Below are 72,089 nucleotides of genomic sequence, written 5' to 3' on the forward strand. Positions count from 1 at the left end.
TTGATTTTGAAGTAGCTTTATTTACTGTAAAAGTTAAGTATAGCCTTAGGAGTCAATAAGGAAGAAAAAGAGATGCACTCATTTCTTTGGATAGGATTGCCTTTCACTCTTTCACTGAGAAACCAACGATCTGTGAGTGTTGGTATATTTTGATTTTTGTTGTTTTTTTTTCCTAAAGATTTTATTTAATTATTTGACAGACAGAGATCACAAGTAGGCAGAGAGGCAGGCAGAGAGAGAGAGGGGGAAGAAGGCTCCCCGCCAAGCAGAGAGTCTGATGCGGGACTCGATCCAAGGACTTTGAGATCATGGCCTGAGCCGAAGGCAGAGGCTTCAACCCACTGATCCACCCAGGTGCCCCATTGGTGTTATTTTTTTTTTTAAATCATTAGGTTCTGGGTAGACAAAAGTACGGATCAATTAAATTAACAACCAGTAAGTAGATTTACAAGGAAAGTCCACGAGCCACAATAAATTCTATTTCCAATGGGCCCCTAAAATTATTCCTCTGCAGATTATCAATGTTACATCAACTGGTTCAATCTTCATTTCCCCTCAGCTCAAAACTTCAATGCTAGTTGCTTTTTCCATGTCCCTTTTCAGGTACTGTCTAATTTAACTATCAGGGAAAGACCAGTAGACAAAGTAAGGGTTTGGAGTGAGCCAGACTCTTATCTGTGAATGGACCATGTGGTTGATGAATATAAGAAACCCTCTTTCCTATTTGGGGGAATAGCATCAGAACTTGGGAACTCTGTGTATGTGCTGCCAGGAACTCAGAGACATACCTCCCAGCCTGAGCAAAGCTAAACACATCTGTACCAGGGAACACAGCCCACATGCTGCTCCCCAGCCTGCCAAGGGTATTCGTGGCCTCCATCCACTCTGGCATGGATGGCTCCAGACAAGAGTAAACATGTTAAGAATGAAAGAACTGCATGCTGGTATATGGTACTTCAAGTGCCTTTGAGGAAGGAAGGAAGACTGGAGAAAAAGAAACATTACATATTATTATTTCAGTTTGGTTTGTCTTTGGGTCCTAAATTAGTCTAATTCTCTATCCCTCTCTCTCTCTCTCTCTCTCTCTCTCTTTTTATCTTCTAGAGAGAGGGGTATGGATCGGGGTAGAGGGAAAGAGAGTATCCCAAGTAGGCTCCACACTCAGCATGGAGCCTGACACAGGGCTCAATTTCTTGATCCTGAGATCATGACCTAAGCTGAAATCAAGAGTCAGAGGCTTAACAGAAGGAGCCACACAGGCACCCCAAATTTGTCTAATTCTTTTTTTTTTTTAAGATTTTATTTGACAGAGAGATCACAAGTAGGCAGAGAGGCAGGGAGAGAGAGAGAGAGAGAGAGAGAGAAGCAGGCTCCCTGCTGAGCAGAGAGCCTGATGCAGGGCTCGATCCCAAGACCCTGAGATCATGACCTAGGCCAAAGGCCGAGGCTTAACTCACTGAGCCACCAGCGGCCGTCAAATTCATCTAATTCTTAACCATATTTTATTTACTACATCAGCTCTGTTGTCTGATTTTCCCTTCAGGATCCTGTATGGTCCAGAAAGTGACTCAAGTCCAGCCAGCCCCATCCATGTGAGGGGGCAGCCATCCAGTACCCTGAAGTGTCTGTGTGAAACAAAACAGAGCACATACTGTACTTTTGGGGACACGCATTTCCCTGTGGAGAGATCACTTTCCTTGTTCATCAGAAGAATTCTTTTGACCAGAACGCAGAGAATGGTTGCTATTCTATAAACTTCCGGACAGCAGCTAAATCCATCAGCTTCACCATTTCAACCTTACAGCTGGAAGGCTCAGCAAAGCATTTCTGTGCTCTCCAGGAACAGAGTGTTTGAAGTGATAACAAAGCTGAACAAAAACCCCAGAGCTCAATGAGAGAGAGACCCCCTGCTACAGGAGCCAAGCCGAAATGCATACCTGAAGATCCCAGAAAAGAAATGTTAGTGAGTGTGGTAGCTTAGTCTGTGGTCTGAATCAGATTTAGTTCTAAGTTAAACCTTTTTCTATCTAATTTAGAAGCTCGTGTCCAGAGTAACTTTCTTCTAATACATTCTCAGTCTTGAATTTTTGACTTAAAGTCAATCATACAAAAAATGTGCAAAGTTGTCTGAAGTTCAATAAATTTGCCCCATAATGATTTAAAGTGGCAGTATCACTTAAAGATGTTTACATCACAAATTTGGGTCCACTTATCTGGAATCATCATGAAAACCATCTCCTTAGACTTTTCCTTTTAGGCTTTATGTCAGTTAGGGTATAATCAGAGATGCAGAACCACCAATCACAATGAGTAGTGTAGAATCAGAGATCAGTTATAAGGAGGTGACCTCATGCAATTGTGATAGCTGGTGGGGAAGTCTATGCCGAAATGCATATGCAAAGCTGTTGTCTATGCACCTAATAATTGAGCCTGAATTTACTGGATGTCAGTTAGAGTAACATTTGTGAAGGAAATGTGGATGTAAGCAAAGTCATGGACAAACTAAGACTTGTAAGAACATACTAGAACTTGTGAAGACAACTGTAACCCACAAAGACAAACTAAAACTTGCCTATCTCCTACCTCCTTCAATGGTGGTGGCTGACCTTCAGGACGGGTGGGTATGCTACCTGCATAATTGGCCCAAGACAAAGAGAAGCTGAACTTGGAGCTGTGGTGGGAAGTGAAGGAGGTAAGAGCCAACAGTAAGACGAGCCAGTGAATTGGCAGCAGCATGTGGGAGTTGCCACAGTGCCTGGAGCCCTACAGCAACCTGCAGAATGTGAAAAATATGGCTGCTGCGTCACAGCTACCTTCTGATCTTGCACAAATGTCTTTTGTGGCTAACCCAGAACAGTACAAGGAAGCAAACTCTGGGAGACATACCTCCCGCTTGTTAAGATGAGACAGTACAAAGCTACCACAGTACCCTTCTTGTGGACTTGGCATCCATATGTACCTCTTCTAACAACGCTTAACTTACAGTGAAGACAATAGCAACATCACGCCTTCTGCTATTATAATGCAACTATTCTTCACCCAACCAAAACCAAGATAGCCTTCTCCCACACTGAAGATACAAAGTTTATTTATTGATTTTTGGGCGGTGTTCTTTTCCTCTTCCATTTGAGTCACACTCTGCTAGTCATATCCTGTAGCTTAACTACTGAGATAAAATGAGATATAAGATTAATTTATGTTACCATATCTTACGCTACTATGTATAGGCAAATGGGAAAAAGAGGAGTAAAAAAGGTTAATATATAAATATATGCATATAAAAGGGAAAAAATAAATTCTCATAGGTGCTGCTGTTTGTTTCTGTAAATGGTCATTTGATCGTAGTTGGTATTCATGACCACCTTTTCCATCACCCGTTCCATAACCTTTTTGTGTATAGCAAGCACTTCCACTCACTGTTATACTTAGCTTTCTATAAAACAAGTTCCTTATTCAGCAGCAACGTTATATAGAATTCCACAAAGTTGCATAAAAAATTTTGTAAGTAGGAGTGCCTTGGTGACTCAGTCAGTTAAGCATTTGACTCTTGATCTCAGGGTTATGAATTCAAGCCCTGCATTGGGCTCCATGCTGGGCATGGAGCTTACTTTAAAAAAAAAAAAAATCCGCAAGTCTACCACTGTGGCTTTGGCAGAAGCATTGCAGTCACTGAAGGCAAATCCATATTCAGAGTATCTATTAAGTGGGGGGAAAAAATCTTGTGATACTCTGAGAAACTTGATACATTGTGTTCTAGAAAACATCCTTAAGAATGATACCTGACTTATCATCAGAACCAATAGAAGATATCAAGATATCAAGATATCATTTTTAAAGTCCTTAAAGAAAACAAAACTTTTAAACTGGCTTCCTATGAATATGAAAGTATATTTTGATGTTTCTTTACTTTTAAATTGAAGTATAGTTGTCATATAATATTATATTAATTTCAGGTGTACAACATGGTAATTTGACAATTACATACATTATTAAACCCGATGATGAATGTAGTCACCATCTTTCATCATATGAAGTTATTATAATATTATTGACTACATTCCCTATGCTGTACTTTCTATCTCTATGACCTGTTTATTTTATAATTGGAAGTTTGTACCTCTTAATCCTCTTTGCTTAGATTGTCTTTGTTAAAAATCACTTCTAAGAAGGTGAAAAGTCAATGCACACTGGTAAATTATATTTGCAATGTATATTTCTGGAAAAGAATTAAAATGCAGAATGTATAAAAATCTCATATGATTCAATAAGAATACACAACCAATAAAAATGACAAAAACATGAAAAGTCACTTCAGAAATATGATATCCAATAGCTAACAAACCTACAAAAAAAACCCTCTTAATAGTATTACTTGCTAGGAAAAAAAAAAAAAAAAAAAACAAACCACTTGAGTATTTCATTTGCCCTGAGTATATGAATGTAGCTAGGTGGAAATAACCCGAATAGAATAGCAGGGAAAAAATGACTACCTCTCAGGAAACAGGCAAGTGAGTGAATTTCCTAGAAGCATCTGTCACTGAACCCATGTAAAAAGAAAAAGCAGTAACAGGTCACAGACCTGGACATTGAATTAAAGGCAGGCTTTACTAGGAAAAAAGAAAATTGGTATTTATTAAACTTTTTATATGTTAGGCACTGCAGTATGCATTTTAAAAAAGATTTTATGTATTTACTTATTTATTTACTTAAGAGAGAGAGCACAAGCAGGGGAGGGAGGCAGAGAGAGAGAAGAAGAAGCAGACTCTCTGCTAAGCAGGGAGCCCAGATGAAGAGCTCCATCCCAGAAGGCCAGGATCATGACCCGACCTAAAGGCAGACTCTAAACTGACTGGGCTACCCAGGCATCCCTGCAGTATGCATTTAGATTCACTATCTAATTTTCACATTACAAACCCTTTGAGATAGGTTATATTGTTCCCAGTTTTTAATTTTTGTTTTAAAAAAATTTTAAGGATAGTAGACATACGTGTTCCCATTTTTTATATTTAGGAAATAGACATAGCTTTCCTAACTTTAAGAGCTTCTCTAACTTTTATTGTCAGCCAGGGTGTAGCATCTTACAGGGCTCCTACAGAGTAAAGTTGGGAATATGGAGAAGAAACTGGCCCCAGAAAAGGGTAGCTGCGTTTCCCAGCAATGGTGACATTACTGGTTTCAACTGGAACTCAAAAGGAGCTGGAAAAGAAGATAACGAAACCAGCTACAAATTGCCCTATGATCAATAGCTGAAATCATCCACTAACCAGTTAACAGCGCTGAACGCTGTAGCAAATCTCTCATACAACAGTGTTCTGGGGATAATACAGGGCTACAGGAAAAGAAGAGATATTGTTCCTTAAACACTCAAAACATGTTTCCATATAAAGTTATGCGCTGCTTGCCTTTGCCCTCTCTGCCTGTAATACTCTCCCCTCCAGATATCTGCATGGAGTATCTCTGAACTTCCTTGACATCCTTATTCAGATGTCACCACTTTGTGAATCTTTTATCTCTCCATTTTTCTACCGGGAGAACCAGGTTCTAGTATACCTCCAGTAGCAAGAACAAAAGCAGGTCTTTGCTGAAACTCTGCCACCTGGTGTTTGCTAAAATACTCTGTGACACTGACCAGCTCTGCCCTCCAGGGATGACAGACAAGTTAAATTGTGGTGAAGACTAGTCCCACTGTGAGCCACAATGGCTGAATCAAAGTCAGTAAACTTCCCATTGCAGTAATCATGCAAGAGAAGAAGAGGAGGGCTGGCTGATTTTTAATCTTTTGCCTCGCCAGTTGTAAAAGTGATTGACTTTAAATGATAAATACAATATGTGGGATGATTTGGGATGGAGAGTAATCGGCTATCATGGAAATAAAGCTTGGCATTGTTGCAGAGGTTGGGAGGTTTTTATTTGTTAAGTGAAATTGTGTTTACTGCTCTGTCCTTTATTGTAGTATGGAAATATCCTGAGAAGCAGGAGCAAGAGTCAGTGATGGAAAAAAATAATAATTGCATTGTAGGGAATCATGCTTGATTTACTCTGTTCATGTTATAACATGCCACCCAAACTCCCAATACGACATCATAATGCCCTGACATCCCATTAACGTTAAGAAACATGATGGACCAGGGATACTTACAGTAATACCTGAAATAGGCTATGGAAATTACAAAACACATCTCAGAAAATACTGAGCTTTATCTTGTCAATAAACTCCACTGCAATTTTAGATTGTGTTCTCCCAACTCTTCAATATTTTATACATTACATGCATCTGGTTGAGTGCCTAAGGTAGGGAGGTTATTATACTAGGTGATTTGCATGTGTGTTCTCATGTAATTCTTATTGGAAGAGGTCAAGGTTGGCTGCATCATCCTTTCAGGAGGCAGTGTAGCTATGTGCTTGAGACCGTAAACCTGGGTTGGATTTCTAAATCTTCCATTCGTTAGTTAAGATCTTGGGCAAATTACTTAATAATTTTTATGCTTTAGTTTCCTCATCCCTACAGCATGGGTACTGGTGGGAAGTAAATGAGATGATGCATGCTAAACCTCAGCCCAGTGCCCAATAGAAAGACACTAGCTACTTACAGAAAAGAAACTTGAATATAAGAGAAGTTAAATACCTTGCCATGTAAGTGACAGAGTGGAGGCTTCCCTCCATATCCTATGTAGAGCAGATAACTTTTCCTCACCCCAAAAGTAATTTTCTATTTCAGTATAGTATTATATATTCTTTACAGTGCTCATCACTATTTAAAATTACATTATTTTTAAACCTGTTTAATTTTTTTTCTTTTCCCACTGTACCTTGGGCCTTTTCTGTCCTCTTCACCACCGCTTCTTCCCTGCCTGAATGATGTCTAGCCCAGAGGAGATACAATCAATATATATTTGTTGAATGATTATGCAAAACATGAAATTACAGATGACCCTTGAACAAGTTGAACACTGGGGACACAGAGCCCCGCACTATTGAAAATCCGTGCTTTTAAATTTTGACTCACCAAAAAACTGCTGAGAGCCTGCTGTTGACCAGAAGCCTTACTGATAACAGTCAATTAACATATATTTTGCTTGCTATATACATTATATAATGTATTATTACAAAACTAAGCTAGACAAAAGAAAATGCTATCAAGAAAATCATAAGGATGAAAAAATACATTTACTGTATTTATTGACACTGTAAGTTTACATTGTCCATTTACAAGATAAGTTGTCTATCGGTATCTACATCGATATTGTCTTATAGGATACAAAACACCATAGATGCGATACATATTACTGACATTAGACGTCAAAAGTGAAATGATAATGTGAAAAAGAAATTCATATTTATTTACCGGTATAACAGCTCATGCATTGATAATGAAGAAGCAGCAATATGATTGCATTATGGAAATCTAGTGTAATTGATATGACTGTTTCCCAATCATAGTGTGTAGCCTTTGCGTATAGCCAGAGTGTGATGATTATGACTCATCATCACTAGGGTATAGCCTCGCCTCTACACTGATGAACGAATCATTATAAAATTTTTATGGCATACGGGACCACAGTCATATTTATAATATGGTATTGGAAACATGGTTACATTTTTTAAAAACCATTTACCTAATCCACAGTTTTTCCAATAAAGAGAGAGAGAGGACTACTTTACAGTAATGCAATTCTTTGAAAGCAAAGTGATAAAACGGTAAGAAAACTAGTGATTTACTAATTTTATATGAACTCTCACTTACCTATGCCTCTATAAGGATACGCTGTGAATGGTTCCATGTACAGTAAGTATTTGGGTGTGAAAGTTTTGATCAGTTTTGACTTTTATAATACATTGGTGTGTATTTTATAGTAGTAAATGGTAAAATAGACTCGTATCTTCATATATTTTGTACATTGACATATCTAACTTTTTCTTAATTTTTCCCATATTTCTAGTCTATCCAGTTCATCTGCAAGTTTTCCAAATTATTGTAAATCCCCCACAATTTTCTAATATATTTATTGAAGATAAACCTCTATGTGGTCCTGCACAGTTCGAAGCTGTGTTGTTCAAGGGTCCACTTCATGTCTAGAGTCCTTGTGATTCCAGTACTAATGTAAAGGATCAAACTGGACTAATTCTCCGTGTTTTTTATCTAGAATTGTCAAGATTTCTACCCTGCAAGTCGTTTAAGACACGATTTAATCTATGCAAGGTATCTAGTGGTCAGTTGGCGTGGCTTCTACTTCAGGCAAAATAGGCAGTGATAGCTTGCAGATTTGGCCTTACTGGGTATGGGAATACTCCTCCTCTTCCAGGTATCCCTTTCTTGTTAAGGATGTTGTCCCTCCAACGTGTGAGTGAACTTAGCAGTGGACCAGTATTTTCATCAGATACAAACTTCACAGCAAGTTGTCTTTCTGAGTAGTGAAGCCAGGTGCTCCCTCTCACTGAGGCATCTGAATGCCAGGATCCAAAGAAAAAAGGAGCTTGACTTGGAATGGCCTTTGTTTATCGCACAGCCCACCCCTAGCTCTAGCCCTTACACTTCTGAATCAGGAGACATTTCCAGGATTCTCTTTTCTTAGAGAGGAAAACTCTAAGTTAACCATCGAGATGCCTTTCCAGCCTATTCCATTTTTCAGAATACGGTTTGAGTATGTGGAAGGCACTCTCTTCTAGTATTAGCCACTAATAAAATACTGTTTCCTTTGCTTATTTTAGTTGTTCATAGAAAAGGTTTGAAGTCAACTTACAGCACTAATTTCCCAGAGGTAGGTGTATATTCTGAATAATCTTAATTAATGCTATCTTACACTATTAAATTTTTCCTGGACATATCTTGTTTCTCCAACACATTTTCACAGACAGCAGAGAATGTTGCTTTTGTAATTTTCAGAGCTTGGAGGGAAATTCTAGACACGAAAATCACTGTTTAGGCAAATATGTGTCTGTTAAATCAAACTAAAATTATACCTGGACTATGACACAGGCAAGACAGACCATAATTACTATTTACTTTTTAAAACAGCTTTATTGAAGAACAGCTTATGTTTCATAAAACATCCATTTTGAATTTATAGTTCAATGGCTTTTAGTAAACTAACTGACTTATAAAACCGTTACAATCGTCCCTTTTTAAACATTTTATCACCCTCAAAAGATCCTTCATTCCAATTACATTAAATCCTTGTTTCCATTCCTAGTCAACCACTGAATCTACTTTATCTCTCTCTAGGTTCCTCTTCTGAATAGTTAATATAAATGGAAGGATTGACTAGGTTCACTCTTGTATCTGGCTTCTTTCCCTTAACATATTTTTTAGATTCATCTATGTTGAAGCATATAGTAGTATTCAACTCCTTTTTATTGTTGAATAGTATTCTGTTGATGAATATGCCACATTTCATTTATCCATTTTCCAGCTGATGGATATTGGGGTTTTCCCTCATTTTTGGCTACAAGGAAAAATAATTGCAATATAGATGCCCGTTATTCTTAGAACATATATTCTCTAACATTTAAAACATTTATAGGGCATCAAAAATGTAGGTGGCACGACAGATTCCAAAATTAGACTCCAGAGAGAGATAGATTTATGTTCTCATTCTTATTATGCCACTTACCAGATGTTTGACCTTGAGTTAATTAGTTAAATTCTTTGAACTTTAGTTTCCTTGTTTGTACACTGGGAATAATAATACTCTTGTGTGACTTTTGTATTAGTTTAGCACCTAGTATGGATAAACATTCACAATTTGGGGTGATTTGCAAGTTCTAATTTTTTTTTTAATTCATAGAAAGATTTCTAACCAAAATGCTTCTCCTAACCCCTAGATTGCTATGCACCTGCCACTCTCTCTGCAGCTGAGTAATGGCAGTCTGTGATGAAACAGATGAAACGCCGACTTCTGAAGGGCTGTCAACTCTCTTTTTGTTACGAACCCATGGGTATTTCTTCAACACTTTTAAAGCTAGCTGGACTCAAGACAACAGTTTGAACCCCAGGAAACTGAATCTAGGGCAGAGTTGGTTGGTGTGTTTCCAAGACATTTATATGAACTTGTCTCTGATTGGCTGGGCAACCAGATGCAGAATTCTGTTTTCTGAAGCAGAATATTCCACAGACCTGGGCTGCAGGCCGTTTCCTCTGCTGAGATCCTTGCGCAGGAGAAATGGAGAAGAGTCCTTTGGCAGCCTCGCTGCTAATCCTGTGGCTTCACAGTGGCGGTAAGTCCTTGGAATTTGGAAGACCTTTTGAACGTGGATGATGACAGAGAAGGGGGTGGGGAGATGCAGTCAGGCACCCCTAGGTTTTACTTGGGAAAGTGTGAAGAAAATGGAAACTGTAGAGAGACCAATTTCTATGCCTGACTCTGTCTTTCTCAACAGGAGTGGGCAGCGTATCGAACGTGGAGCAGAATCCTCCATGGCTTCATGTTCAGGAAGGAGAGAACACCAATTTCACCTGCCGTTTTCCTTCCAGCAATTTCTACTCTTTACACTGGTACAGATGGGAACCTGCAAAACCCCCCATGTTCCTAATTTCAGTTACTTTAAATGGGGATGAAAAGAGGACAGGACGAGTAAGAACCACTCTTAATACACAGGAGGGTTATAGTTCCTTTTACATCAGAGGATGCCAGCCTGAAGATGCAGCCACGTACTTCTGTGCCATGACACAGTGCTTTTCAAACAGCTGCAGCCCATACCAAAACCTGCAGCTGATGCTGCTCTGGCACCAGCATGTGTGGGGCACCGGAGTGGTACAGCTGGTGAAGCTTTGACTCTTGGTTTCAGCTCAGGTCCTGATCTCATGGTTATGAGATCCAGCCCCAGGTCCCTGGTGCTCAGAGAGGTGTCTGCTCGAGATTTTCTCTCCCTCTCCCTCTTATTCTCCCACTCATGCTCTTCCTCTCTCTTAAAAAATAAGTCTTAAAAAGAAGAGCCATGTGTGGGTAGAAAAGGCAAATTCATTGAATTATAGTGTTTTCAATAATAGGGGAGAGTGAAGACATAGATAAACAAGTCTTCTAGTCATTGTAGCTCCCTCAACTAACTGGACTGTTACTGAGCACAACGAACCTCAACACCCAGCAATATATCAGCCACATCACTGAGTTAGATCCCTTGCCTCCTCTTGGCACAACCAATTCCAAATGAACTAGATGGTTACTCCGCCCTATCTAAAATAATCTGGTTAAACTAGGGTAATATTTACTCCTCATTGTTGCTCCTCATTCTGTCATATCTCTTCACATGTGTGAATGGAGCATGTAATATGCACTCTTCTCACTGCTGGCATGGAGATCTGAATGTTTCATACCAGAACAGGCAATACTGTCTCTGTTAACTCACTGAGGGTTTCAGTTTTGGTTCAGTTCAAACTTTCCCCTACATGATGTTCCCCTACATGAATATCTGGATTTCATTCCTTCTTATATGTGGCCATTTGCATTTATTTATTTATTTATTTATTTATTTATTTATTTATCGTAGCCTCCATGGTCCATGTGTAGCCCAACATGGGGGCTTGAACTCAGGACCCTGAGATCAAGACCTGAGCTGAGATCAAGAGTTGGCCAACTGAGCCACCCAGTCATCCCTGGCCATTTGTATTTTTTTTTAAATCACTTGTGAAATCTGAAAGGAGAACTGACAAGGGACGTTTACTAGGACACTTGGTCTGTCCTCCAGCTTATACTGTGATTGTGGTAAGTACCTGAATGCTGTGATGATCTAAGTTTCTTCATTTGTAATTTCCAGGCATAGGAGGTGAATGGAGTATCTGGAGACATACATATGGAAAGATTGTTTTTTCAAAAATCATTCACAGAGTAGTAATAAATTTATTTGACCATATGACTAGGAATGGTTGAATCTGTTATGTCATTGGCATGTGTGTAGAATAGGAAATGTGCAATACAACACTGAGTGAGGAGAACCTACAGTCCACTGCACACTAGTGTTGGTGGAATAAAACAACACAGAAGGAGACCAGTCGCTGTTCCGCTGTGGGTCAGCTTCCCAAACAAGATCTCCATCATTATTGGCATAAAGATCAATGGTAGGGATTTAGAATATTTTTAGTAATGATCCTGTGGCTTTAGCTAACTGAATTGGTAGAAACAAAAGACAAAGGAAGACGTCAAGGACAGAGTTTGGTTCATTTGTGCATTGTTGCAATACAAGACTTCACAGGCTTTTCTATGTAATAGGCCATAGAGAAGTAGATTATGTTTACACAGTGCTTCCAAAAAGAATGCCACTTGGAACTGGTCCATGACTCCAACTTACCTGGGCCCCTTGCTTATCTTTGGATGTGAGGCAAGAAAGCTCTCTACACACATGTGATCAATTCCTGGATACAGTGGCACATAATTTGGAAAATCTACTGTTAAAAGTATGAGGGGAAATGTAAAATCTGGAATGCAGAGTCCTTACAAAAAAAATCCATGTCTTTACAAAAGTCGTGTGTAACCAAGGAAATATGAATAAAAATTCTCAGTCTCTGTTCTAAAGTTGATCTGAAATTGAAAATAAATCTGTTAAACTTTGATTATTCACAGAAATACAGGCATGTTCTTGTAAATAGTCCCCACAGTTTTGGGGTTTTTTTTTTTGTTTGTTTTTTAGAGTTTAGTAAATGGAATGAGAAGAACAAGTGAAGTATAAAAATGACATTGAACAAGAAAACCTTCCATCTCCCTGTTTTTTTAGGGCCCCAACTTGAACAATTTGCCACCTGTTCCTGGGGCTGTGGAGATCCAGAGCTCACATTATACCCGAACATTGTCACCATGTCTTCTATGCCAGAGCAGGAGCCCAAGGACTATATTCGAAAAGAAGTTTGGTGAAATAGGCAGCTGTTCCACGTTGAGCTATTAGAGACCATCAAGAATCAGATAGTGGAAAAACATTTTAATTCTTGCCAATTTCCCCCAAGTCCTCAACAAGAATCTGCAAAGGACTTCAGTGCCACCCGTAGTTTGCGGCATAACAAACCGCCCCAAAAACTCAATGGTTTTAAACAGCTACCATATTACTATCTCATAATACTTCTGCTCCATGTGACATCTGAGGATTGACTGGACTGAAACACCCCCAAATTGCTCAGTGACATATCTGGAGCCTTAGAGAATGTCCGGAAGGCCGGGCTCAGCTGTGACTCAATTAAAATGAATCACAAAGCTTGCCCAGATTCACTGTGGAGGGGGGACATGGAATTCAGGAAGCACGGACATTGGGGGCATCTTGCCAAAAAGCTAAAGGAATAAACACATTCCTTATGACAGATAGGTACCAGAGTGCTAATGAAGCACAACACATATCCAATAATTTTCAAGGTCATGTCAGTTTGATCTCTCAAGCAGCACTCATAGCCATTTCCTTATCTTTATGCTCCTGCTACTGTCCTAATTCAGGCATTCAGCATCTCTCACTTGGATGATTGCTATGGCCTCTTAATCATGTGCTGCCTCTAGTCTCAACTCTTTGAATCTCACCACACAGCCTCTAGAATTATTAAAAAAATATATATTTGATCAGATCACTTCTTGTTAATCTTTGGGTAATGAAGAACTATTCAATCTTATATTAAAATATATGAAGCCATTTATCGTTTTCCCGTTATCTTCCTTTTTTTAACTTATTAAAAAAAATTTTTTTTACTTATTTGGGAGAGTGAGAAAGGGAAAGAGTGATAAAGGGAGAGAGTGAGAGAGAGCACAAACAGAGGGGAGGAAGATTTGCTCAATCCCAGGACTCTGGGATCATGACCTTAGCCGAAAGCAGTCACTTCACTGACTGAGCCACCCAGAGATTCCCTCTAGTTCTTTTCTAATTTCACATTCCATGCTCTCTCACTATGTACTCCGGATGCATATTAACTATTTAAAAAGTCTAACCATTTACGCACACACTGAACTCTTTCTTAAATCTGTGTCTTTGCATTTGCTGCCCCTTTTGCCCAGATTATACCTTCCCTATTGTCAAATGCACACAAATCTATGCGTCCAATGTGTCCCAGTTCAGACAGCATTCTTGATTTCTTTCTTTTATTTTTTTACTTTTTAAAAAAGATTTTATTTATTTATTTGACAGAAAGACAGTGAGAGAGGGAACACAAGCAGGGGAGGTGAAAGAGGGAGAGCAGGCTTCCCACCGAGCATGGAGAATGAGGTGGGATTAGATCCCAGGACCTTGACCTAAACCCAAAGGCAGACCCTTAAAGACTGAGCCACCAATGCATCCCTGGCATCATTGATTTCTTATCTGAAGGATATCCTTTCATAAGATAACGCATAACATTTTAGTAAAAATAAATATTCTTGAATCTATCCTCCCTTCTGATAGCTTTAACAAGAATATTTGTTACTTTGAGCTATCTTATATTTATATTCAGTGCAAGCATTTCCTACCAGGAGTGTAGAGATTCCTTCTACTCCTTCTGCCAATGCACTTAGCAAATTTCTACTTCAGGCTGATGAACCCAGAGAGAGGTTACACCAGAGACTACAGTTTGTGTTAGGGAAGAACGCCAGAATTCCCTGTGCCAGGTTACACTTCTGTAACATTCTGTGACAGAACGATGAATACACTTGCAGGTACCCCTTCCCCACTTTCTGCTCTTGGGGGCGGAAAGGAGTCTACCATCACAGCACTGATAGCTTTGTCTTCATTTTGGGACCCATGTCCAACACTCCTGTTGGGAAGAAAAAGTATTCCATAGCGTGCATGTCCAAAGGTTTATCTTAATCCATAGGATTTTCATTTTCTGGCACATCCAGAGACTGCCTCTTGTTCTGTTTCTGTATTACGCGTCGATTCAAATTCAGATCCACCTTTGATTCTAAATGAAGTGTTGAGATTTCTACTATTAAATCATTTACATGGCAATACTTCAAAGACATGAAAACTCCTATAGTGGGCTAACCGCTGGGCCCCCAAAAGATAAGCCCACATCTTAATCCATGGACACTGTGAATATAACCTGATCTGACAAAGAGCCTTGCAAATGTAATTAGGTTAAGAATAGCAATATAAGATCATCCTGGATTATCCCTGTGGTCATAAATCATAAATGGCAAGTGTCCTTTTAAGAGACACACAGATGAGAAGGCCTTGTGACGCATTCTTGCTGGAGGTAAGAGTTTGAGTGATGCAGCCCCAAGCCAAGGAGTGCCGGGGACACCAGAAGCCGGAGGAGGCAGGGAAGGATTCTCCCCTAATGCATTCAGAGGGAGTACTGCCCTGCTGACGTCTTGATTTCATGCTTCTGGCATCCATCACTGCTAGTAAATAAGATTTTGTTCTTTTGAGCCACCACATTTGTGGTAGTTTGTTATGGTAGACATAGGAAAAGAATAGTTTCTCCCCCAAAGTAACATTTCTTAGAACATGAGGAAGTGGGGTGCAGAGGAAAAAACAGACTCCCCACTGAGCAGGAAGCCCTACCTGGGCCTCTGTCCCAGGACCCCAGGATCACAACCTGAGCTGAATCCAGATGCTTAACTGACTGAGCCAATCAGGCACTCCTCCAAACTAACATTTCTAAATAGCTACAACCAACCCTTGATTGTTTACCTTCATAGAAGGATACTTTAGATTGGTCTTTGGAAAATTTTGAGTTCAAACTTTCACATATTGTATATGAAAGCAACACATTAATTTATCATTTAACAAATATTTCAGTATCTACTCTTTGCCAGGTGTTAGAATAGTTTCTGCGAACATTGAGATGAATAAAGACAAATATTGACTGAGTGACTATCACATGTCAGGACTTTACTCGTGACTCATCAGTGAACCAAACAGACAAAATTCCTTGTATTCATAGACCCCACGTTCTGGAGTAGCATGGTCCAACAGAACTTCCCGACATGGTGGAAACGTTCTATACCTGTGCTACTATACCCACTAGCCACTAGCCCTATGTGACCACCGAGCATTTGAAATGTGGCTCATACAGCTGAGAAACTATATTTTAAATTTTATTTAATTTTAGTTACTCTAAGTAGTCTCGTGTGGCTAGTAGCTACCACATAGGACAGCACAGTTGTTGAGGATGATACAGTACATACCCTCAAGATATACGAGGCAGCTCAGATAATGAACAGATCATTATAAAACAGGACAGTTAAGTGTTATGGTAAGTGAGGGTGAAAATCTATGGAAACATATGGAGTTATTCTACCCAAGTGTTATGTTTTATGGAAGCCTTCATAGAGAAATTCATGTCTGCTATTTCAGACATTTTTTTTCCAAATTATATTTATTTGTTTTAAAATCCCTAATATGTGGGAAAGTAACATAGTGGGGCAGTAGAGATGACCTCTAAATTGGGTAATTAACAACCAGGGTAATCTGTATGACGACAGAGAATTCGGTACTTTTTATCTTCTCCTTAGAGATCATGAGTGACCTAACAAAAAAAAGTGAGTCTTTTCCCCATTTATTAAAATATTTGTGGTCTCGTATGTTCCGTTAACACACGCATAGACCCATGCTACATAATTCTGGATGAAACTGGAAATGACAAATGGAATTTTTTTTTCCTTTTCACACCCCAGTTGTAAATCACAGAATCCATTTTTAAAAGACAAAGTATTCCTCCCTAAACAATATTAATATCATTAAACTCTTGTTTCCCCAAGTCTTGACAAATATATACACCATTGAAATTAGAAACTGTGTAAGAAATCAGCTATAAAATCAGCAATTCTCGAGTCCGGCCACAGGGAGGCAGCATCTGTAAGCATAGACCCTCCCCCAACAGTGGCTGAGGAAAACGGTCCGATTGGCTGTCTTAAAATTACAGTCACTTCTTTCCCCTACCCTCCAAAAGGTAGCGGTAGACTACGTTTCTTTGGGTCTGGAAGACGCTTGTGCAGGGGAAACATATTTAGGGGCACCCAGATTAGTTCACTCTTTCTGAAGAGGGAGGAGAGAGATGTTACTTACAGTACCAGTGCTGATCTTATGGATGCGAATATCACGTGAGTTTGAGATTTCCCTCATTGTTTCCCGAGAATCCAATACAGTGGATTATTATCAGCAGGCACCTGCAGGAATGAGGTTTTCTGATTGAGAGCAAAACAAAGGAAGGGGGAAACTAAAAAAAAAAGAGAGGGACTTGGGGAGGGAGACTTGGAAAGGAGAATATTAGGCAAGAGTGAGAGGCCATTGTAGCTCAGAGAACGGGGATCCAATGCGATTTTCTCTGATGTCTCCCCCCCCCCACCTTTTTAAAACAGAAATAAATGGACAAGAGATAAAGCAAAATCCTCAATTTTTGCTTCTACAAGAAGGAAAGGACTTCACCATTTCCTGCAATGCCTCAAGCATTTTAACCAGCTTCCAGTGGTACAAACAGAGGCCTGGGGGTGGTCCTGTTCTCCTGATCTCGTTACTTAAGGGCGGAGAAGTAAAGCAGAAAAGACTGACAGCTCGGTTTGGAGAGTCTAGAAAGGACAGTTTTCTGCACATGGAGGCCTCCCAGACTGCAGATGCAGGAACCTATTTCTGCGCAGGGACACAGTGCTCTCAGAGCACCTGCAACTGGTCCCCAAACCTTGATGTAGAGATCCAGGAACAACCCTTCTTATCTGTCCTTAGGAAGAAGTCATAGAAAGCTGAAGTCATGGGGTGTCTGGTGGCTCAGTCAGTTACGTGTCTGCCTTCAACTCAGGTCATGATCCCAGGGTCCTGGAATGGAGTCCCACATCTGGCTCCCTGTTTCATGGGGATCCTGCTTCTCTCTCTGCCCTCCCTCCTGTTCTGCTCTCGTTTGTTGTCTCTCCCTCTTAAATGAATAACTAAAATCTTTTTTAAAACGCTGAAGTCAAAATGTGAAAAACTAAATGTTAAATAATAATAATAATAAATCTCTAGACTCAAATAGCTTAATTGGAGAATTCTATTAAAAATTTGAAGAGTTAGCATAAATTTTACAGTTTCTTCCAGAAAATAGAAAGAAAGTAATTCCTAACTCGTTTTAAGAAGCTGGTATTTCCCCGATACCAAAATCAGGCAAAGACCATACAGAAAAGAAAACTGCAGAGAAATTTCCCTTGTGAATATAGGCACAAAATTTCTTCACAAAATATTAGCAAGTAGAATTCATCAATTTATGAAAATAATAATACCAAATGCAAATGGATTTTTTTTTTCCAGAGACTCAAGTCTGCTTCAGTGCTTGGAAATTAATTGATGGAATCCACCACATTAACAGACTAAAAAAGAAAAATCATGTTAATCTATGCAGAATTTTTTTTTGGCCATAATTCAATGCTCATTCATGGTAAAAACTTTGAGTAACATAAGAGTAGTGGGGGACTTCCTCAATAGCTAATGGTATGCTCACCAGTAAAATACTATACACTTTTGCACTAAGATCAGGAAAAAGATAAGGTTATTCACACTTGTCAGTTTAATTCAACATAATGCTAGATGCTCGAGCCAGTGCAGTAAAGTAGGTACAAGTAAAGACAATCATATAGATCAGAAAAGAAGTAAAACTTCCACTCCTTGTAGATAACATTATTGTCTAATGTAGAAAATTCTGATGTATATACAAAAAATATCCTAAAACTATTCAGTGGGTTCAACAAGGTTATGGGATACAAGATAAACATACAAAAGTCAAATGCATTTCTATATGTTAGCAGTGAACATGTAAACACATAAATTAAAAATATAATGCAATTTACAATGCTTCAAAAGGATCCCAAACTCGTAGGTGTAAATCTAATAAAACATTTATCAAAATTTTGTGCTGTAAACTCCAAAATGTTGATGAAGGAAATCAAAGAAGACAAATGAAGACACCTCCTGTGTTAGTAAATTAAAAGGCTCAAAATGATAGATATGTCAATTCTCCTCAAAATGATAAATACATTTTACATAGTTCCTGTTGAAATTCATACAGGGTTTTTTATACATATATGCAAGATTATTCTAAAATTTATATGAAAAGGCAGAATACTAGAATACCTGGAAGAATCTTGAGAAAAGAAGAATAAAGTGGGAGCAATCAGTCTATGTGGCTTCAAACCACAGCTACAGTAATCAAAATGATGTGTTAATGGTGCAGAGATAGAGATATAGATCAATGTAAAAACTAGAGAACCCATAAATAGATCCACACAAATATACAAGACTGATTTTTTTTTTTCTTTTACAAAAGTGCCAAAGAAACTAAATGGAGGAAAGATCATCTTTTCCATCTATGGTTTTGGAGCAAGTGGACCTCCGTCGGCAAGAAAAATGAAACTTGATTTAAGCTTCACACTTCATAAAAACTAAGTTAATAAAATCAACCTAAAGTGTATCACAGACAAATGTAAAATGTTAAATTGTAAAACTCTTAGAAAAAGCATAAGACAAAAAATTTTTTATTGTGTTATGTTAGGCACTGTAAAATACATCATTAGTTTTTGATGCAGTGTTGCAAGATTCATTGCTTATGTATAATACTCAGTAAAGGTCTGACAAAAGTATGTGTTTTTATCTAGGAATATTGATAACTAAAAGAACATCCAGATTTTGTTTAGAAGGATCAAGAAGTAAATTCACTATTTGTAGGGGACAAGCAAAACCATCCATAACCTGAAAAGACTCTCATGGCATCATGGTAAATTATGTGGTCAATGCGATTTGTTAGCCAACACCTTTCCCAAATTAACAGTACCCTAGAATCTAGTGTGTGGTTCCAGTTTGTTATGATGGTGTATGAGGGAGTTCAGCCAGTCTTTGTATTTGGCAGGATGTTGAAATGGAAGAGAGAGGAATGTGTTGCTCGATGGCGTCTATAAAAGAGCTTTGGAATTGTTGCCTTTGGGCTTCATGTTAAATAGGAAGCAAAAGAATATAAGAGAGGAATGATGTTCAGAAACAAAGTAGGAGAGTCAGGTCCTTAACACCAACAGAAATAGATGGGAAAGAAAGAAGATTCACAGTCATCCAGAATAGACATCCCAGACTCTCCTTGCACATTACAGCTTCTGTTGCTGAGATCCAGGCAATTATGTACAAGCAATGAGGGCAGCGATAGTGGGACTTCAGGGACTATGCTCCAGGTGTGTCCTCTGCCACATGCGTTTTGAATGGGAGGTAGACATGCTTTCCTCTAAGGCTTCTATCTATAATTAGAAGCAGATGCAGATTTTGGAGTGGGATGCAATGCAGTGTGTGAGAGCTGATTCAGCTAGATAGCCAAATTTTGCTGATTCTTGACACCTGCTGAGAGACTTGAGCACCAGCTAATCTTACTGTGGCTGTGATTCTCTGTACTAAGACCCCTTGCAAGCACATCCAATCCTTCCTGTGATCGACTCTTTCCAGAGAGGAATGAGGCCCCAGGGGATCTTATTTTTTTAAGCTGACATAACTGTCTCTTACCCTCCAATGAAAAGTTTCTGCTGTGTCCTCTAAATTCCCAATCTGTTGCAAACAGACATCCAGTAGCCCCTGTGGAACGTGCTTCCACGCTTTAACCAAGCGTGACTCTTTCTCTTGTGGTTGTTCCTTATTCTCCCTCACCTAAAACACCTCAGATTTAGAGAGAGCAGCATTCTCTTCACCACCACCCACAAAACCCAGACCATCGACCATCGTCTCTATACCTCTCACCCCTACTTTCCCCACTTCTTTTTGCATCTTTATAAACACCAGATACTTTTCCTTATATATTGAAGGTTATAACACAGTTAGGAGCCCAGTGTAATCTAAAATACCACATGACTTAAGTGTCCACAAGGGCCATTCAGAGAAAGCCTGAATTAATCAATTGTAAAGACTGTTAATTAGAATCCCCTTTAGCCATTAATTCCTGTACCCACACTCTAGAAATATCCCATGATAATTCTCTGGTTAGATATTGTTCCACCAATGAAATCTTACATCAGGTCTAAAACCTCACATGCTTACTTTCAGCCATATCCACTGGCTTATTCTTTGGCTATATATGACCATTTGGTTCCTGGATCTCTTTAATGTCCTGTTATTTCTCAGAAGCATTTTTTTTTTTTTAATTCAGAGAAAGAGCAAGAGGGGTGAGTGCGGGTGGGAGGGGAAAGGGAGAGACTGAATCCCAAGCAGGCTCCACACACAGAGCAGAGCCCCACAGAGGGCACAATTTCATGACCCTGAGATCATGACCTGAGCAGAAATCAAGCATCAGGCACTTAACTGACTGAGCCACCCAGAAGCCCCCTATTTTTCATTTGCTTATCTACACCATCTGAATTCCATGGCCTTACTTCAATCAACTTTTAGTCATTACCCAATGTTTTCTCTCCCCAGTTCTGTGTCCTATCAGTGGCTTTATTAATTCCTAATTATGGATCAGTATCTGCTTTCTCCTAATGTATGCTTTATCTGATAAGCAGAGTTCAAAATAATCACACAAGTGTGCAGACTGGTGCCATTAAGACATGCTGTCATCTTTGACACTAACCAGGCCCCCAGTGTTGCCTCAGAAGTATTCTCTGTAATCATCTCCCGCTGTCATTTCCTATAACTATTTCAAAAATTCTCACACTCCCCAGACTTTTTAATCCAGAACTTCCTCCATTTGTTTTCTTGGGAGACACTTAATTTCTGTTTATAAGAACAAATAAGATTCCATTAGAAATTAATAAACATTTCAACTTTCTGCCGTCACACTTTAAAAACTTGTTACAATCTAAACAGATCCTGTCCTCCTTCTTTTCAATAAAACTGGAAATAACTATTTCCCCTCTTATCAAAACTTGATCCTTCTACCTTTGGTACATATTCCAATGTTTTCTGTCTCATCAGAAGTTTGATCCATTGCCTTGAGGACATGTAAATAGATCCTAATCTTTAAAATCTTTAAAGACCCAACTACCACTTTAACAGCTTCCTCTGGTTAACATCATATTAGGGGGTGGGTTTCAATAAATGAATTAGGGTGGGGGGACATATTAGTCCATAACAAGCAGCCAATGTGATTCTTTAAAACTTAGGTTTAAAACATCCTTAGGAAGCCACTAAAAATACAAAACTACAAAAAGAAAAAGTCGAATAGCAAAGAGATAACAGGATGCCAAGGAACAAAAATAGAGGACGCAAACAGAAAGTGAACAATGAAATAATAGATCTAAATCTAACCACATCAATAATTACATTAAACACAAATAGTCTAAATACACAAACTTAAAGAAGTTTAAAGACAAAGATTGCCAGTATGAGTTTTTTTAACCCACTTCAGTTCTATTTCCATGAAGCCCATGTTAAATATAATGACATAGAAAGCTTAAAAATAGAGTATGGAAGAGGACATCCAAGCAAATACTAATTTGAGAAGACTATTAATGTCAGACAAATTGGACTTCAAAAAAAGAAATATTTCAGAAATGAAGAGGGATATTACATACTTAAGAAGACATAACAACGCTTTGGTGAGTGCTGTGAAGTGTGTAAACCTGGTGATTCACAGACCTGTACCCCTGGGGATAAAAATATATGTTTATAAAAAATAAAAAATTTTAAAAAAAAGGAAGAAGACATAACAATGTTAATGTGTATGCTCCTAACAATAGCGCTTCAGAACACTGGAAGCCAAAACTATTAGAACTGAAAGGAAAAATAGACAAATCCATAATTACACTTGCAGACCTTCACCCTTTGTGCTCAATACATAGTCAGAAATCAGAAGGAATATAGTAGACTTGCACAATACTATCTACAGATTTGATCTTACTGATACCTATTTATAGAACACGCTGCTAAACAACAACAGAAAACAAGTAAAGCATTGCTTAGAAGAAACAACTTTATTCTTTTATCTCTTAAAAAATTACCAGTTACAAGGGCACCTGGGTGGTTCAGTCGGTTAACTGTCCGCCTTTGGCTCAGGTCATGGTCCCAGGGTCCTGGGACAGAGTCTGGCTCCCTGCTTAGCGGGGATCCTGCTTCTCCCTCTGCCTTTCTCCCTACTCATGCTCTCTCTCAACTAAAATAAAAACAAAATCGTTTTTAAAAAATTACCAGTTATGATGATCTGCCACAAAATGAACGCTGTATACACATGTTGAACTGCACTAGGATATTCTGAGGTAACTGGTAAACACGTAACATGTTTTCACACAAGGTGGAACACTAATTATTAAGGGAACTGTGCCACTGTGCTTTCCCTTAGCCTCTGAAGATCAAACACAAGAATTTTCAAGTCACGTAGAAGGTCAAGCCTAGGAACAAATGATAAGGCTGAACAGTAAACCATGACTCAGAGCAGCCATGGATTAGCAGAACCAGCATACCAGGAGCACATACATTCAGAATGGAGTGGATGGGAGAGTATATGACCCTTTTCTATAGTAACATATCCACTTTCCCTTTACTTTTCATAGACTGCATCCCAATATAACAATAGAACAACATGCTCACATCTCATTTAACTGTCAGAAGGCCCAGAAAACATAACTAACTTTTTCTATAATCACACATCTAGTACATTATGAAGAGTAAGTTATAACTATTCCTGGTTGTAAATTTAAGCCAAATAATTTAAATTTATGGTATTATGGGAATATTCTCCTGTATACCCATGTCAAGGACGGGCAGGGTGGAGGAAGGGCAGGGGGAAATAGAGAAAACTGGGAGAAATACTTTGAAACAACTCAGCACATATGACTGTTCAGCTGTCCAATCACCAGATAGATATACTCTGATGCCTGTTGAACATTGGGGAGTTAATAAGCATAAATACCTTGATATGATGGGAAAGTATATACACACACACCTATGTGGATGGGGTTTTGTGTATATATATTTATTTGTACACATAAATATAGTTTGCCATTATTTTGCTGTGTTTGTTTATATTTTATTTCTCCTTGTGCCTTTCTCCTTCCCTCTCACTTGTGTTTGAGGAAGTGGTGTGTCTCTGCCTCAACATGTAAATGATGATGTCTAGCAAGAAAGCTGTATTTCTTCTGGCTTGTTTTGAAAAACGTAAATTTATTCAGGAATGTATACAGTTTATGGAAGCGGTAGAGGTTGAACAGAGGGTTTGTGGTAGGAAATAGGAAAAAGAAAGTGGTCAGGAGAGGAGAGCGGGGTCTCCAGGTCCCAGAGCAGGGGAGAGTGGGGAGGGGTGAGGGGGAATGGGAGGGGCAGATCATTGTTTCTGGACAATTCTTTTAGATTTAGTAAGACCCAGAGAGAGAAGGTTATTTGGTGACTTTAGGAAGAATTCTCAGCCTTGCAAGAGATTCTTGGGTCTCCATAAGCCTGAAGGCAGAAGTCTTCTACTTGGAATACCCCACTTAAAAGAAACAATTTACTGCATATTGGATAATATTTTTAATATTTATGAATCATCTCCAAGAGGGTCATGTTTGTGCTTCCACTCATAGATCCAAGTGACACCATTTACAGTTTGTGTGAATGATGATTGGCAAAGAGTGGAGCTTATCTCTGATTATGTTCATAACAACACACATCATTCTATTTCTTGAAGTTTAAGATCTTGAACTTAAAGCATCTTAGGTTTGGTTACTCAGCCAGAACCAATGGAAAAGACCCTGGCGTCTGCAGCTTGGATCTTGAGGCTTCGCCTTGGATGTGGGCACCGAAGCTGTCAAAGACTTTCCCAACAGGCTAAGGGAAGTAACATAGTCATGCTCATTTGGGATCATTCAGGGTTTCCTGCAAGAAGGGTACAAAAATGGTCTAAATTCTATAGTAAGATTAAACTTAGATGTCTTATGCTGCCTTGCCAATCAACAGGGAACTGGGTTCTTGAACTCTGCATGTCAAAGCAGGAGAGAGGTTGAAGGTGCTATTCCTGTTTCTTTGTATATTTCCCAGGTATAAGCAGAATCCCAGGAAGGATGGCCAATATCCTATTTGTAATAAATTTAATTTGGGTTAGAAAAGAAGGGAGAAACTAAGAGCTACCCTTGCTAAGAAGGAAACTCAGAGCTCCCCGCACACTTCTGCCTCCCAGGCTCTGTGTTCTGTGTCCTTTGGAAACCTGCAGTCTGTTTCCCATCCTGCTGCTGGGGTTGTGATCCGGTGTTGAGGCAGCAAACTTGTCTTCAACAGGTGTTTTGAAAAATCTCACAAAACAAACTGAGGGTTGCTGGGGGGAGGGGGTTTGGGGAGAAGGGGGGTGGGATTATGGACATTGGGGAGGGTATGTCCTTTGGTGAGTGCTGTGAAGTGTGTAAACCTGGTGATTCACAGACCTGTACCCCTGGGGATAAAAATATATGTTTATAAAAAATAAAAAATTTAAAAAAAAAAGCAACCCCAGTGAGTCAAATATTTTTGAGTCTGAAAAAAATATCTCAGAATGTAAATATATATATTTGATAATGTAGCTACCTCTGCCTTAATTTGTCAACTTCTCTTCCTCTGCATCAGCCATGTCAGTAACTCAGTTTATCCTCTCATTTTTTGACATTACATAATGTGATGCTTTAGATCAATCAGACCTACACACTGAGTTATAGCAATGGTTTTTCATAATTTCCCATCTCCTAAATGTTGATTATATCAACTTATTTCCCACCCTTGCATGAATGGGACTTGCAATGTGAATATTTTACTTTTTTTTTAAGATGTATTTATTTATCTTAGAGAGAGAGAGAACATGAGCAGGAGGGGCTGAGGGAGGGAGCATCTGAAGGAGACTCTGCTGAGTCCAACACAGGGCTATATCTCACATCCTTGAGATCATGACCTGAGCAGAAACAAGAGTCAGCCACTTAACTGTGTGTACCACCCGAGGTGCCACGTGAGCATTTTACTTTTGCTCTGGTTTCTTCCATACCTACATGGACATTTCTTTCTCTGTCCCATCTCACCATTCCCTTTTTCTGCTTTTCTGTGGTACCTAAAATGAAGACGCAAGAGGAAACTGACTTTGGACTCTTGTCTATTCATCCCTAATCTGCAATCATAGACAGGTTTCCTCCTCTACTCTGAAAGGTCTAAAATGTATTCTAAAATTAAGATGTCTTTGGGGAGGGTATGTGCTATGGTGAGTGCTGTGCAATGTGTAAACCTGGCGATTCACAGATCTGTACCCCTGGGGATAAAAATACATTATATGTTTATAAAAAATAAAAAAATTAATAAAATTAAGATGTCCCTTGATCAACTAATAAGAAACTCATAAAGAATTATAAAAATAATGGGATGAGTTTCATTGTGTGGGTAGTGTAAAATGTACACTATTTCTGAAATGGATTGGATAAAAAATTGCAATCTGGTCAATGTACAGTTATTCATATAAAACAGAGTTAGAGACAGTGGTGTTGATGAGTCAGCTAGAAACACAGGCCAGTTAATTAATTAATAGCACCTGTGAACACCCAAAGGCACTAAATCCTAGACCCCAAAATGAAGCTCTAGCTCTGCACAGAAAGCACCTTCAGAACTGTGTAAAGCTACAAGTTGACTTGAATAAATTGAGCAAGATATGAGATGTTTTTCTTGGAAAGAAAAGATGTAATCTCAGCCTTGGATAGAAAAGATTTCCTAGGCCGAGATTTAGGAGATAAAAACACAAGATATCTCCAGCATCCACATTACAGACTTAAGTTAAGGGAATAAAAATATCTCAGTGGTTGAGTTGTGAAAGCAAGTCAAGGAGATGAATATCTACAGCTGCTTCAAGAGGAAATATATATTAGAATATTCATAAATTCAAGGTAGTTTTAATAGCTAAGTGTATATTATTTTTCTTGAATCCACCATGATCCTTGGATGCATATTTATTTTCTACAAAGAACACAATGATCTGGAGTGGTCACTCTACCACTTCCTTATCAGAGTTCTTCAAACTTTGATCATGTGGGGATCTTATTAAACTACAGACTATGATTTAGTAGGCCCTGTAGATCTGCATTTCTAACAAGTTCCCAGGTGATGCTCTTGGTCTGCTGACCCCCTCGTGGCCAAGTTTACACAACCTGAGAGACAGTAATCTAAGATGGTCAAGTTTATGCAATTTTTAGCATAGATTCAAATCTGCCTAGATTTGAAGCCTGACTGCTTTATGATCTTGGGGAGCAGCTTATCCTCTCTCTACCTTAATTTGCTCCTCAGTAAAAATGAGATTAATATTAGCTACCTCCTAGTGTTGTCAGTGGGATTAAAGGAGTTGATTTATATAAAGTTTTTAGAGGGGTTGATAGCACTGCTAGTTGTATGCATAGTTTATTAAGTTTACCAAATCAAAAATACATCTTTTGATCTACCTGGATATTTTGTATACCAACTGATTAAAAAGGGAAAGGTGACTAATTGGATCTTGTGTGCTTATCCTACCTCTTCACATGACCCTTGTCAGAGGGCAGGATGCTCACACAGTCTGGGTGTTTTCAGTTAGGATGATTGTGACATGCTCTTGGATTTTTCTGAATAAGGACCCAGCTGGACCTTTTGCTAAGACCTATTGCAGAGGAATATGAGGAGTAGAGATGTGCTACAGGGAATCCTCTAAATAGGTTGATTGAAACACAGTCTGATTTATGTACATAATCCCAGTGTATCCTCAATACATACACATGGAATAAGTAATGTAAACCCCATTCTACTGCATAGGAAGCTATTAGATGAGTGGGTGAAGTAAACCGATGTCACCTTACTGGTAATTGGCAGTGGTGCAGTATCAATCTAAATATGTCTGATTCCGACATCAAACATTTAGTCAGAATATATTCCTCTACCACCAAAAGATTTTGTATAATTTGTTTTTAATATTCAACATGCTATTTGTTTTAATGAGTTCTACGCTCCCTTGAGAAACTTTGTGGCACTGAAAAGAATACAAAACTGTCACCATGAACTTTGTTTCCTTCTACCACACTTCTTCTGCAGGGCGGATCCAGGAGAGAACCATCCATAATATGGGCCAAAAGGCTGTCATGGCTACATGCCTTTGAGGGACTCAGTGGTTCTTTTTAAGTTCTGAGAAATGGGGGGAACGCCCCAGGGTCAACAGTTGACCTCAGCCCTTTCCTCTCTAGCTTCAGAGCACTATTCTAGTTCTCATGCTTCTCACTTAACTCTTCGTGTGTAAAGACAAGTGGGCAAGCTACCCCCAAACAAATTTTTGTTGGGCTACCTCTTTAGACCTTTAATAAAATCTCTTCAAGAAAAGTCTGCCTTCTCCCCAGGTGGCTAGCCTCCTGAATAAAGTTCATATTTCTTTTCAGTCAAAACTCATCTCTTGAGTACTGGACTTTTGTGAAATGGGCAGCTGAACTTGAAGATCAGTAACAATTATACGTGAGACAGATCATTGTGCTGTTTGTGCATGACTAGTTTTAATTTTCATTTTTATGTATGATTACAAACAGATCCATTTATAATGGGCACCAAAAGAAACATTTCTTTGACGACTGACTGAGGTTGATAGTGATTCTATTTTACTTCAGAATATGAGTAGTTACGCAAGCTGATTCCCTCTCCAGGGGGCCTGCTCATGTCCCTCTTCAGGAAAGTTACAACCTGGAAGAAAATCTGGCATGTTTGCGGTTGCTGGTGGAGAGAGCATTTCTGTTTCCCTTGTTTTCCTTTGGCTGTGTACACTCACTCCAGTCCCTTCCGGCTCAATTGGGTCCCCTCCTCAAGCTCATGCTGATGTGTCCTCTCTCCTGACGTAGACCAGAGGCATTGGCGTGCAGCAGATTTCTTTAGTCATCAACTATGACCTTCCCACCAACAGGGAAAACTATAACCACAGAATAGGTCCTGGTGGATGATTTGGCCCTAAGGATGTGGCTATTAACATGGTGACAGAAGAAGACAAGAGGACTCTTCAAGACATCGAGGCCTTCTACAACACCTCCATTGAGGAGATGCCCCTCAGTGTTGCTGACCTCATTAGAGGGGCTGTCCTGCTACTTAGCCCCACCCAGTCTGGGGGGCTGAAGAGGAGCAGGAGGGGGGAGGGAAGGGATCCAAGGGAGGGACATCTTGTCATTTTTTTCCTTTTTTTTTTCTTTGAATAAATGTCACTTTTTGAGGCAAAAAAAAAAAAGAACATGAGTAGTTAAATAGTGTGGCTTAATATCTTAAGTCAGATATTATGACTACTATAACTCATAACAAAACGATGATGTAGTACTTAAAACTCAGTAGTACCAGATGGAACATAAGATGGCAGAGAAGGAAGAAAAACATTCACCTGGACACCCTTCATACCAAACAAAATCTCATTATACTTGGATACAACTAGTCACATGGCCAACACCAGTGATCTTTACCAATGGGTGTGAGCAGTAGCTAAAACAACCATGATGCCATTTACCCAAGATTTATGAGATCTGAATACAAACTACATTCACATCACAATATATACATACTTGAATCACTAGATTAATGTACACACACTCTCTCACGCATTCATTCAATAGTTTGTTAACTATGTATCGACATTTTTCTGCCTAGCAATTGCTAAGGCCACAAAAGTAAAAATGGTACGATCTTTTTGTCGAGGAACTTGTAGGGGAATCCAACAAATACAATCACAATACTATGTGTTGAAGACTTTGCTGATCATAAGTCAGGGACCTAATGGAAGAGTAATGCAATAGGATATCAGAAAAGTATTCTTAATTAAATAATATACAACAAGGTTGGGGCACCTGGGTGGCTCAGTCGGTTAAGTGTCTGCCTTCGGCTCAGGTTGTGATCTCAGTGTCCTGGGATCAAGTTCCCCAAAAGGCTCCTTGCTCAGTAGGGAGTCTCCTTCTTCCTCTCCTCCCTGTTACTGACCTCTCTCTCTCTCTATCTCTGTCTTTTTCTCTCTAGTAAATAAGTAAAATCTTAAAAAAAAAAAGTAATATACAACAGGGTTATTCATCTTTAATTTGGCAAAAATGGGTTTATGACCGGGTGCTTACCTATGCCATATTGACCTAAAAAATATACTGTAGTTTCAAGCACAATACAACACACACACACATCTAGAAATACAGTTTGCGGACACAGTACTGCTCACATGCTTGTTAAGGATACCAGAAATGGTAAGATGATATTTCCTTTATCGCTGTTATTCTGTCTGAAAATGATTTTTTGAAGAATGTGTTTTCCGTTTCTGAAAAAGGTCATTAGACTCGACTTAAATCTTGATTTTTGTGCATACCCAGTGAAATTGGGAGAAAGAGAAACATTATTGAAAGTAAATCACTTTCCCATCTCTCCACAGGAGGGTACTATTTCAAAAGGCAAAATCCTTCCCAGAGTCAAAGCAGAGTGTGAAGGTGGAGGAAGGGGAGGCTGGGGGGGAGTGATTCGATTGGCTGCCACACAGAGACCTCTGCCTTTTTATCCAAAGCAACGTGGGTGGCAAGAGTTAACCCAGCTCAAAAAAGCCTCCTTTAGGAGGGGATCTTTTATGGGCAGCTAAAGTCAGTGACCAAGGCCATCCTGTGACAGAAAGAAGAGATGCTCCTGAAATGCTCAGTGTTGGTCCTTTGGATTCAATTGGCATGTGAGTTTGACAAGTTCCCGGTTATATTAACTGAAAATCCAAGGGAAAATTAAAGGAAGAAAGGGAGAGAGTGGGGGAAGGAGAAGGGGGATCGGAGCAAGGAAAAATCTTATCAGGCTGAGAAAGAGGCCCCAGGGCCCTTCCCCAGCGCCCACTGCTTTGGTTTTAAACAGGGGAGAGCACCCAGCAACTGGAACAGAGTCCTCGCTTTCTAAGCATCCAGGAGGGAGAAAATTTCACTGCCTACTGCAACTCCACGAGCACTTTCCCCAGCTTTCAGTGGTACAGACAGAGGCTTGGGGAAGGTCCAGTCCACTTGATGACATTATCTAAGGGAGGAGAAATGAAGAAGCACAAGAGACTAACAGCTTGGTTTGGTGAGATGAGAAAAGACAGCTCCCTGCTCATCACTGCAGCTCAGCCTGTGGATGCCGCCATCTACATCTGTGCAGGCGCACAGTGCTCTCAGGGCACCTGCCACCTGCTCCTGAACCCTGCTGCAGGCTCTGTCACACCGTGTTCCCTGGTTCCTCCTCCCACATCTCTTGACATGAACAGTGGTAACAATCTCAGCCCCTTGTGGAATCATCTCCGCTTTCTTTCCAGGTATTTCCCACATACACTGGAGAAGACGATTCCTCTGTTATAAGATGAACTTCTAGAAATGCAGCTCACTAATTGTACCAGTAAAAATATGGGTCTACAGCTCCCTGGGAGGGCAGTGAAGGAGGAAGGAAAGGAGTTGGTACAGAGGGACAAATGGGAGATCTCAGCCACAGCGCATCCTAATTCCAAGGAGGCGTTTCATCTTCCTAAAGACCAAGGCAGGGATGGTTTGTAACAAGGAGACAGAAGTGAATGATTCTGCAGCTTTATTCTAGTAGAGCTGATAAAATTGCTACCTCCCAGTCTATTAAACTAAAATAAAAGGATAGTAAAAAGTAAGTAGAAGAAAGTTGGTACTTTTTCGGGCAGGAAAAATGTCCAACATATACTCCAGTAACATCTAACTGTGATTTCAAAGTAATATCCCCATTTGGTGGCTCTGAACTGTTTCAACATTAAGTACAATTGCCTGTATTTACACAGGATTTGCTTGGCGATTATTAGACTTTGAAAGGCAGATATCAATAACTTCCACTTCTCAAGGCTGAAGAAGATAGGATATTTTGGGTTTTTAAAAAAATCCTCTATTTGAGTGTAGCTGACACACAACGTCACATTACTTTCAGGTGTAGAACATGGTGGTTCTACAAGTTTATACATCTTGCTATGATCACCATAAAGATAACTACCATCTGTCACCATACAATGCTATTAAAATATCATTGGCCACATTCTCTGTTATGTCTTTTATTCTGGTGCTGTGCCTGTGCCTCTCACTCCCCTTCCCCCTTGTTGTTCACCCCTTATCCCCAGTTTGTTCTTAAGAAGTTGGAAGCTGATGGTTCCCTCCACCTGGCAAGCCTCCCACTGGCCCAGAACTCCTATTTGTCTCTAAAGCAAGATGATATAATGCAAAACACATGGGTTTTAGAGTTATCAAAGCCAGGTTCAATTCCCACGTGCAATTTTCTAGCTCTGTCTCCTTAGGCAAGTATTCATCTTCATCCAAGCTTCCTATTAATACATGAACTACCCATCTTGTTGAACTTCTGTGACTTAAATGAGATAAAATGTGTAAAATTATATGAAGACCCAGGTACAACATATATACTCAACAAATGACCTATAAATACGATGATCACTGCCTCTAAGGAAATGTGATCACTACTGTGAAATTTTTACTGACTTCTCAAGGAGGAAACACTTCATCTCTGCCCAATATTCTGAACCCCCACCTTAGTGGTCAAGAAGGCAGACACTGCAAGTTGCCAACCTAATCACCATTGTCTTCTGCCTCCTTATTAACAAACCATCAGTGTCGATTTGGACTATCTCCCAACTATCTCCCAACTATCTCCTCCCCACACTTTCGTGCTTTCTGTCTCTGTCTCTTTGTCTCTGTCTCTCTCTATCTCAAATAAACATATAAATCTTTAAAAACAAATAAACAAACCTGCACTATGTCTCACATCCTTTCTTACAACTAAGGGTTGCACATAACACAGTTCTGACCAATGAGATATAATCAGAAACCTGCTAGGAGTTTCCTGTAATGGTTTTGCTGTCCTGGTACAGAACTACATTTTCCTGACCCCATCCCAACTATTTTCTTCCTGCAACACAGAAGTGATAACTTTATCAAAAAAGCATCTGTCTCCTCCCCAATCCCACATGTGTCCTTTACATGTCAAGTCAAATACCTCCCCCATATTTATTTGTGTATGAAAATTGAAAATGTTTAATAAACCATTATTTGGTTGAATTTTCTGTTACTCACAGCTAAACTGTAGCAGGATTGACAAAAAATGAGTTTGTGATTTTCGGGGTTCATGTGTAAATGCAGAAAAAAGATGTGAACAAAGTGCTGTGTTTACACAAAGGAGGAACCTGCATTTATATTGATTATATGTACTTCTTGAAGTATTAATGTTCTTATAATTTTTTTATTAAGAAAAAAACCTTCATCTTCCACAGTAAGTGGCCTCACTTAAAAATTTCCATCAATTTCCTACACTCATGGGAGACTATGAAATTCAGTTTCTCATCTGGTCTTTTAACCATAGATGATATCAGCTTCCATGTAAATAATTAATAACTGTAGTCTTATATTTTTGCCCCTTTTAGATTCCAAAGGTTCTTTTTTGTTGTTGTTTTAAATTCTGTATTACTCCAGGAACCTATTCTAAAGAACTCCCTGAAAGTTTTATCATATGGAACTCCTTCATCTTGAAGATTGTAAGGGCAATTATAAATTAAAGCTACAAATATAAGTTCTAATTCTCCCAGTATAAAAAGGGAAAGCACTCTCCCTCTCCTTTTTCTTAAAGTATTTACTTTAGAAAACTTGTAGTTATAAATTTCTCTGTCCCTTTGAGATGTATAAATCTTTTAAAAAGCTGAATAGATCTCTTGCCAGTTTTATAATCCAAGAATATTTTTCTCAAGCACCTGGAAGCCATCTCTTTGAAATGGAATCATCAAGAATGACGGCACTCCTCTCTCTCTCAGTTTCTGTGGGAGGATAAGAGACTGAGCTCCACAGACACCTAGCTCTAAGTTGCAAACTTGCCTTCTGTCATAAGAGACATATGAGAAATTCTTCTTTCAGATAAAGGCAATTAGCCAACACAGGTGCTATCCCAATTACCAGGTAAATTAAGGAGGAACTGTGACAAATGGCCCTGTCAAGTCCTTTTACCTGAGGACCAGTTATTGTTTATTTTGAGAAAATGCTTATAATGGGTTGTTTCTGTGGGGCGATATAAAGGGGTAAAATTTCTTGCTGTTTGTTCGCAATCTCTTTAATGGATTGCCCATGGTGCCTGTCACCTCTGGCTTAATGATTCTTCAATAATAAATCTGTTTTCTTCTCTCTCTTCCTTTGGGGAGAGGTGTTTTGGACTAGCAGGAGATTTTGTTTTTATTGTCCCAGAAGATGGCTCCCGTGCCTTTCCATCATCACTGTTCTTCACTGGCTGTCTCCCTGAAAAGTGACCAAACACTGGGAAAAGTACAAAGCTTCTCATGGCTCTTCCGCTTAGTGGCTGTGTAACTTTGGGCATTTTAGAGAGGAATGATTTTCTCCCAAGTACCTTGGAAGTAAGCACAGTACCTACAGTGTCATCATGAGGATTAACAGTGTTTTGTGACTTGCCTAGCACAATGGATTAAAAATGAAAAAACTGGGGTGTAGGAACCACAGCTTGGAACTTCACTGTGTCCTGAGATATGTTCTGTGTATATCAGGGAATAAAGAAAGGGCTGTTCCTGTCTTGGGACAGAGGAACCCCCTGTCTTGGGGACAGAGGGGCGTTGGCCACAGCCATCATGTTTGCGAGACCTAGAAGCTGAAGAATCCTCTGCCCTACCACCGCCATTCAGAGCAATTATTTCGAAGAGCACCTGGGCCACTCATCATGCTCCGGGAGCATTCTGAAACATGCTGTTTTGTTTTGTTTTTTAGAATTGAAAAGGACTTTGTTCATTTTTTTAAACTACATAAATTGTATTTATTTTTTATTTTTTATTAACATATAATGTATTATGTGCCTCAGGGGTACAGGTCTGTGAATCATTAGTCTTACACAGATCACAGCACTCACCATAGTACATACCCTCCCCAGTGTCCCTCACCCAGCCGCCCCATCCCTCCAACCTCCTCCCCCTCCAACAAACCTCAGTTTGTTTCCTGAGATTAAGAGTCTCTTAGGGTTTGTCTCCCTCCCGATCCCATCTTGTTTCATTTTTCCCTCCCATCCCCCCCACAGACCCCAGCCCTGACTCTCAAATTCCTTATATCAGAGAGATCATAAGAAAATTGTCTTTCTCTGATTGACTTATGAAACAAGCTGTTGATGCCAAAGGCCACACTCAGAAATCCTGGGTCAGGACTGCATTGCTCCTGGTACATGGTGTCAGCACGAGGTTAGTCCACAAGGGAACACTTGACCCTGAGAAAAGTACATTTCAGCTTTCAGGATCCATTGCTGAATGAAGAATGCAAATCCCTCAAACAGAAAGACAGCTACTAATTTAAGCCAGGGCAGCGGAGGAGGAGAAAGAAATAGGTGGGCCAGGGAACTGTTAAAAACATACATGATCCTGCTTTCTCATCACCCCTTTTCTTTTTACCTCCAAAAGTCAGAATGAAGCTGGAGATTAAAACAAGACAATTTGCTTCGTTCTTCTGTAACTTCTGGGATTCATGAATCCATATTTTTTAACATCAGGGACCACTATGAGCTTTCATTTATTCGTGTAGAAATTGTTGTTCTTCTCTAAGCCTTGCCTATACCTCATGTAAGATCAGAAATGGAAGGGTCAGAAAATTAAAAACAAAGAAAGAGGCCAAGAAAGAAGAGGTAAAGTACCTAAGGGCAGAAGCAGGTGGAAAAACAAAAGGTAAAAGAAAATGGCTGAGGGTTGTTTGAACTGAAGACCATTGTCTACATGAATCTCTCAGCAGAGCATCAGAAACACTTAGGGCCAAGGGATTTAGGGCGAGTGGCTGTCCTATGCATCTTAAATATTTAATAGCATCCTTGGCTTCTACTTAGTAGATGCCCGTGGCAACTGTGGAGGCCGAGAAAAATTAAGGCCATCCCACCTCAGGTTTAGCCTTAGCGTAAGTACAGCCATCTTAGCTCCAGCAGCCATCTTGGGCCCAAGGGCTGAACTTTCCTTTAGTTCCAGGGACCCCCACCCTGCTTTAGTTCCAAGAAAGTACCCCACCCTGCAACACCCCGGCAACAACTAATCCGCTTACTGCAGAAAAGTCTGAAACTTCTCCTCCTCCCCCCGCAAACCTCTTGTAATGACCCATAAAAACCCCTGCCTTAACCAGCCTCAGAGTCCACGTCCCTACTCCGCCGCTGCATCGGGCATACTTGGGCCCAAGCTTAAGCATGTCACCTCGGGGTCCAAGTCCCTACTCCGCTGTGTTGGGTATACTTGGGCCCAAGCTTAAGCTTGTCAAATAAACCCTTGTGTGATTATATCGGTGTTGGCTACTTGGTGGTCTCTCAGACACGAAAACTTGGATGTAACAGCAACCCCCTCCCCTCCCCAGTTGTGACAATCAGAAATGTCTCCAGGCATTGCCAGATATCCCCTGGAGAGCAATAGTCCTGATTAAAAACTAATTCTCTATATGTTAAATTGATAAAGTGGAAATTTTCAGGAAATAGATAGATGATAGAGAGAGATGATAGATATTTCAGGTATTGTGTATACACACACACACACACACACACACACACATATCTCCTAAAAGTATTTGCTCTATCAGTTAACATATAGACTATTTAATATTTACTTCCTCGATCCTTTTCACATATATGTAAAATATATATGAAGTGAGTGTGTGTGTATACATACATATATATGAAAAGGACTGAGGAAGTAAGTATTTTTCTTTCTACTATTTTGATGAATTTCTTATTTCCATAGTGTTCAAATGTCCTGACCTCTTATTCCATCATTTGACTTTCATAAATTCAACAAATAAGATACATGGAATGTAAAAAAGGTCAATTGGTTATATATATTTGTAATATTTATGCGTATCTATATATCATGTATATATATAATTCATGTTTTTATATGTACGTGTATATATGTATATATGTATATGTGCATGCATATATACATATATATAAAATAAGTCATTCACAACTGAGAAAATTTTCTCAGTCTGATCATGTCTCGGGTTCTGTTCTGTCAGTATCTCTTCCTCATAATATATAAACTGTTTGTCTATTCTCCCACTGAGCTAACATTTTTCCCATTTTTTAACACAAATTATGCTACATAAACTCAGAGTTTAAAGAAAAAAATATTCTTAAATGCTGGAAAGACAAATCCTCCATTATCCTCAACATACACACACCCTTACAGTATGGGAAGGTGCCCTAAGCCACAAGTAGGCGGAGCTTCCCTTTACAAAGCTGAGTGACAGTGCTTTGGAGTGGCTGCTGCCAAATCTATGTAATGAGACTGACAGGTTCCAGAACCAAGTTAGCTTCAAATTCCAGGTATGATGTATACCATTATTTAAAGGGACTTGACGAAAGGAATATCCATACAACAGAAGAGTCAAGAACCATGCAGACACAAATGGGAGTCCTGCTGGGCCTCCTGTGGATACAAACTTGCTGTGAGTTAAGAAACATCCCAGAGGGAACTTAAAGAAATTTCACAACTGACCTTGGAAAGAAGCAAAAGAGGGAAGGAGAAGTGGAGGAAAAGAGGGAACACCAGTCTCTTGGGCTGTGTCCTCTACCATGAGGATGGAGGCTAGGGGAAAAATCCTACACTTGGGAACAGCAAGTCATTTTGCAGTTACCCTCACCCATGCTTATTTTTCTCTTTCTCAACAGGGGTAAGAGTACAGATGAAGGTGGAACAGAGTCCTAGGGTCCTGATCCTCCAAGAGGGCAGAAATGCCTCTATGATGTGCAATTATTCTATCTCCATGACCAGTATGCAGTGGTTCCAACAAAGCCCTGAAGGACACCTCACGTTCTCGTCGTACATTGCTTCTGGAACGCAGCAAAAAGGAAGACTAAAATTCACAGTCAATATCAAGGAACGTAACAGCCACCTATATATCACAGACTCCCAGCCTGGGGACTCAGTCACTTATTTCTGTGCTGTGGGGGCACAGTGTTCTCCAGACACCTGCAGCCGAAGACCTACCCAACCCACAGAGTGGGAGTAAGTGCTCAGTATGATTTGAATTGCATGTCCATTAAGCCTGAACCCAGGAGTGTGACTATAGTCCCTGAAACCAGCAACACAGGAGAGATGTTTGCATGCTTTCACTCGCTTCTACCATGATGTGGAGAGCTGCACATTTGATCAAAGTGATTCCACTTTCAAGACACTTGGAAATACTGATGAATATTCAATGTAGTGAGCATCTCTGTCCTAGATTAAACCATGCCTAACATCCTAATCCCTAAATCAGGGAGCCAGTGAATTAGCAAATCCAGTTAGAAGATCCCTGAAACCCAATTATAAGGCTTAGGTTAAATGGGTATTTTCAATGGGTATTTTCACCCTGAAAGCTGTTTTCTTCCCTATAATATAGCACAAGCTCATGTATGAAGGGAAATCATAGAAGAGTCAAACCTACGACATAAGGAAGTATCAAAGAAAGAGCAATGCTATGCTTTGTAATCCTTCTCTTGTTTTTTGTTCCAGCTTTTTACAGTGCATTTAATGCTTCATTCTGTTTATATTTAATACTACCTATTTATATCATTTCCCTCTCTGTTGTTATTTGGAAATCCATTGGAAAAAAGCTAATTTTCAATAGCAAGTATGCTATATCATCTGGGGCGAATAAGTCACACTTTTTGTACCTCAGCATTTCCTCATTTAGGTGAGGACAGTGTTTTCTGCTGCCATTACTCATACTTCCATACATTCAATTATTCAGCAAATATTTATTGAATACCTGTGAGATCCTGGATAAGCACTTTGACTAAATGAAGAGTTCCTTTCACTGAACAAACAGTTTAGTAAAGAATACATTTTTGCTACCATAATGTTCCTGCAAACTAAGAGAAGAACTGAATTAGGAGAGAAAAGGATATTATGAAAACCAATAGCTGTCTGTCAGTGATAGCTTTCTGGAGTATGTGATGCCCCAGCCTGAAACCTAATAGTTTAATAGAAGTTCATCAGACTGAAGGATGGAAGAGGGTGGGGAAAAGTGCTTCAGGTCAAGGAAAACTGTGGGTGGAGTGTGTGTGTGTGTGTGTGTGTGTGTGTGAGAAACAAGGTAGATCATAGCAAATTTAAATCCTAAAATATAATTTGTGAATGATAGGACACCATGTATGGGTGACTCTCATGCTATGAGAGGCTTAAAATAAACCTGATCCTTGAAATAAGTTGTCTATATATTATAAGACAGTAAGGTGAAGGGGTATTGGGAGCACTCAGCATGCCTACATACTTACAGAGCACGGACAAGGATAACTGCATTGAGAACTAATAAAAAGAATTGTGAAACTAATTAATGATAAGAAACCTTGCTTTTCTAGAGACCCTGATTCCTTTTTAAATGTGAAGGCATTTCTAAGTAAGCTGCACAGATATGATAAATATGATACATAAACATGATACATTTTGACTATCGAATAAAATGGACAATTGCCTTTAAAGAGAGGAAATATGTGAGAGTATTATCTTTTTTTTTCTGATTTATAAACATATATTTTTATCCCCAAGGGTACAGGTCTGTGAATCACCAGGTTTACACACTTCACAGCACTCACCAAAGCACATACCCTCCCCAATGTCCATAAGCCCACCCCCTTCTCCCAAACCCCCTCCCCCCAGCAACCCTCAGTTTGTTTTGTGAGATTAAGAGTCACTTATGGTTTGTCTCCCTCCCAATCCCATCTTCTTTCATTTATTCTTCTCGTACCCACTTAAGTGAGAGTATTATCTTAAGAGAAAAAGATTTTCTGTCCTTGCAGTATAGCTGATAGTGGAATTATCTTCTAGCCGTAAACTACTATAAAATTGGAAAACAAAAGGAAGAAGTGTTTTCAAGGAGTGCAGACCGTGAATGCTTGCAATCCTTGGGAGAAAGCAAGCCTGCAAAGGGACTCCCCAGTGCACTCAGTGTTCTCTCTCCTGAGACTGTTTTCTACACCTTAGCACAAGGACTTGGAGCCCAGCAGAGAGCAGGAGGCTTGCTGAATGGCAAAACAAGAGATGATAATCAGGGTTGTTAATATAACTAGGATCAGCGGGAAACTGGTATTGGAGAGAAATGAGCCTCATATAATAGGACTGTGACATCGGTACAGGGGTTTTTCTGAGCCTACACATAAACTGTGCATGCACAAAGAAAAACATTGGAAAGCCTGGCAGAAAACAGCATCTGAGGGTCTAAAAGCTCCAAGGAGATTTCAGAGGTTGCACTATGCTGAGAAAACACTGAAGCTCTGGCCTTTCCAGAGCAAAGAGGTCTTGCTCAGCACCTTAGACTTTCAGTTGAGTTACCAGAATAAGGACTGAACACTAGGAGAAGGGCTGTGACTAAAACAAAAAGAAAATTGAATAGAAAAATATCTCTGCTGTAGCAGAGGTTAAAGTCAGCCTCAACAGAATCTAAGTGATCTGATAGTAATTTAACAAAGTTAATATTTTTTAGAGGGAGACAAAATAATCCAGGGTTTCTGCAATTATTACCCACATTATGTAGCACACAATAAAAAATATTAAAAATGTTATGAAGCAAGAACAAGGGTTACATAATGAATAGATGCAGACCCAAACTGATTCACATTTGGAGTTCACACACAAAGATTTCCAAAATAAATATGAGTGCATTGTCCAGCACTGTCTCCTGTTGCTGACTCTGGTGACCAACCACTACCATCTATCTGGCAATGGACTCATGGGGATGATAACCAGATGGGGCAGTAGCTTCCCTAGATCCCTCCATAAACTTCCCCTCAAGTCACACTTCCACAGCTAGATGTGCTTGGTTCTTAGATTGACTGGTTAGGGATTCCTTCTTTGACCATTTAGCTGCCCTTAGACCTTCACTACCCTGGCTCATGTCACAGTCGTGTAAGATGGATTTCCTGTAACTTACCTTTATCCCACAGCACTTATGGTAACTCTGCTTCGCTGACTGTACCCTAATTGATATCCTAGGCAAGAATATGTGTATAAAATGAGAATCTTTTTCATTTTCAAGAAATGTGTGTCCAGGGGCGCCTGGGTGGCTCAGTGGGTTAAAGCCTCTGCCTTCAGCTCAGGTCATGATCTCAGGTCCTGAGATCGAGCCCCGCATCCGGCTCTCTGCTTCGTGGGGAGCCTGCTTCCTCCTCTCTCTCTGCCTGCTTGTGATCTCTCTCTCTCTGTCAAATAAATGAATAAAATCTTAAAAAAAAAAAAAAGAAATGTGTGTCCAGATACAGATTGGAAGAAGTAATAGAAACTAGTATATGTGCTTGCTAGAGCCACCATAACAAAATAACCATTGTGTTTTCCTCAGTAAGAACTCTTACTATCATGTCGTGTTGTAAGGATGTACCTTCACAGTAGTCATTCAATTTAGACCAACAGGTATTTAAGATTGAAGATTGTTCCATAACTATGTCTGGAACCTTAAACCAAACATAGTGCCAGGTATCTCATAGAAATTAAATAAATGTTGATAAAATATTTAAATATATGAATGAATCAGAGAACATTCCTTCACTAGAAAGTTTGAATTATGAGGGTTTAAACTATATAATATGAAACACAGACAACTTATCAGATTGTCCTGAATTGGTTGGTTAGTGTGACCTGGAATGTTAGTTTCATTATTATTCAAATAAAATTTTAAAATGTTTCTTTAAAAAAAAAGATTTTATTTATTTATTTGACAGAGAGATCACAAATAGGCAGAGAGGCAGGCAGGGAGAGAGAGAAAGCAGGCTCCCTGAGATCATGACCAGAGCCAAAGGCAGAGGCTTAACCCACTGAGCCACCCAGGAGCCCCTAAAATGTTTCTTCCCCTATAAAATACGCATTGAAAATTATTTATCTTGTGTTCTGTGTCTTTGCTCAAATCAATTCTAAAAAATTATTTTGAGATTTATCATTAGCTGAAATCATTAGTTGCCCTACTGATTAAGCATTGAAAACACAATAAATTCTTCTTGCCTAGTCCATTGGATTCAAATGAGGAGACATAAGCTATTATATAGACCAAGAGTGAATATAAACAAACATGCTGCCCTTTGGCAACTTCTGGTGCCTTTCAAGATTATGGCTTCATGCTGTTTATAAACTTTACGGGATCATGTAATGTTTTCTCACTTGACAATAAAGAATACACGAAATGATCACATCACAGTTCTAAGAGAGACAATCCAATGCAGAGGATGATTTAATACAGAGGATAGATTCTGTTGTGTTGATTTGTGTTTTTAAGAGAAGTGTCCAGAATTTATATGAACATTAATTGCCTTGTGGCATTTATTTATTCAGGGCAAGTATAGACAGCCTTAAAGATCATGTTACAATGCAATTACATTAAAGGCTAAGCTATCAAAACTCCCTGTGTTCTAAATCTGTAACCATGATAAAGACATCATACCCCGTGTTCTCCCAAAACACCACCACTCTCTTATTTTAAGGTTTTTACGGGACAGGGATTGCAAACTGATTTTTAGGAACAGAGAAATGCATTTTCAGATTTTTCTACATGAGGACTAAAGGGGGCAGTGCTCTCTTTCATAAAGATAAACAGCTAAAAACAAGGTTGTTCATATGCGGAAATAGGAGGCTCTGGGGAAGAAAATGAACAAAGTGCAGGAAGTTTAAGTCAGATTTATGGTTGCTTGGGCAGAAGAGAAGACAACTTGAGTCCACAGGAGAAATGGACAAGCTCCTGGGAGCATCACTGTTGATTCTGTGGCTTCAACCAGACTGTGAGTTCTGAGTGGGAGGTCTGAATCTGGCAGAAAACCTCCATGAGGCAACCCAAGGCTGGGAAATGGCATAATTGGGAAGTTGTGTTTTATTTTGTTTTGTGCTCTGGCTTATGATGTTTTTCTGTGGGGACTTTAAAAGTAAAATCTAAAATCTCTTATTCTCTTTCTGAACAGGGGTGACTAGTCAACAGAAGGGTGACCAGCAGCAGGTCAAGCAAACTCCATCCTTAAGTGTGCAAGAAGGAGAGATTTCTATTCTGACCTGTGACCACAATAATGATTTATTTGATTACTTCTCATGGTACAAAAAATATCCTGCTAAAGGTCCCAATTTCCTGATATCGATACGCTCAGTTATGGATAAAAATGAAGATGGAAGATTCACAGTCTTCCTCAACAAAAGTGCCAAACATCTGTCCCTGCACATTGCAGGCTCCCAGCCTGGAGACTCAGCCTTGTACCTCTGTGCAGCAAGTGCACAATGTTCTCCAGGCACCTGCAGCCTATACCCTAACTTGCAGCTGGGTCCTTGCCTCTTTGGGGTCTCTACCGGGAGGCACCTACTTGCTTCCATTTACGCACAGCAGTGAGAGAGGCTGTGCTTTAAAGTAGGTGAGTCGGATGAACTTTAAAGAAGACTAGGCATAGCAAGTCCTACAAATGAGTTAAGAATATTCCTTGGGTTTTAGGGTGTCAAAAGTCTAATCAGTCTCACTTTTAGAGAGAGGCTACTATTTAGCTAAAGCACCCATCTCTGCTGATGTTTTGATCCCACCAGACCCTGGAATGAAGATATAGTTTCCCCTGTAGTTCAGGGAAAAGTATTCCGTCAAGATGGGGAAACCAGAGCCTACTGAAAGTTCTCCCTGTGAATGTTTGTGTATCTTTAAGTACTAGCAATTATGTGCTTCATTTTTGTGTCAAATGAACAAGATAATCTCTAATCATTGCTTTTGGATAATTGTACCTTTACATTACATGCGTTTGAGGATGTACATGTTATAAGTCACAATCATTCATTTGTTTCATCACTCACAAGATACTTCCAAGCATTGCTTCAGTAAATCACTTACTGTGTTTTCTTTTCCCGAGGAAGACATTGAACTATTTGACACACTGTTCATCAGTAAAAGGTGCTGCTCTGTGGATCATGATAATAAATAAAAGCATGTCATGAAGACGGTCAGCTGCAAGGATCTTGTTTAGAGTAGCCATCCTGATTCCCAGATGAGATGGTTACATCGCATTTGAGTATGTAGGATGCAGTTCAAAGTGTGAAGAACCAGGCCAAGATCATTCTAAGACTTAGAAGATGTAAGAAATGCCCCAAATATACCAAATGTGTATTAATCAGGAGTCTCCAGTAACTTTTCAGTTAATCAAAAACATAAGCAGTTTGCAGCTTCAGACTTAAGTGATCTGACTAGCCCAAGTTACTTACCTGGGAGTCCCTTTTCCAACAAATGAGTGGTAATGAAATGAGTGTCATAGCTAATAAAAAATATCCTGGTGTTTTATATTCTAACTTCCCCACTGTCAATTTTTATGACTTTAGCGATTTTATTAGTCACTAAGATTTCTGTGAAATACAGGATAGAACAAGTTGATACTGCAGTCCACTGAGAGTACATGATTCCACTCAAATGTTTACTGACCACGGGTTTTTTTTGTTTGTTTGTTTTTCACTTATGTGATGAATAGAAGGAAATTAGTCAACCTAAATTTCTATGAAAATAATTTTTTCTTCATGTCTTGGATTCTCAGTCCCTTAAATGTAGAATTTCAAGCTGAAAAGAGAAAAAAGATGCCAACTATTAGAAAGAAAAAGAGAAATAGGATGAAACACCCATAGCTCTCTTGAGAAAACAAGAGACTACTTGTGTACATCATGTATGTGTAGTGTAGTTTGTGTACGTGTGTGTGTGTGTTTAATATTTGCAAAGGAACTTTCTCCTGATTCTTCAAAAAAAGCTAAAAGAATTCCTGAAATATTTTTCTTTTCTTCCACTTTATCTTGCTTGTTTGATTTTATTTTTTTTAAATTAACATATAATGTATTATTTGCCCCAGGGGTACAGGTATATGAATCATCAGGCTGACACATTTCACAGCACTCACCATAGCACATACCCTCTCCAATGTCCATAACCCAGCTACCCTATCCCTACCCCCCAACTCCCAGGAACCCTCAGCTTGTTTTGTGAGATTAAGAATCTCTTAATTTTTTGTCTCCCTCCTGAAATATCTTTTTAAGAATAAAACCATGTGGCCATTGAAAGTGGTCCCTGAGTCAGGAAGCTATATTACACAGGAGATAATTTCAACAGTCATTCCATGTTGGATGGGTTCAGACATTCCAGAGCTCTGGAACCATGAGACATCTAATCGTGGAGTCAATACAGAGCTCACTAGAGAGCCTACCTATTCTCCTGTAATACAACATATGTTTATCTTTTCAAAGCCACACCACAGGCTGTTCAACTAAGTACCCACATCTCCTGCTATATCTGTAAGTGACTGTTACAATAATGGTGCATAACTCTAAAACTGAGATACTTAAAACAGCAAATCCTTTCACTCATAAATTTGTAAATTGACAATTTAGACTGGGCACAGATGAACACTTCCAGGCTTGGCCGAGCTCACTGTTATGTCTGAAGATTGATAGGCAGTTGGATGGTCTGGAATCGCCTTGTCTAGGATAACTAAGACTATTCAACTCTTCTCCACCTGCCTTATCCTCCAGCAGCCTAGGTCAGGCATATTTCCATGGCAATCATGGGGGAGCAAGACTTGAAACATGAAAACATCTTTTAAACCTTTACTTCCATCACTACTTGCAATACCAAATTGGCCAAAGCAAGTCTTAGATTCCTACCACACTATATCACTATATATTGTACATATATAATGTTTATATATATATATTTCTCATATGTATATTCCACAACAGCAAGAGCTGGCTGGGGAAAAAAAAAAAATATATATATATATATGTGTGTATATATATGTGTGTGTATATATATATAACATAATAGAATATTATATACTATTTTATATAGCACATACTATTTATCTATATATATTTTAATATTTATTATATGCTGTCTATTATTATGGATTCAATTTTTTATCATTTATTTTTTATTTTTTCCCCAACCTCTCCCTATTTCTTTTACTGCTCAGCTCCTCCTTTCTGTAAGTTCATCTTTTTAAAAAAGTTCATCTTTTTAAAAAAGATTTCACATACAAGTGATTCTGTGCAGTTCATTTAAACTTCAAACAATATGGAGATATGGATTATCAGTCTAGTTATTGCACATTCCTGTTCTTAACAAAACTATTTCTAACATCCTAAGCCAATAAGCCAAATACCTTTTCTCATCTTCAGTTAGATTTAACATGATTTATAAATTATTCAAACTTCGTTATAAGTCCCATTACAATGGACATTTTTCACTCTGCTTGTCATTTATATTTACCTTATTCCATGTTTATGTATGAGGGAGGCTATAACGCAGGTTAGATTGATACCTTTTCTACATTCCTAAGAGTCCCGAAAACACCATGCTAAAAAGGAATGCTATATACAATCTCATCCATATTATTTTTGGTCAAGCTCTATTTCTACAGTGTTCACATTTATTCAGTCCCACGCTCATCCATCTATATGCTTTCCTTATTTGATATACTTGAGAAGTGACATTGATAAAGAGTTGCTTTCTACCATTAACCTAGCCATGAGCATGCCAGGTCATCTTGAACAAATGATCAACTTCTTAGCATCTCATATCTGGACACATGTGTAGTGCGAGGTTAATAATTACCAGCTAATGTGGCTCTCGGCCTTTATTCATTCAATCAACCAACAGTTAATCATTGAGTACCTGCTAAATTCTACATATGTGTTACATGCTGGGAAAAAAGGAGCTATGAGAAAATAAATAGTATCTTCTCTCACTGAATTTGTACTCTAAAATGAGTCAAGAACTAAGCTTAAGACAACAAAGGCTGATCTGAAGGCATATAGATTCCACCCCCACTCAGCCTTAGTAGTGAGTCAAAAACAGTGTAGAGTCTGTGATGTGATGCCTAAGCTGAGGCCTGGAGTTTAGTAGGAGTTAATCAAGTTGAAGAACAGTAAAGGTGGGGAAAGTGATTTTAAAAATAGGAACAGCACAGGGGTACCCAGGTGGCTCAATCAGATAAGTGTCTGCCTTTGGCTCAGGGCATGATCAATCCCAGGGTTCTGGAGTCCTGGGATCAGGTCCTGTGGGCTTCCCACCCAGGACAGAGTCTGTCTGTCCCTCTCCCTCTGCTCTCAGCCCTACCTCCCCACAAACCAGACAGTAAAGATCATAGTGAACTTTAGAACAGAAAGCCAAGGTTATGTCATGAATAAAATTATATATTTATCTATTTATATTTTTCATACTAACAATACAAAGTAACCATATTCTCAATTTTACAAATGAGTAATCATATTCTTTGTGAAGTTGCCAAATGTCTTCTCTCTTTACTTGAGACTCTTCTAATAATTCATGTATTGGACACCTGATACGTACCTTAGGCTTGAATACAGGAGATTCAATCAAAAAGAAATCAGCATTGTGTCTGCCTTCAGGAAACATGTAATATTGTGGAGTGTATTACAAAATAGTATGATCAAAGCTACCATAAGAGGCAAGTGAAATAAAAACCACCTAACAGGCATCTAAATTGGAAACAGAGTGTAATGAATGGAAAGCTACCTGGGACAGGTGTTGTCTTACTTAGAAAACACTTATCAAAGAGGGAGTCAGGAAAAGAGTATTACAGAAAAAGAGAAATAGAATATCCAAAAGTATAAAGACAAAATGAGTTTAGGAGAATTACATTAAAGTAATTCAGAATGGCTGGAGCATACAACTCCGAATGGGCAACAGTAAATCTAAAACGGAAGCAATAGGCAGAAATCACTTTGTGAAAATAATTATAAGCCATTATAAGATGCCTGTACATTATCCTGAAGGCATTAATGAGCACTAAAAGGGATCTGAACAAGCAAATGTGCAATGAAATGTTATACTATTTAAAATATTATTTTGTTTTCATATATGCAGATATATGTTTATACATAATAGTATATATATTTTCCCTTAATTTTTCTTTTTCCTCTTAATGCTGGAGTAATTCTCTCTCTAACACAGTACATTGAGAGGCTCTTCCTCATAGCAAGAAAAGGACATATCTTGGATGTAAACTTACTTTAAAAGGATTCTATCTAGATGTATGTAATTCCAGGGAAAGAGTGAAAGTGTTGTGATGCCTCTCTGATTGGCTGTCCTCCAAAGCTGCAGCGTTCTGGAAACAATTGCAACGGGCCTCACTCTGAGCTCCAAGGTTAACTGCTGCTTAGGAAGCCCATCAGAAGCTGACCTAGCCCACTCTCCTGAAAGGGCTTTTGAGCACGCTGTTGTGTCAGTTGGCCTATCAGTACCTGGTTCGGTCTGGAAGAGGCTTATAACTGTGACAGTACTCTGAGGGCAGGAACTGAGTCATTTTTCTGTCCTGGGAAGGATCTTTTTGAGAAGCAGACACAAGAGGAAGTGTGGGCCACATTCTGTAATCTGTGATTATGTTTATTTGGAGTAAGGAAGGAGGGGAGGAAATCACCCTTCCTTTTATGAGATTGAGATATCATGAAGGTTTTCTAGGTTCTGATCAGGTATGAGAAGCCAAGAAGTGGAGCAGAGTCCTCAATCCTCGATCATCCAAGAGGTGCAAGACTCAAAGATTTGCAATTCCTCAAAGACTTTATATTCCTTACCCGTATGGGCAGAAGCATGGTGAAGCTCCCATCTTCTTGATGATGTTGCTGAAAGGTGGTGACAAAAAGAGTCATAACAGAATAGGTGCCACATTGAATGGGAAAAAGCAGCAATACTCCCTGTACATCATGGCCTCCCAGCCCAGCCACACATATGAAAAAAGCTAACAGAAAGTCGCTTTGAGTTGGCGCAAGTTATTGAATTTAGCAGACAAATATAAAGTGCTAAATAAATATGTACAAAGAACTAAAAGAATATGTATTCCAAAAATCGAGTTCTTAATAAGTGAACAGAAAGAAAATCTCAACGGAGAAACGTAAAACCACAAAAAAAGAAACAAAAGGAAATCTTAGAATTTAGGACTGTATCAACTAAAAAATTCATGGGATGGCTCAACAGCAGATTGGGCGTGGCAAAAGAGAGAACACATATGTGAATAAAGAAACTAATAAATTCACAAAATTGAATACAACTCAGTAACAAAAATAAATGGCTGATTCATTCATTCAGGTGGAGGAATGTTTCATTATCCTGAAAAAAAGAAGCTAAACACAAAAGAGTATCTCATCCATTATTTCATGTATATGAAGTTCCAGAAAAAGGCACTCCTAATCTGTGGTGACAGAAATCATGTCAGTCGTCAAGGGCTGGGGATGGAAGGAAGGCACTGACCACAGTGGATCAGAAGGAAACTGGTAGGGTGATAAAAATAATCCATGTATTAATTGGGGTCATGGTTATGCGGGAGTATACATTTGTTGAAACACCCGAAGTGTTACACTTGAGATGTGACGTATTACTTCATGTAATGTATATCCAACAATAGGAAGTTAAAAAAATAAGGTGGATAAAAGCTGTTTAGGTACTAGATCTCTCAACATCAGCAACAGTTCTTTCAACTCAGCAGTTAAGTAATTTTTCTGTTTCAATTTAGAAGAAAACATGAAAGAAAAAGAAGCAGAAGGTGAAGGAATCTAACAAGAAGTAGCATGTAATAATTAAAGTTCAGGCTCTTAAAAATTTTTTAGGCCCCAAGTCCACCATTTACTAGCTCTGTGGTCTTGAGCAAATGTCTGGGTCTGTCTCCCCTCTATAAAATAGGAGGGATGGGGGAAATAACAACCTCTCACAAAGTTCACCTCTCCCAGAAGGCGAGGATAAAGTAGGATTATGTGCATGAAGTTCCTAGAACATGCTAAGTGTTCAGTAAATTCTACCAACTGTTTTATTGTTAATCAAACGTGATCATTTCAAGTTGGTCTAGCTTGTTCAAATGAAATTGTGGGAGATGATCAATATGGTATGGTGGGTCCAAGATTTCTTGATTTTAGTTGTCAGTGTGAGGGGCTGGAGTTGAGGATAGAGGAAAAAAAAAAAGGTAATTCTTGCCTAATCTCACAGATTGGCTAGCGACCTGGAATCATGGTAATAACATTTCATCATAGAAGTGATCTTCTGTTATAGCTGAGCCCAGCACAAATAACATAGAATGAAATGGAAATTTTCTTTTGCCTAATGAAATGTAATTACTTAGATCACAACCAGAAGTCCAAGACATTCAGAAAAGGGAGTGGACTTCAAAGCAAAGTGTTTGAAAACATGAACCAAGAGGGAAAGGAAACAGAAAAGAATGCATGGCCACCAGTAATCCATGAAATTCTTTGTGGAAAAGTATCTTATCTATCCCCATACAAGGATATAGAGCCTTAACTGCATTTCAGTTTAAAGTATCTTTTCTTTATTTGGGAAAGAAAACACTGGTATTGTATTTTTTTAATGTCATACTAAATCTGAGAATAAATTTACACGGTCCCCAAATTTCTGGAGAACAACTTTTTCAGGAGGAAAGTGGCTATCCTAAATACGACTAATGGCTCAACTTTGTCTGTGCAAGTATGAGCAGGATATGCTCTGACAGCATTTCTTTACCACATGCTTTGAGACAACGGCAAACAGAGTAAGACTGAATTCCAGGCTCAGAGCAAGAGATTATTTTCCTAGAGACAGAGATGCCAACATGACTCTTCTCAGCATGTTATAGAAACTGATAGCCTCTGTCTTCCCTGGTAGGAACAGTTGCTGATAGTGAAGCTGAGGACAGTCAAGAATTGAGGGGAGATTGTGGGAAGGGGGCAGGGGGATAAACAATGGCTAATTATGATAGACACTCTTGGGAGAAAAAAGGAGAAAGAGAAAGGAACAAGATTTTTTATTCCTTTTGCTTTGACTGAGGCTTTTCCTCGTGCCTTAGTAACCAACTCCCTTACAGATCAGTTCAGCCCATCAGTCTTGTTATTTCTTCTGTCTAGTATGTTTAAAAAGGTCATTCAATCACAACCAATAACATCAACCAATAAGATCAAAGCAATCTCAACCAATAACATCAAACCAATAACATCAACCAATAACATCAAAGCAATAACAACCAATAATCATCAAAGATGGAATGATTGGACATCATTCAATCTCAACCAATAACATCAAAGCAGTGAAACTGGACTCTTTATATGGTGCCAGGGGTATATATTATGTGTTGTATTGGTACAGAAGGCCTCCCAGTGGGGAGATGATTTTCCTCATTTCCCAGCACACAGATACAGAAACCAATGCAACACAGGGTCAATATTTTGTGAATTTCCAGAAAACAACTAAAATGATCAGGCTCATCATAAAACTGTCACATTTGGAAGACTACAACATATTTCTCTGGTCTCAGAGAGGGCCTTACAAAAAGTCCTGAACTCAACCTGAGACAATTGCCTGTTCCCATATTCTCAGAAAGTCTCAAACCTTACCCAGACTTTTGTTAGTAGCAGGTGGTTAAGGTGTGTAAGATAAGATCTAGAAAGAAAGCTGTTGAATTCATTCCAGGAAACACTCCTTCACAGCTGGCACAGGGACCACTCAGAAGCATTTGCAAAAGTCATACTCTTCAGATACCATCATATTTCTTACTTCTTCCCATGGAGTATATAATTTTTTAAAAAATCAGCATATGAAAGACAGTATTTTAAAATTATACTTGATTGTTGCTGATTTTATACCTGCACAACTCAATCTTTTGGGGCAAATAGTTCTTTTTGGGTTCCTGGACCCAATTCCAACATGAGAGAGAGAGAGGATTCCCATAACACCAAGCAATTCTCCAGACACTAGCTGGGTGTCCTACAATTCAACTCAGTTCTGACACTATCTGGAGATAGAACTCACTGGTTGAGGACTCAGTCCCACAAGACTGTTCCCCCACAACTTCAGATGCCAGTTGAAAACCCAAGTTTTACTTGTACTTCTGACACACTGGCTACATACTGGAGGTTCCAATGAGTCCCTTCAACTCAGCAGTCCAATCACAAGACCAGGTTATTACCTGTACTTCTGACCAACTTGCTATAGGTAAAGGACTCCAACAAAACCTTCCTTAGACTTCTGGTTCCAGGTGCAAATCCAGGTTGCTATCTGTACTTTTGACAGGCTGGCTATATATCAGAAGTTCCCATGACCCCATCCTCAGGACCAATTAATTTGCCAGAATTATTCACAGTACTCAAAGAGATGTTTTACTTATGAGATTACTGTTTATTATAAAAGGATGTAAGGAATTCAGGAACAGCCAGATGGAAGAGTTGCATTGAGCAAAGTATAGGGAAAGGGTGTGGAGCTTCCATACTCTCTGAGAACACCACTTTCCCAGCACCTTCCTGTGGTCACCAACCCAGAAGATCTTTGAACCCTGTCCTTTTGGGTTTTTATGGGGGCTTCATTACTTAGCCATGATTGTTTAAATCACTGGCCATTGGCAATTGATTCAACCTCCAGCCCTTCTCCTCTCCCTGGAGGGTGGGGGTGGGTACTGAAAATTCCAAAAGAATCACATGGTTGTTTCCCCAGCAACAGCCCCATCCTTAGGTTGCCTAAGGGTTTTCCAAAAGTCACATCATTACATAAAAGACAACTTCTTTGCACTTATCCCAGAAACTCCAAGGATTTTAGGAGCTCTGTGCCACAAATGGGCTTAAAGACCAAATACATATTTCTATTAAAAATCATTAAAGACACTGGGGGAAACTAAGCACACAAAACAGAGATTTATTTGCTGGGATGCCTAAAGACTGACCAGAGAAATGGAACTTCTGCTGAGATTATAGACAGAAGTATATCACACCATGTAGTAGAGTAACACGTTCTGGACCACTTTTTCCTATCACCTTGGCCACATTTCCTTCTAATTGTTGCCAACTCCAATTTGGCTTACCATGCCCTTTGATTCTCATGCTCCATATAGCTGGGTTTCTTGATTGGAGTCCCCCTAAAGTCACATACCTGTCTCAAGTTTAATTAATCATGACAGAGAAAGGATGAATGTGGTGAGACACTACTACAGACACCGGAGTCTGAAGTTGATCCCATAGCCACCTGACTTGTTCATAGGAAACAAGAAACCAGACCGTGGTTTCTAAACCAGGTATTTTTTTGTTTTGTTTTGTTTGTTTGTTCGTTTGTTTTTAATTCAGATGCCTATTTCCCAACTGTTTCTATCAAGTCCCCAGGACTAGTTTTTCAGTTCTGATGAGTCATTTTCCTTGCCTTAGGAATTCCCTAAAATCCCTCTTAGGACTTCTCTGCTAAAGATAATGAATGGCCCCTATCTCACATGTCTGCAGGTCTGACACAGTGCCAAATCCTTAACTTCCTTTCTTCTTAATCTTATGCCCTGAACCAAGGCTTTGACAGCTTATCAGAACCAAAAATGAAATATATAAAGTATCAAATCTTTTGTGGTTGTTCCCCATTGCTGGACAGTTTGGACATTCCTCTCCTGAAACTGTATCTGTGTATACTTAAAGTAAGATTGCTATGCTTGTTAAATACTTACTCTCATTGGTTTAGTCAGTCACTTGTTCACTCAGGTCACATGGAAAATCTTTCAGTTGTTTCTAATTGCTTTAAAGGAAATGTCTATGTCCGAGTTCCCTTGTGTATATTACAAAATGTTCCTCCTTATGATCTTTGGATCAAGACCAAGGTGAATAAGAGAGGATGTTCTTTGGATATCTAAACTATCCATAAGCTCATCTTCAAGACCCATTTTTAAAGATTCCAGAAAGAACCATCTGGGCCAGAATAAACTACCATTACCTGATTCCTCAGCCTTGCAGCTGGGATTTATTCTTGTTGGGTCCTGATTTACTTCCCTGATTCCCAACCTAGCTGAAGCCACAGAATCAGCAACAATGCATTCTGGAACTTGCCTATTCCTCCCTCAGCAAAGCTCCAATAAAGATTCTCATTTCAATGATATTATTAAAAATAAAGTATAAATAAAAAATAAAGTATAAATAGGCTCAAAATACAACCAGCAGAAGGTAAAACAGTGCCATCTTTTTCTGATTGAATAGGCAGAAGGTATTTCAATTATGAACTGTGATTTACAATGTAATATGTGTTGCAGTGCTGCATCCCTTATACCAATATTTCAATTTTAGGTACACTGGAAGATGGACAGAGTTCCAATTTTGCATAGGATATACAAAGCATGAAAAAGGGCCACTTTTACCCTATCTTATAAAACCAGATAAACAGCAAAATCATAAAATCATTGCTTTTACTCAGAGACCTGAAGTCACAGGAAAACCAAGTAAGCTGGACTCCGATGAGGAAGAGGCTTCTCAAAGAATAGTTAGGCATATGGACTGACACCACATTAGCAGAGCATAGGTAAAACAGGTGCTGACTGTCATACAAGCAAGAGGAAATCAGCCAAAAGACTAAGACTGAGTGAGGGGTCTCATGACAATGTAGAACTGTAGGGAGTCACAGACTTAAGAGGAGTCTGCATTCACTGGTAGGACCATTTTCACAGACTTCTGCTATATGTTCACAAAAATGACTGGGAGCAGGGAGGGTGACAGAGGGAGCCCCATCAGAGATGTTGGTCTGCATAATGTGATTGGCTGTGACTGCAGGAGGCAGGAGCCTAGGGACCTTGCCTAGATCAGTCTTTCACATGAAGGAAAAGTGTGAGGCTGTTGGGCATGAAGATAAAGAGCAAATTCTTCATATGCGTGTGCACATGTGCATGGGCAAACATACACACACACACACACACACACACACACACACACACACACACTCCTAGGGCACAGATAAGATCCACTGCAACAGAGGGAATAGTCAAGGAAAAAGTCCATTACCTTTGGTTAAGGTAGAAGGGCAGGAAAACATTCTGAGCTGAAAACCCTGTAACAGCACCATTAATCATTCTGCTATTTGTAACTTAACTAGCGTGAGTTCCCTCCCTTGGAGTTACAGATGGAGACTACACAGAGCAGGGAGTTGTCACACAACATAATCTTTATTTGCAGTAAACAGGGAGATCATGGGGAATAATTTCCAAAGCCATGACGCCCCAAACAACAAAATTGGGAAGTTTTAAGCCTCGGGTGCATGTGTATTCAGGAAGGGCTTGGCAAAGGAGAGTTCAGTGTAGAATTGTGGCAGAAGCCATCCTCAAGCTGACAGAGTCCAGGTCCCGGTTGACTGAAGTCATGAAGGCCAGCAAGGGTCAGTATCTTCAATTCTCTGCTGCAGTCAGTCTGGTGTTTGAGGCTCAAAGGGGTTTAAATCCAGCAGAAACAACTCAAGAACGTGTGTTAGGTCAATCCTTACTTTGGAAAAAGCATGGGGACTTTTACCACTGACTTACCATCTCTATGTTAGGCTCTCTCCGGGCTTAGTAGAGACTACTAGTTTTTGCATTCCCTTTGTTTCTTTAAAGTCCTTAACTGTGGAGGGGTTTTGCATTCTTTTGTAATTCTAACACCTCTTAGGAAGCTCTGCCAGCGATGTGCTTATGCAGGCAGTCCCACTGGGCATAACTCATAAAAATAGATGAGGGCCTGAAATAATTTCTCTCGTGTCCTGAAAGCTGTGCCTCATCTCTCTTTTTCTGAGGATCCCTCTTTCCGCTTACACAATGTGGAAGAGGCAGAAAATCTTGCACAAGAGGCACAGAGAAACATGGCAATGTTTAGCCTCCACACAGAAGAGAACACAAATGCTGAGAAAACCTTACATCCAAGATCCAGGTACACGGACCCATCTAAATTGACAGTGGATCAAGACAACAGGTTCTACCTGCCCACACAGTAAGCCTAGCAAGCTCTGAACGACAAACAGCGTGTCTGATGCTGGGGGAGGAGAAAGGGCACGTAGAGAGATCTCATTGCCATGGAAATTCAGGGACAGCTTCAAGGTGGGGATGGAACTAAAAGTTTAAAGTGGAGTACTCCAAAAGAAGGAGATTCCTCTTTAACATAACTGCAATAGAGTTATTAAATTTATATATATTAACAATAATTTGAAAAGCTAGAGTTTCACTGGCTCCTGAAGCAGTAAGATTGTTTCAGGAAAACTTAGATCCTTAAGTCAGGGTAGTCTTAATGTAGAACTCTATATTTTCAGGGCTTCTGCTTTCTGTTCCTAGAGATGACATGACTGGACACTCCTGTCAGTGATGTTAATTCATACACTTTTATTCACTAGGTATCATTCTGAAGGAGCAGGTTTAAAAAAAAAAAAAGGATGTTTCTTGTTAATATTTTCATCTGTCCAAGATTTGTCATAGACGCTGACACTCTAAGTGCAGGGGTTTCTGGAAAGAGCCATCACAAGTCTGGGAAAGAAAAGGGTCATTCTGGTTCTCAAGTTTCCTATAGACTCTAGAAATAAAACGTAAATTCAAAAATTGTCCAGTAACCCATCTTCATTGTCTCAACAGGGACAAGTGACCAAAAAAAGGATGTGGTACAGAGTCCTTCAATCCTGAATGTCTGGGAGAGAAAAATGGCTTTTATCAACTACAATCACACTGAGAAGACTTTGAGGTTTTTTCTTGGTAAAGGAAAGAAACTGAGAAAAACCCCTACTCCTCTAACAGAGATTCACCCGAATGTGGATAGAAAACAGGACAGGAGATTCACAGAGCTGTTGAATACAAAAGTTAAATGTGCCTTCCTCCATATCACAGCCACCCAGCCAGGAGACTCAGCCTTGGATTTCTGTGCAATCATCACACACAGAACTTTCCAGGCACCTGCAACCTGCAGTAAGGGACCCAGTCACATTCTTTGTCCTTGAATTGGTTTGAGGTTGAAAGACTTGCCATCATGTGTTTGTTTCCAACTTGAAATGAATGCAGAGCTCTAATTATTGTGAATATAAAAAACTCAGTTTCCAATGACTCAAGATGAGCTACTACAATTTGTATTAATTCCAATATATTCTAGAGGAGAAATGATAGTGTGTTAAGTAGATATGTAAATTGTAAGGGTAACCTCATTGGGATATTTAAGGTTCTCTGATTGAAATCCTGCATGTTTCATAATGTGCCAAAGAGATCTAAAAGTTTTCCAGGTGACAACGTGGGTGGCTTTCAGAAAAAAAAATCTATGTTGTCTTAAAAAATTATTGTAAAATCAACACATATTCATCGTGGAGACTTTTGAGAGTATAGAAAATGTAATAGAAAAATTAAAGTCATTTAAAATTCTGCTGTCTAGCGATGATCATTTGCCACAAATATTTTTACTCTAGGTGTCCTGCATGTGTCTTCATATCAACTTAACATATAAAATATACTTTTCTTTTAAAAGTTGTTATTATTTTATTTATTTGAGAGAGAGAGAGAACAAGGAGGGTGGAGGGAGCAGAGGGAGAGGAAGAAGCAGACTCCCAGCGGAGCAAGGAGCCTGACATGGGGCTCCACACAGCGCTTGATCCCAGGACCTGAAGATCATGACCTGAGCCAAAGGCAGACACTGTAACAAATGAGCCACACAGGCTCCCCTAAAATATATTTCTCATGTAACATCTATATCCCTTTGCCTCTGTACAATTCATCTTCAAAGTTGTGGATGCTTGGTTCTAAAAGATACAATTCAAATAACAATCAGAGGAATTCCTGCAAAGTTTTTCACATTGCGACTATTCCGTATTCAACAAAAATTTACTGTCTCTATCCGTCTGACACTGGTTTTGGTGCTAAAGACTGAGCAGGATGAACAGAATGGGATAACAACATTTAACTCTCTTTTGCATCTCTCCTCTGATGAATGTTTGTTCAACAGAAATCACCGAAAAAATTTTTGACCAAAGTGTACACCCAGGGTTCAACTGCTACTACTCGAGAGTACTGAGATTTTGCCCAAACATACCACCAATCCCTCCATAGCTCATAGGTCTGTATATACATCAGCAACAGTATGAAATCTTTAAGTTTTTCCCAACGTTCTTTCTTGAAAGGAAGAAAATAGCTATCGTACATAAATGATTCAAATGAGAGAGGAATAAATTTAACCAACTCCTTTATACAGCCAAAATAGTAATTAATATTTATAAAGGAAAATTAAGAGCAGTGAAAATAATTGTAATACAAATTATCCTTGGGTTTTGGAATAGGTAATAAAAACACAAAGTAGAAAATAAAAATTATATAAAAGAAATATAATGAGGGGTGCCTGGATGGCTCAACCAGTTAAGTGTCTGGCTTATGAATTCAGTTCAGTCATGGGATGAAGCCCCATGTTGGCTCTGTGCTCAGCAGGGAGTCTGCTTGGGATTCTCTCCCTCTACCTCTGTCCTTCTCCTGACTCATGTTCACTCTCTTTCTCTCAAATAAATAAAAATCTTTAAATAAAATTTTTTTAAAAAGGAAATATAGTATACCTGTCACCTTTATCCCCACTATCCCCAGCAGCCTAGGAAAACCACTGTTAAAATTAAAATTTTCGGGGTGCCTGGATGGCTCTGCCTTCAGCTCAGGTCATGATCCCAGGGTCCTGGGATCGAGCCCCACATCGGGCTCTCTGCTCAACAGGGAGCCTGCTTCCTCCTTTCTCTCTGCCTGCCTCTCTGCCTACTTGTGATCTCTGTCAGATGAATAAATAAAATCTTTTTTAAAAAATTAAAATTTTCCTTAGGTTATTTGGTTCCTATAATCCTTAAGTTATACAAGTTCTTTATATATTTTGGACTCAACCCTTAACAGGTATACAGTTTACAAACAGTTTCTTCCATTTAAGGGGTTGTCTTTCGCACTTTCTTAAGAGAATCTTTCAAAGCAGAAGAGCTTTTAGTTTTGATGAAGTCTAATTTATCTATTTTTTTTCTTTATTGCTTGTGCTTTGATGTCATGTTTTAAAACCATTGCCTGATTCAAGGTCACAAAGATTCACATCAACGTTTTCTTCTAAGACTTTTAGAGTTTGGGTCTGCATGTTGAGGTCATGGATCCATTTCAAGTTAATTTTTTAATACGGTGGGAGGTAGAGATACAATTTCATTCTGTTGCATATGGATAGCAAGGCAGTTGGAGTCCCTAACCAAAAGAATCCTATGTAGCTATACTGATATCAGATGAAGTAGACATTAAACCAGGAATTATTACTAGAGATACAGAGCAACACTTCAAAATGATTAAGTGCACAATCTACCAGGAAGATAAAACAATTCTATTTTTATACACACCTAATAGCATGGCTTCAAAATATATCAAACATAAATCAGTAGAATTAAACTAGTAGAATTCGTTTATTTAAAAAATCAATAAACAAATATACAACTGCAGTGCCAGGCATTAACACACATCTCTTAATAGAAATGGAGAGAAAATGTGACCAAGACAATTAATATTCTTTACCTAATTTGCATGTATAGAATGCTTTAACCCCCAAAACAGAATATATATTCTTTTTAAATGTACACAGACTATTTATCGAAGTTGACTATTTCTGGATGTTAAAGCAAGACTTAACGGCAAAGGATTTAAATCATTCAGAATATCTGATCACAATGACATCAAGTGAGAATTCAATAACAAAAGGATAATTAAACTTCATATTTGTACCTTGCTGGATATAAAAGCCATTCTTCAAATGTATTGCTACAGAATAACATCCAGGCAAAACAGAGCTTTGCAATGGGATAGATTTTCAGTCTCTGAATAGAACAGTGTAACACCCTATTTGCGAACTTCACTTCCTGTGTTGGGGCAGAAACATCTTATACCCCCAGGAACTCTAGTCTCAGGCATTCAGATAAGGGCCAGTCTCTGGACTGGAGTGAGAACAAGAGAAATTTCAATGAGAAGAAGAATTTCTATCATGCTCTGCCCTGGCCTGCTGTGGGCATTTGTAGCCTTCTTTGGCTTCAGTAAGTGTGGCCCAAAACATGGGGCTCAGCTTTCTCTTGGAGTTCAAGAATGGGACTACACAAGTTGTAACTGACTGGGGCATTAAGAGGGAAGAGAGATGGGGAAGTGAAATGTTGTGTGATTCTTTGTCCTTGTGTCATAAATTAATCTAGTCCTCATGACCCATCTGAGACATTTCAGAGAACCAACCTTGCCTTCTTTCTCCATAGGATCCAGCACTGCTGAGAAAGTCATCCAGACTCAGCATACATTAACAATACAGGAAGGAGAGTCGGCCACCTTTTACTGCAAGTATGAAACCAGTTGGAGTTATTATTATACTTTGTATTGGTACAAACAGCTTCCCAGTGGAGAGATTATTTTCCTCATTTACCAGGATGAAAGCAAGCCAAATGCACAGCAGGGTCGTTTATCTCTGGACTTTCAAAAGGCAATAAAATTCATCAGTCTCACCATCTCTCCCTTAAAACTGACAGACTCCGCCATGTACTTTTGTGCTTGGGGTAGCCCCACAGTAATAAAAATAATAGTGGAAGATGAACAAAAACCTAAGCTCCATAAAGGCAGACACCTGCCCTGGGGCTTAGGAAAAACCCGAGAGCCACCGACAGGAAGAAGGCAGGAGTGTGGTAGCCCAGTTGAGCCCCCCTAAAATAAACTTCCCTTCTATAAAAAAAAAAAATGTTCTCATAATTAAGCTCAGTGTATAAAATAGCACTGTTTCCTGAGATTTCCAGGTATTAGGTTTATATCTTGGGTGAAAATAAACCACAAAGTGTTTTTTCAAATGATCCCTTAACAGTTAGATTTGTTTAAAAATAAAAAAGAAAGAAAGAGGAAGCTCAAAATGGACTCATTTGTGCTAACACCCATATCAGTAAACCAAGACTTAATTCTTAACCTAACTATAGTTCCAACCTCCCAGGAATGTGACCATTGACCTGTCAACATGGAATTACCTGGTCAGCACTAGTGAGATAACCTGCGGGAGAGAGTCCTCGCTCTTCCTCTTAGGAAGGTAACCTTGCCTAAAACGATGCATTCTTTGCTAATAATTTCTTTTTCCTGCTCCCTTTCTACCAAATCCCATTCCAAACAATTAACAATGTGGACTTTGGCAACTGCCTTCAAACACAGGAAGAACAAAGCCCTAAGGAAAGTAAAAGGAATTTGGTTGAGAGGGATTTTTAGAACTACTTCTAGGAGAAAAAATATCATAGAAATAGTTCTAAAATCCCCAATGACTGAAAATAATTCAGTTTTATAATCTCTTAGTATTGTGGTAGAAAGCTCTTCACTGAGCCTTGCCACTAGAGGGAGGTAGCACATACAAGGTATTTATCTTTAGACCTAAAACACAAATCTTGAAAAGAAAGAGAGGAACAGAGAAAGAGAAGGAGAGGAAGGAAGGAAGGAAGGAAGGGAAAGAAGAAAAAGAAAGAAAGAAAGAAAGAAAGAAAAAGAAAGAAAGAAAAGGAAGGGGGAGGGAGGGAGGGAGGGAAAGAGAGAAAGAAGACGGAAGAAGAGAAGAGAAAGAAGGGAAAGGAAGGGAAGGGAAGGGGAGGGGAGGGAAGGGGGAGGAGAGGAGAGGAGAGGAGACAGGCTGTGGAAGGACTTGGTTCCTAGTTCTAAGTAAAGGAGTTTGTACATGCAGTCACAAGAGGGAGCTGTTACACCTGCAAACAAATGCTCCTTCGAGAGTGAGAGGAAGATTATCACAGAGTTGTGCAAAAATTTAATTTTCCTCCTTTTTGTCACCTTGTACTTCATAATCTCACATGGAGTGTGTGCACAGCTTCAAGGATGCAGGCAAACCTCTTCCCCAATACAAAGAACTGACCACTCCTAGGAAGAAAAGAGAGAGGTGACTAAGTTTAATTTTTAATGGCCAAACATTGGCTCCTATAGTAGAGTGATAAACTTAGTTATTATAGCAGAGAAGGATGCGTAATTTTAATTTTATTCATTCCATTTCTTTAACAACAACTGTTTTTTAGAATAAACAGGGAAACTCTTTAATGTTTATTTCCCCTTATCTTGGGAAATGACTTCATATCAAATCATCTCTTCTCATTCCTTCTTTCTTTTTAGTGGCCTCAATGCATTCCACAACCAGGCATGGGCATGGAGATGAGAAAATATGTGGTAAAGAGGAGCTCTGGTGGGACAGGAATAAGTTTCGCTCAAGTCATTGGTTCCTGTATCAAGACAAGAAGCTTCCAACAATGCCTGTCTGGAAGATACTTAAAACATCATTCTCGAAGCCAACGTGGGAGACCTGCATACCAGGCACCTTGGCTCTTAGACTGGATTCCAATTTTACTTTTTCCTGCTAGACTGAGTATAGTACGATCATAAAGCTATGAAGTTATTTTTGTCACACAGCTGCAAATATTTTCTTCTTATTGGATGTTTAACTCATTTATGATTTTTTTTTTTAACCAGGAAGAAATCTCTAACTTTTGAAGTTAAATTGTCTATTACTGCTCTTGAGATGTACTTGCTCTGGCTAGGAATATGGATAGGAATTCTCTCCTTCCCTTTGCAGTCCAGGGCTCAACATAGTTTTCTTAGATTAAAGGACATTTCATACCAACTCAATGGAACATCAAGCCACCGATTAGTGATAGGTTTTGCCGCGTATCACAAATGAGAGATGGACAATCTCTTTGGGGATGATTTTCCTCATTCAGGTTCACTCAGACCTGTTTGAGTTTAAACCTTGAAGAGGATCTCAGTGTAAACCCTCTGAATTAAGGTTAGACACTGGGAAAATATTCTTAGCTCTCTTTTCAAAAATTTTTTTAATCCTAAGCGTGGGAGTAGACCCAACCAAGATACTGTTCCATCCTTAACCAATGCTAGGCAGGGGAACACCCAGATTGAAAGCTGCATGATATAGAGCTGTGCTAGTGGGTGCTGTGCTGTTCCTGGGCCCTCCCCCAAAACTAGGTTAAGATGTAAACCCGAGCTCAGAGACCTGGGACCCTGGTTTGCACTGGAACTATGAGATCACTAACAAAAATCACTATTCTCCTAACTTTAGGTAAGTGATCTGGGTCTAATAAGGATGACACTGTATCTGCTACTTCTCCTTCTTCCACTGTCTTTACTACACTGTTGGGAAAAAAATGCATCTATGCTTTTCTGTGTGTCTATATGATTCTCTATAGAGTCTGAGTATCATTATGAGGGCTGATCATATCCACTCTTCACAGAAGGTCTCCTGAGTCTCACAGCTCTCAGGCTTGTAAGGAGGTTTGGGTTCATTGAGCCCAATGGTCATGGAACGCAGAAACTTATCTTTGGCCTTGTGGCTCTAGATGGCTCAATAATGAATACCAGTAATATTTCTCTTGTCCTGTGATGCAAAAATGCCAGAGAGTTCTGGGAGTGCTTGTGAAGCTGACCTTAGGAGTACCCACATTTGACAAGCCAGAGCTCATCTATTGTTTCTCAACCCCTCAGGTATTATGAGCGATGCTGACCCCACACAGCCAAATGCAATGGAGGGTACTGAAGGAGAGCCTGTCCACCTGCCCTGTAACCACTCCACAATCAGCGGAAATCAGTACATATATTGGTATCGGCAGATTCCTAACCAGAGTCCGGAGTACATGATTCATGGTCTAAAAGACAATGTGACTGAAGGAATAACCTCTCTGATCATCACAAGAGCTAGGAAGTCCAGTACCTTGATTCTGCCCCGGGTTACCCTGGGAGATGCTGCTGTGTATTACTGCCTCCTGAGAGAGGCACACTAAGATAGATGGGGCTGCCCCCATACAAGATCTGCCTGGTTGGGGGAGGGGAAGGAGCAGTCGCCTTCTCCAAAGGCCACTGCACAAGAATGAGTGGGAGCCCGCTAGGAGAGAGAAGTAACACAGAAAAGAGTAAAGAAATGAAGATAGTGAGGGAATCAAAGAGGAAAGAATAGAAGGAACAAAGAGGATGAGGAAGAAGAGTTTACGTTATTAAAGGGAGGGACTAAAAAGCTCACAAGAAAACTAAGAGACACAATTGGAAACCTGCAATAAAGGGAAAAGGAAATGAGAATTTGCCATAGCTCTTAGTCTTAATCAAATGTTGCTTTCTAAATAGGTCTCCCTAAAATAGGTGAGAGCAACCACAGGGTTGTCCCAAAGACTTTCTTCATTCAGACCCAAGGAGGTGCCCAAGCTTTGGATATCGCGTCATATCAGTCCTTCCAACTCCTCAAAAATGGGAATGAATTTCAGAAACTGATTCATTTGCCCTTGAAAAATATTTGCTTATCTGTAGCACACACATCATTGTGCTAGCGGGTGTTGTGCTGTTGCTGGGACCTCCAGCAATAAAGACAATTTGGTGGAAGAGATAAATAAGAGACACATGTGGATATTAATTTCATTTCTATAATTTATGCTGAAATATTATTATTACACACAAAAAACCACACAAATATTTTCTCATTGTATAAGACTCAAGTTATTACATAAGGATGTAGAGTAAAGCCTAAAAGCCCAGTCTGAGTTTCCCCACTTCCTCTCCATTCCCTTTTTCAATTCCTACAATAACCTATTTTGACAGTTTGGAGTATGTCTTAACAATCACATTCTTTTTCATTTATCAGAATGCTCATGTAAATACCCAATTTTCTCACACAAATTGGATCATATAAGGTGTATTTTTCTGCGTTTGTTTGTATTTTTTTATTTAAAAATGTATTTTTAACTTTTTTTAATTTTTAATTTTTTATTATGTTAGTCACCATGCAATACATCATTAGTTTTTAGTGCAATGTCCCATGATTCATTACTTGCTTATAACACCCAGTGTTCATTACAACATGTGCCCTCCTTAATACCCATCACCAGGCTACCCCATCCCCCCACCCCTCTCCCTTCTGAAACCCTCAGATTGTTTCTCAGAGTCCATAGTCTATCATGGTTTGTCTCCACCTCTGATTTCATTTTAAAGATTTTATTTATCTAGAAAGAGAGAGAGAACATGCAAGCCAGCAGAGGGGCAGAGGGAGAGGGAGAAAGAAAATCTCAGGCAGGCTCCCTGCTGATGCTGGAGCCTGACATGGAGCTCAATCTCATGACCCAGAGATCAGGACCTGAGCTGAAATCAAAAGTCTGATGCTCAAACGACTGAGTCAACCTGGCATCTCTAAAAATGTATTTTTGAAGTGTGTTCATATACATACACATTCACATATGGACTTTATCCTGTGTATAAAACTTCAATCAACTTGCACACATCCTAATAATATTTCAATTTTTTACTTCTCTTAGGTCTCATAATCAGAATCACAAATGAACAAATATATATATACATATGATTTATATACAGATATTTTTATATGGATGAATTCTTAGAGATAAAATTGCTGGGTCAAAGGATAAACCTAATGTTATATCTTTACAAGTATTGAAAAGTTGCCTTCCAAAATGGCTCTAACACTGCAAAACACAACATATGGGGAACCTACTTCCCTGCATCTTGGTTAACACCATTATCAGTCGTTTTTAGATTTTAGACAACTTGAAAGGATTTTGTTGGTTTCATTTGCATTTTCCTGATTACGAGGGCAGTTGAACAACTTACTCTGTACATTTGCACTGTTATAGATTGTCTTTTCCTTGTTTTTTTGTAAAAATTATTTTAATACAATGAACATTACTTTGCCTGTTACATGCATTACACACACTCCAAATATACTGTGTATTTTATGCTTGTTTATTCAGTGATTATCAGGGATATTTTTATTTTTATTTTTATATTGTCAAATCCAAGCCTTCTAAGAAGACTTTACCTATTCCAAGTTGATAAATCAAAATTCTTACAATGTCTCCTAATCAAGGACATTCTTTTAATCAGCCTGAGAGTGATTGGGAGAAAGAGAGATTGGGAGCTCTGCTAGGTTTAGATATTTGACAAAGGGAGACAGGAGTCTCAGTCAAAATGACAGACTCCACAATTCTGCACTTCACTGTAGAAGGGACAATGTACAAGGTGAATTTTAAAAATTAAAGAGTAACAGACTTACTGATTAAAAAAAAAAACTACTTACTGTTTATTAGGGGTTGAATTGTGCCCCCTCCCACACACATACATCACACACACACACACACACACACACACACACACACATTGCAGTCCCAACCTCCAGAACTTCAGAATATGACTTTATTTGGAAATAGGGTCTTTACAGAGATAATCAGTTAAAATCAGATGATTATGGTGGGCCCCCACCCAACATGACTTCTATCCTTATAAAAGACAAAATTTGTGTTCATGGATTAAAAGACTCATATTAAAACATTAATTCAAGAGACTTGGGTGCTGTAGTCAGTTGGGCATCCAACTCTTGATTTCAGCTCTGGTCATAAGATCAAGCTCCAGCTCTGTGCTCAGCATGGAGTCTACTCAAGATTTCTCTCTTCCTCTCCCTCTGCCCCTCCTTCTCATTCTCTTTCTCTCCCTCAATCCTAAAAAAAAAAATGTTAATTCCCTCCAAATTGATTTATAGATTCAATGTAATATCAATAAAAATCCCAGTAGGAAGTTCTGTAGAAATTGTCAAAAGGATTCTCAGATACACATGAAAATTAAAAAGGACTATGTTAATAAAAATATTTTGAAGGGAATAACAAATTTGAAGAAATAACACTACTGATACTAAATTGTTTTTATGAAGATATAATTGAGAAATTATAGGATTGATGTAAAGATAGATAAATACAACATTGGAACAGAATAAAAAGTCCAGAAATAGACACACATATAAAATCAGTTGATTTTCAATAAAAGTACCATAACAATTCAAGGAGGAAAAAATCTTTTTAATAAATCATGCTTGAACAGTTGATAGCCATATTCAAAAATATAAACTCTAACCCTCAGCTCTCACTATATAAGAATTTGACGCCAAATAGACCATAGATCTAAATGAGAGGGCTAAAACTATGAGCTTCTAGAATAAAACATTGGGGAAAATCTTAGATACCATAGGTTTGGCAAAGATTAATTATGACACAAAGGATACATGACGTAAGATTTCAAAAATCTACACAAATTAAAAATAGAACTACCATATGATCTAGCAACTCCATTTCTGGGTATATACACAAAGGAACTGAAATCAGGATCTCAAAGATATCTGTATTCCCATATTCATTGCAGCATCATTCACAAGAGCCAAGGCACGGAAACAAGCCAATGTTCATTGACAAATGAATGGATAAGGAAAACGTAGTGATTATATACTGTAGAATAGGATTCAGCTTTTAAAAAAGGAAGAAAACCCTGTCATTTGTAACAACATGGATGAACCTGGAAAACATGATGTTAAATGAAGTAAGCCAAACACAGAAGAAAAAAATACTACCTGACCCCTTATATAATAAATCTAAAATGGTCAAATTCATAGTGGCAAAGGATAGAATGGTGGTTAGTAGGGGTTGGTGGGAGAAGAAATGCAGAGGTGTTGATCAAAGGGTATAAAGTTTCAATTATGCAACATGAATATATGCTAGAGATCTACTATACAGCACAGGGCCTATAGCTAACAATATTATATTGTATACTTTAAAATATACAATATATTGTATATATATTAATATATATATTTATACAATATATATATATTGTGTATATATATATTTATATATATACAAGGGACTGGCTGGCTCAGTTCAGCAAAGCATGCAACTCTAGATCTTGGAGTTGTAGGTTTGAGTCCCCCATTGGGTATAGAGATTACTTAAAATAAATAAAATCTTTAAAATAAAATTTGCTAAGAAATTTTTTAAAATCCTATGTTAAGGGTTCCTATCACAAAAAAAAATTAAATTTAAAAATAGAGAGTAGGAAGAAACTTTTGGAGAAAACCATGATATTAATTGTAATGCCAGTTTCATAAATATAGTCTTGTCTCCAAACTCATCTAGTTGTACACATTAAATATATACATCATTTTGTATGCCAATCATACCTCAATAAAGTGGATTTTAAAAAAATCAGTACTCAGGACTTCACAATATTAAAAATATTTGCTCTTTAAAAGAAACTATTAAGAAAATAGAAAACTAAAGCCAGAGACCAGGAGCAACTGGAACTCTCAACATACTGCTGTTGGGAATGTAAATGGTGCAATCACTCAGAAGACAGCTTCACGTTTTACTAAAAGGTGAAACATGTTAAACATGAACCTACCATATAGCCTACCAATTACACTCCTGGATAATAACCCAAAAGAAATAAAAGTTTATGTCTACACAGACAGTTATAAGTGTCTTCATAATAGCTTCGAAAACAGTAATTGGAAATAACCCAGAATTCCCTTAGCAGGTGAATGGATAAATAAATTGTGGTACAGATAAACAATGGAATACTAGTCAACAATTAAAGGAATTACTGATAAATGTGACAATGTAGATGAATCTCAAAATAAATATGCCAAAAGAAAGCAGACAAGAGAGAGTATATACTACTATGAGTCTATTTACATAAAACTCTAGAAAATGCAAACTCATCTATAGTAAAAGAAGGCAGACCAGTGATTGCCTGGGCTGAATGGTAGGTGGAGGGATGTGCCGGGAAATTATAGAAGAGGGGTTCAGAAGGACCACAATGAATAGGGTCACAAGGGGGTCTAGGGAGGTAGTGCATATGCTCACTACCTAGATGGTGATTATGATTTCACATTTGTATTTCCATGTCAAAAATGATCAAATTGTACATTTTCTTTTTTTAAAGATTTTATTTATTTATCAGGGAGCAAGCAACCACAAGAGGAGGAGTGACAGGCAGAAAGAAAAGCAAGCTCCCTGCTGAGCAAGGACCCTGGGATCATGACCTGAACCAAAGACAGACGCTTAACTGACTAAGCCACCCAGATGTCCCCAAATTGTACATTTTAAATCTATTCAGCTTATTATATGTCATATTGGGTATGCCTCAATAAAGCAGTTTTTTATAAAACTAAAATCAAAAGTAGGCAGAACTAAATGTTGAAAAATAATTAGTTCTAGAGAGCAGAATCTTTCACTTTCTTTTCATTATAAAGAGGAAACTGTTTCAAACATGCAAAAGTAGCAAGGTATTTTCGATATCCAATAATAAATACCATACTCATTGCAATAAATAAATGTACCTCATCTGTCTGTATAAATTAATTTTAGAAGTCATCCATTATTCAGTATTTCTCAATCTGGCCAAAAGGTGGCAGTGTTAAAAAAAATTTGAGTTCAGGTTTGCAGTGCTGGAGGAACTGGAAAGCAGGTCTGGTCTTTCTGATTGGTGCAGCGTTCTACACCAGTGAGACCCCACTGAGCTCAAATAACCTGTGCTAGGGAAGCTCATTCGAGAACATCCAATTGGGCTGTCTCCTGAGGAACCAGAGGATGGAGACTCTCCTGCAAGTACTCATAGGGATATTAGAGTTGCAGGCCGCCTGTAAGTATGGGATTAGTCTTAGGAGAGTTAGGGGATGCTGACAGTCCCTGGGGTCAAGGACTGAGTCATCTTCTGCCCTGCCCATCTGAGAGCCAGATACATGCTGAAAAGATAGACAATATTCTATGTTGTTGTGATAGTGTTGCTGCCCCTGAAGAACTCAAGGGGGGGAGTGGGCAGAGAAAACCCATCCCTTCTATGAGCATGAAGATCTGATGTGGCCACCTACATTTTCTTTACACTGTCTTTTTGAACAGGGGTCAGTAGTCAAGGACTAGAGCAGAGTCCACAGTCTCTGATCGTTCAAGAGGGAGAAGATTTCACCATAAACTGCAGCTCATCAAAGCCTGTGTATGCCCTACACTGGTACAGACAAAAGAAGAGCAAAAGTCTAATCTCCTTGATGATATTGTGGAAAAATGGGGAAGAAAAGAATCATGAAGAAACCACTGCCACATTGGATGATAAAAAACAGCAGAGTTCTCTGCATATCAGAGCCGCCCAACCCAGCCACTCAGGCACCTACCTGTGTGCAGCAGATGCACTGTGATCTCCAGGCCTCTGCAGGGTGTCCCCAAACCTGCCGCCAGGCTGCAGGTGCTCTGCCAACACAGGGCTCCTGAGCGGTGCTGGGACATTTGCCAAGATGAGAAGCTTGAAGAAGAGGCAGTAGTCTCATCGCAAAAAAAAACACCAAAAAAAAAAAAAAAAAAAAAAAAAAAACCCCCCCCCAAAAACGAAAGGTTCTGGAGTGAGAATAGGAGAAGTTCTACCTTTATTTCCAAGTTCAATTTGACTTTTTGTCTTGGTAATTATTGCTTTCTAGTAGGTAGAAACCTCAGCTTGGGATAAGGATGGCATGAAGTTCAGTGATTTTTGCAATCACTGTGCACAGATCTGGTGACTTTATTGCTCCAAGGAAACTTTCTCCCTTCTTCTACTCATTTAGCTTGTTAATAGAAAAAAATCTGAGTCATTTAGATTTCTTGTGGCATTTTAGGACTATACTGTGAGCAATATTGTCACACTGGGAGGAGTCAGGGGCAGTGGTTTTTCCCGTTTATATTGTAAGCATAGAGATACACAAATGGATGCATATGTAGATAATAAAGAGGGTTCTAATCCAGTCTCAGACCGCCCCTCACTTCAACAACATGGCCTCACCTGTTCACACTGCCCACCGCCTCAGCCACACCCAGTTTGCCCCTCACCTCTGATGTAGCTTCAAAAAGAAACATTATATTCAGTCCTTGTGGCAGAGCTCATTTTGCAGATTTTGTTTTCACTTGTCTTGCCCACTATCCGTGATAAAAAGATGTGCACTGGGGTGCCTGGGTGGCTCAGTGAGTTAAAGTCTCTGCCATCAGCTTAGGTCGTGATCTCAGGGTCCTGGGATCAAGCCCCAAACTGGGCTCTCTGATCAGTGGGGAACCTGCTTCCCTCTCCCCCTCTGCCTCCATGTCTGCCTATTTGTGATCTCTCTTTAAAAAAAAAAAAAAAAAGATGTGCACTTAGAGCCAGATGGAGCACGCAAAGATTTTGTCCTTATTTCTTCCACATGCCAGCACCTTTATTTGCCTCCTTCCTGAGGCTGCTCCTGCTCCCTCCCTCACTCCTAATGGTACTCTGTGACCTTCAATACCCTTTTGCCCACCCAAACCCTAATGTTTTCTAGTCATCGAATTGCTTTCCAAAATCTTCTCCCACTTTATTGATTCCATATCCATTTCCCAGCTCACTCTCCAAAATGGAGTGGTTTGTAACCTAAGTCATATCTCGATGCAACATTCTAGATTAGCTCTCCCTGGATTGCTTGTATTTGAAAGGGGAATGTTGGAGGAGACTCAGAGGAAGTCACCTCAACTGGTGCACTTTCACTTATGGTGACAGTTGGAGAGGAAGGATGTTTCATAGCATTTTGCTATTTTCCATGCCGCTAAACCATCATGTAGGCCACCTGCCTGTATGTAGGGCAGTTCTCGTGGGCAAGAGGTGCAGACACCACACTGCAAGCATTGGTTAAAAAATATATTATTACTCAAATCTGTTTAGAAGTATAATACGAGGGGCACCTGGGTGGCTCAGTGGGTTAAAGCCTCTGTCTTCGGCTCAGGTAATGATCCCAGGATCCTGGGATCGAACCCCGTATCGGGCTCTCTGTTCAGTAGGGAGCCTATGTCCCCCTTTCTCTCTCTGCCTGCCCCTCTCCCTACTTGTGATCTTTATCAAATAAATTAATTAAATCTTTAAAAAAAAAAAAGAGATAATATGATCCAGCAAAGAACAAGGACAGAGATTCTAATGCTTAACACTACACATAATAATTTGCAGCATGGGTTATCTAAGATAGACTCCATCTCCATACAGTTGTTGTGATGGGATGTGTGATAGCCCACACTGAAACCACCATACCCACTTAGAGTTAATACCATAAAAGGCACAGAATGGCATATATAATTATCTGCATTTTACTTATGAGAAAACTGAGAGTGAGAAGAAATTTCCATCAAGGAGTTCTTTTGAGAACTTGAATCCTGAGGAAGCACACTGGAGGCCACAGACACTCCAGACACACAGAAGCCACTCGCCTCCCACTCGCCTATAACGTGGCGCATCCTCACCTTGCCTGCTTCCTTTCAGTCGTGCCACTGAACACATTTTCTCGTGGTCACTGCCCACTGAAGCCAGGAGGCAAGCCGTGCTTTGTACTCACTTCTGTAAAATGCCGTTCAGAAAATGATGGAATCCGGTCACTCTGCTCCTGGCCCTACCAGAGAACTGAGCTAGACCTTTGTTGTGTCTCAGATGTCTCCCCTGGGACAATAAATGCCGCCCTAGAGCTGTGTCAGTTTCCAGTACTTAAAAGTGGCCCTCTGTATTTACTTCCTTTTGTTCTGTTGGGGTCCCTGATTGGCGGCTTCCTTCTCCAACTTTATATAGTAATAATCCATCCTTTTATGGCAGAGTTTTCTTTCTGCACAAGCTCACTATAGCCACTTGTTAACCTTGATTTTCCGGCATACTAATTATAATTAGAAAATCATCCGGACAATTAAGTTAGAATACATAGCAACCATATTTCTTAGGTTGCTGTAGAGACACAG

The 72,089-nt window shown here is 39.1% G+C and overlaps 1 non-coding gene and 2 gene segments (V, D, J or C); all 3 read left to right on the forward strand.

Annotated features, from left to right (window-relative positions):
* Nucleotides 1-9,827: 9,827 nt before the first annotated feature.
* LOC123388330 lies at nucleotides 9,828-10,814 on the forward strand. The segment is given in 2 exon segments: nucleotides 9,828-10,215; nucleotides 10,378-10,814. Coding segments are annotated over 2 exon segments (450 nt in total).
* Nucleotides 10,815-28,416: 17,602 nt separating this feature from the next.
* Nucleotides 28,417-28,559, forward strand: LOC123388396. The gene has a single exon (XR_006602944.1). It is a non-coding gene; the product is annotated as a small nucleolar RNA SNORA67 (small nucleolar RNA).
* A 13,848-nt stretch (nucleotides 28,560-42,407) lies between these two features.
* On the forward strand, nucleotides 42,408-43,348 carry LOC123388329. The segment is given in 2 exon segments: nucleotides 42,408-42,519; nucleotides 42,697-43,348. Coding segments are annotated over 2 exon segments (468 nt in total).
* The last annotated feature ends 28,741 nt before the right edge of the window (nucleotides 43,349-72,089 follow it).

This window comes from Mustela putorius, unplaced genomic scaffold (genome assembly GCF_011764305.1).
Source record: "Mustela putorius furo isolate JIRA1106 unplaced genomic scaffold, ASM1176430v1.1 tig00003898_pilon_pilon_pilon, whole genome shotgun sequence".
Classification (NCBI taxonomy): Eukaryota; Metazoa; Chordata; class Mammalia; order Carnivora; family Mustelidae; genus Mustela; species Mustela putorius.